Source organism: Diadema antillarum, unplaced genomic scaffold (assembly GCF_040938485.1).
Source record: "Diadema antillarum isolate AM-2024a unplaced genomic scaffold, OU_Dant_1.0 seq00000297_RagTag, whole genome shotgun sequence".
Taxonomy (NCBI): Eukaryota; Metazoa; Echinodermata; class Echinoidea; order Diadematoida; family Diadematidae; genus Diadema; species Diadema antillarum.
This window is the reverse complement of record NW_027271320.1, coordinates 1,340,915-1,413,003: the sequence shown is the minus strand read 5'-3', so window position 1 is coordinate 1,413,003 and position 72,089 is coordinate 1,340,915. Positions and strand designations below refer to the sequence as shown.

General features: G+C 38.0%; 3 protein-coding genes across 3 annotated transcripts; 2 read left to right on the top strand and 1 right to left on the bottom strand.

The window, feature by feature from the left end:
- Positions 1-15,731: 15,731 nt before the first annotated feature.
- Positions 15,732-26,067, bottom strand: LOC139730180 (tRNA (cytosine(38)-C(5))-methyltransferase-like). The gene is made up of 9 exons (XM_071641075.1): positions 25,976-26,067; positions 24,513-24,589; positions 23,660-23,731; positions 22,674-22,739; positions 21,700-21,745; positions 19,982-20,598; positions 18,785-18,842; positions 17,934-18,060; positions 15,732-16,051 (listed from the first exon to the last, which is right to left on the bottom strand). The coding sequence occupies exons 2-9, from the start codon at positions 24,548-24,550 to the stop codon at positions 15,951-15,953; spliced, it is 1,125 nt and encodes a 374-aa protein (XP_071497176.1). The 5' UTR covers positions 24,551-24,589; positions 25,976-26,067; the 3' UTR covers positions 15,732-15,950.
- Positions 26,068-30,609: 4,542 nt separating this feature from the next.
- On the top strand, positions 30,610-44,797 carry LOC139730178 (uncharacterized). Its single transcript, XM_071641074.1, has 2 exons — positions 30,610-31,752; positions 44,789-44,797. Exons 1-2 carry the CDS (start codon positions 30,610-30,612, stop codon positions 44,795-44,797), a joined length of 1,152 nt encoding a protein of 383 aa, XP_071497175.1.
- Positions 44,798-47,523: 2,726 nt separating this feature from the next.
- On the top strand, positions 47,524-64,335 carry LOC139730195 (glucose-6-phosphate exchanger SLC37A4-like). The gene is made up of 9 exons (XM_071641091.1): positions 47,524-47,668; positions 48,373-48,605; positions 49,854-49,989; positions 51,101-51,223; positions 57,681-57,845; positions 58,904-58,993; positions 60,737-60,846; positions 63,026-63,164; positions 64,044-64,335. Exons 1-9 carry the CDS (start codon positions 47,524-47,526, stop codon positions 64,211-64,213), a joined length of 1,311 nt encoding a protein of 436 aa, XP_071497192.1. The 3' UTR covers positions 64,214-64,335.
- Positions 64,336-72,089: the final 7,754 nt, after the last annotated feature.

Sequence of the window (72,089 nt, the reverse complement as noted above, 5' to 3'; positions counted from 1 at the left end):
ACGTCAATGCATATGCCGTCGAACAAATCAATGAACGGTTTCTTCTCCTTTTGTTGTCTTGGTAATCTCCAAATGTTACTTTATTGCTCCTCGTGCATAGTTAACTGTGAATCCTATCGATGAAAGGAAGAGGTTCACTGAAATAGATCACACGTGAAACAACAATCAACCAAATAAACAATTAAATGAAATGTCTGTTTTGATATGATATCTCTTATTTTGAACGGTTTGATTTCAATCGTTCACTTTATTCGTCTTTTCACACGGTGATACCCCACACTGAAAGAAAGACGGTATTATACACTGCATTTCGACGATTGCACATTCGCGAATCTTATATCTAAAATACGTCTTCATTGGTAAAACGAGAAACACACACACACACACACACACACACACACACGAAAATGGAAACTAAAATTTGCCAAGCGTTGGTGTTCATCGTAGCGACTTGTCTTGCTGTAGGTAAGTTCATCTGAATTTTTACATACACTTTATTGTTTGAATTGTCTTATCTTACCCCAGACTTACCGAAATAAATGATTACAAATTAGAAATGTTCGTATGCTACCAAGAACAAAGTGAACGCATTTTCCAAAATCTGTTTTGTGATTAGTTTGCTTTGCAAGTATTGTTAAAATCTCCGTGTTAACTACCTAATAAAATCGTTTTTAAATTTCAAATCAAGCTAATCCCCTGAGCAATAAGCAGCAGAGAACATCTCGTCGGTGTTACTTTTACGGAGGATGATTTATGTATGTTACGTTTTCAATCAAAAGACTTATTATGTTTACATTAAATCTTAATAACATGAGGGATCATAAGCTCACAGGACGGGCTCAAAAAGTTTGATTAAGATCATAAACATTTCAAATGAAAACAGGGCTAATTGTGATTGCCTTTGCAGATATAAGAAGAATCTGGAAAGCAATCGTTATGTTCTAGTTGGCTCTAGCGAAAAAAATCACAAAAATGTTCCGGAGTCATCGTAACGCAGATTGACCTAATGGTGAGCTGTATCATTATAAAACCAATTTAGATTTGCCCCTGTATAATTTTCCTTTCTCAGTTGTTCGTTGTCCGTTGTTCTCTTTTATTTATGGCATTATAATGGCTTGTCTTCAAGGATTAACTGTCGACATGTTTGGTCTTTTTAGGCTTCGAGGTTCAACATGGATCCCAAGACCGATCTTGCCCTAAAATATCCTGCTACAGAATGTGGCTTGATCACTTACAACGAGAGGTACAATTCAGCGCAGACACGTTCCCACCTTCTCGTCTGCCGGGCCCAAAGTCCAACGCTCATCTAAAATTCCAGACGTTGGTGTGCAAAATGGCAGGTTCGTTAAAATCTATTGAATTGAATTGAATTGAATTGAATTGAATTGAATTGAATTGAATAGAATTGAATTGAACTGAATTGAATTGAATGGAATGGAAAGGAAAATCAAAACTGTATACGAGTTTTATATGATGAGTTCCCTGCAGTAGGTTTGGAAAACAGGAATGCTATATCATCAACAAACACCATTTTTTTAGAAAGGATTGTCATGACTTTTTATCATTATTATTATTATTATTATACTTGTAAACATCGAGGTTAAGAAGTACCGATGAATTCAATAAGCATTATTTTGGTCATCAATCATGATATATACAAAACAAACATGCAGGCCTATGTTTTTGCAGTATTTTTGCTCTTTCTTTTTTTACGGCTACTCTCTTGGCAAGCCTCGGGTAACCATTCTTACATTTATAGCGTCTATTTGAAGAATAGAAAAATCAACCAAATTATGATACATTTTTTTAAGACCAGGTAACACTATTCCTGCAACCAAGGGATAAGGACAATAATTTTGGCCTCTTTTCCACCCCAGGTCGAAAATTCCATAGGACCGATGTATATATATATATATATATATATATATATATATATATACATAATGTATATATATATATATATATATATATATATATATGCATATATATGTATACAACAACAACAACAACAACTAAGTATTTCTGTTGGTTTCTAATGGTGTCTATTGGTTTCTGTTGGTAAACTATTCTTCTTCTTTTTTTGGTATTGTTGGAACCAACAGAAAAAAAAAGGCAACAGAAGCCCTTAGAATACCATTAGAACTAATAACATCCATCAGATCCGAACAAGTCCAAAAGAAACCATTAAACATTATGTACCTGTTGATCCTATCGGCTTCTTTTATTTTGCTTTTTACTAGTTCTGTTGGTTCTCTTGGTTTCTATTGATTTTTATATTGGTCTAAAATTTGAATAATACAGTGAATACCAGTGAAATTAGAGAAAAATAATATCCTATTCATATTTGTACTAAAATCAAACTTTAACTGTATAGAAATTACACGTTATATGTTGTAAGTAATTTTGATTTCTGTTATCAAGTACTGTTTTCATATTTGGATAATAAATATATGATGAAATTACAAGTGGAGTAACCACTCCTAAAAGCTCTTCATGCAGCTAAAGAACTAGATATTCGATATAGCTCAGTATATAGGACAAGGCTGCGGCTATCATGTGAAACGTAGAAGTCTACGTTAAGGATAATGTTTAGGTAATGTCAATGTATGTATGAAGTAAAAAAAAAATATTATATATATATATATATATATATATATATATATATACATATATTGGCCCAAATAGTCTTCAACATGCATTTCAATTGATTACTATCCAACCAACAGGAAGTATTTTGCAACTGATTGACAAATTGCCCTACATCGACGTAAATAAGCACTGAATTGATCAGTGTTTTAGTAGTAGCCATGATAAAAAAAATCATGGGCGTACATACTCGAGCAGGATTCGAACCCACGACCTCCTGATCACCGGACAGGCGTCATCTCCACTAGACCACCGAGCTTTCGCCCGACAGCAAGTGTTGGTTCTAATCCTTATAGCATGCAGCGGGTACTGCTTTTTTTTTTTTTTTTTATTCAAATTTATGAAGTTCTTCCGTCGTGATGTTTCATTGCAACTGATTGACAAATTGCCCTACATCGACGTAAATAAGCACTGAATTGATCAGTGTTTTAGTAGTAGCCATGATAAAAAATCATGGGCGTACATACTCGAGCAGGATTCGAACCCACGACCTCCTGATCACCGGACAGGCGTCATCTCCACTAGACCACCGAGCTTTCGCCCGACAGCAAGTGTTGGTTCTAATCCTTATAGCATGCAGCGGGTACTGCTTTTTTTTTTTTTTTTATTCAAATTTATGAAGTTCTTCCGTCGTGATGTTTCATTGCAACTAGCAGTACCCGCTGCATGCTATAAGGATTAGAACCAACACTTGCTGTCGGGCGAAAGCTCGGTGGTCTAGTGGAGATGACGCCTGTCCGGTGATCAGGAGGTCGTGGGTTCGAATCCTGCTCGAGTATGTACGCCCATGATTTTTTTATCATGGCTACTACTAAAACACTGATCAATTCAGTGCTTATTTACGTCGATGTAGGGCAATTTGTCAATCAGTTGCAATGAAACATCACGACGGAAGAACTTCATAAATTTGAATAAAAAAAAAAAAAAAGCAGTACCCGCTGCATGCTATAAGGATTAGGAACCAACACTTGCTGTCGGGCGAAAGCTCGGTGGTCTAGTGGAGATGACGCCTGTCCGGTGATCAGGAGGTCGTGGGTTCGAATCCTGCTCGAGTATGTACGCCCATGATTTTTTTATCATGGCTACTACTAAAACACTGATCAATTCAGTGCTTATTTACGTCGATGTAGGGCAATTTGTCAATCAGTTGCAATGAAACATCACGACGGAAGAACTTCATAAATTTGAATAAAAAAAAAAAAAGCAGTACCCGCTGCATGCTATAAGGATTAGAACCAACACTTGCTGTCGGGCGAAAGCTCGGTGGTCTAGTGGAGATGACGCCTGTCCGGTGATCAGGAGGTCGTGGGTTCGAATCCTGCTCGAGTATGTACGCCCATGATTTTTTTATCATGGCTACTACTAAAACACTGATCAATTCAGTGCTTATTTACGTCGATGTAGGGCAATTTGTCAATCAGTTGCAATGAAACATCACGACGGAAGAACTTCATAAATTTGAATAAAAAAAAAAAAAAGGAAGTATTTTGTTGTACCAAATAAGAAACTGTCTATTGGTATTCTCTTGGACCCTGGGGGGCGTTTCATCAACGAGTTCGTCGGAGGTTTTCACCGACGAATTTGCTATCAGCCAATCAGACGCAAGGATTTACACTGACAACTGTTAAAAGCTAATGAAATCCTTGGTCTGATTGGCTGATAGCAAATTGGTATCCTATTGTTGGTATCCTATTGGACCAATATACCACATTCCCTATTGAACTCAATAGGCCTTTTTGGTCTTCATGATCCAATATCCTATTGGAATTTCGACGTGGGACCATAATTGTTTGCGTCACCACTCTCATTTTTTTTTTCTCTTTGGAATACACCGTGTTCATTAATCAGATTGTACACATTACTGCTCTCTTATTATACAGAGGATGACTTATGTCTGAATGGAGGTACTCGCTACGGACAGGACTACGCTTACTCTTGTTTCTGTAGATCACACTACACTGGACGCTACTGTCAATGTAAGGATCTTTATTACGCAGGTGAACTGTGGATTGATTTAGATATATATTTACATGGTAATTGACTCCCTTATCGTTTTCTGCCATTTGAGTGAAACTGGTATAAGTAATGCGCTTCAAAATGATTAGGCACACATGGTTTTGTTGAACAACAAAGAACTTGTGGGAATACGCTCATACGATTACACAAGGCCATTTCACTGGATATTCTTATACTAATAATTGTACACGCCGTATATGTCTGTACGAATTATCAACATGAACATGTCTTTTATGTGTGTGCATGTGTAAAATAAAAAGAAACATGAACTAGGCGATGAGTAATATTAATATTTTTTTTTCAAGCTAGTGCAAATAGCCGGTGGTCATTTGAAATGATAATTCAGTAGAAAAATCATCCTGATACTGTTCATGCTAAAAATAAAAAAAAATAAATTTAAAAAAAAATTAAAAAATGGCCATCAGAGATGAAATGTACACCAAGATGATAATAAGCTTATATTACCCATTCCCGGACTTTATGTAATCCCATTCCTTAATTTTGAGATGGTGGAAAACGTTTTCTCTTTTTTTTTTGGGGGGGGGGAGGGGATGTTAGGAAATATAGATTTGGTAAAAAAAAAAAAAAGGAATGGCTCACACTCACGAGAAGTGAGGAGAAAGGAAGACGAACATAAATTCACCTGATAGTGAAAAGGATTAAATCGAGATAAGTTATCATCTTATTGTGATAACTTTTATGCATTTAAGTTCAAGCATGCAAAATCACATACCTTTGCCCGTATGTCACTGTCAATCCTGATCAAAATCAAGCGATGTAGCGAGCAATGTAACAGTCATGTCCTCTTAATATTTGAATCTGAACCACGTGACCTTCGCCGTTCGTGATAAAGTGCATTGTCTTTCTGTATCCTTTTGTCTTTCCTATTTTTCTTCATGTCAATAAATAATAAACAAACAGAATAGATGAATTTATATATAAATAATGTAAACCTCATTTGATGAAACCTCGCTTTTAATTGGTCAAAGGTATATAATTATGATAGAAAAATGAATTTTGGTAGATGTTTCTCACAAACGCTTTGAACTTGTAACGTTATGTTTCTTTGCCTGTTCACATGCTGGCCAGTTAGCGTCGTTGACTTCGCTCACCTTCCACCCGGAGAGAACCTTCCGTTGATCAAACTACCACCTAGCCGAACGAGTTTTGTTTTCAGTGTTTACGTGCCATCCCGCTTCAGGACCGTCTTGATATTGATGAGCAGAGGCGGCACGGTCAACAAGGCTCTCCGGATCGGTAATAGGAATAACGTGAATAACGCGTATCCACCCAAATTTACTTAATGATTATCATATTTATGTTTAAAACTCTGATCACTTACAATCATGTGGGAAATGTTTGTTGTCCTTTCTGATTCATAGAAATAGCATCACCTGCATGGTGAGTGTTTATTTATAAAGAAAGTTGTTCAGAAATTATAAATTATTACAGTCCGGCTTCTATTATCCGGCCTCCCTTTATCCGGATCTCTCTATTATCCGGATGCGATCTCGGCGAGATAGGACCTCTATTTTTAATTTTTTTTCAAATTAATCTTATAATTTCGGTGTCTTAGTATCTTGCAAACTGAAGTTTAAAGCCCAATCTTCACCTCCACCAATATTTTTAGCGATGAAACAAAGGCTCTGTATGAGATAGATAATTCTTTATGTAGAATTAGTAACGAATTAGTAATTCTTTATTTAGTAATTCTTTATGTAAATTAGTAACGACTTAGTAATTCTTTATTTAGTAATTCTTTACGTAGAATTAGTAACGAATTAGTAATTCTTTATTTAGTAATTTTTTAACGTAGAATTAGTAACGAATTAGTAATTCTCTATTTAGTAATTCTTTATGTAGAATTCGTAATGATGCGAATAGCACACTTTTGGACATGGTCATGTGACGTAACTCTTTGTTTATCATAGGCATCTGCCGCGGTAATCCGAAGAAGATTGACTTCACTCGCCAATACCTAACCTGGGAAAAGATTGGTATATTTACCGAGCTGCAGATGAGATGCGACGGGCTTCATTTCTATTGGTTAGACTTCGCGAACAATTTTTATCAAATGGGCGTGGTCGGGGACCCGTTTCCGAAAATCGAACTCAAAGACCCATTTCCCTTTGACATCCAACGTCTGGGCCTAATGGGCACCGGTCCCACGTCCGGGGGTGTTGCAGTAAGATACGAATTAGACTTGCCGTACCCATATCAAGATCTCAGGGGAGGAGTATAAGTACGAAAGATAGATTAGCATACAATGCTACTCTGCATCGAGGTTGCGAGACAAGGAGCTTGGCCGATTTTTCTCGTGTTTCATTTGACCCTGTTACAGTGATGAAGTTGTATGATTCCAATTCGTCCTATCATTTTTTTTTTCGTGTGTGTGTGTTTGTTTTTTTTTGAGCAATAAGAAATTTGGTAAAATTAATAAGCAGCGAATAGGCTACCATACTTCCCATGCAGGTCTAATAAAAGTATTTTGTAGGTATAGCTGTGGTGAAAAACTATCTCTTATGATAACTCTATACGGTGATTTCATACACTCAATTTTCATATCACTGAAGAAAAAGGGCGGTGATTTGGCAAAGTCGATGGACCCGCTTCCTGCAAATGGGAAGGACTCGCGTTCGATTCCCGAGTCTAACTGACCAATGTTGTGTGTGCTATACAACAGAATACAAAGTCCTCTCCAGTAGGAGGAGAACACTCCAGTCCTATAGGATAGGACACATAGATTTACAAGAAAAAACATAGAATATAAGTAGCGTAACTATATGTGAGAGAGTACAAGTCGTGCACGAAAAAGATCCCGCTTCATTCATTCATTCATTCATTCATTCATTCATTCCTTCAATGGGAAAGGATTATAACACTGTATACCAGACAAGTTACTGGTCCCGCCTCACTACCAGCTGGACCCCCAGCGTAGACCAGTTGAATCCAGTGAAACTAAATATTGGCTATCCGGCTGTCATTTGCTGTCTCCTCAGATTAAAAAAAGAATAAATGAAGTAAGATTAAAAGATTTTTGTTTAGATTTCTGGAAGGTTATTTAAAATACGTGTTTCATGTTAAGAATGCATTCATGGTCCCGACAATTTCAGATGTATGGTTTTACAGTGGAATTCGAAAGTAATGGAATTGTTTATTCGCTTTGTGTATCAAAGTCGATAGCAGCATGCTGTTGAAGATATCACTTTCAAAAATTCTCCACCATCTGTGTGTAAAATACGGCACTTCAACCCACATGCTTTCTCTCTATGTAACGGTTACTTCGGTGTCATGAAAGTGATTGGTACAATGGACTCCCGTTATAGCGAAGTCCTCGGGACCGGCATTTTCCTTTCGTTTTATCGAAATTTCGTTATAACGGAACAAAAAAAAAGTACATAGAACGGATAATGTTGCGGCCTAAATTTTTGACTTCGTTGTAACCGGAATTTCGTTATAACCGTGTTCATTATAACGGGAGTGCACTATAGTTCCTTACCTACTGAAATCGTAATCACAAAGCATGGGAATTGTCTTCAGGTATAATATTATACTGTGCATACTTTCATGCGAAAAAAAAGACGAAAGAAAGACACAAATTTGAAACTTACGTTCAAGAACAGAAGTACGAACACAATGTCATCAAAACACAGTATGTACAAACTTATATAAACTTTTATCACCGCCATTACACATGTAATCATACAATCTTTATAAACAAACCGAACAGATTGTCTATCGCAGTAGTTGATGGAATTGAAATAATAATTAGCTATATTATAAAAGAACATGTATTCACATTTTGCCATCTGTGCGAGTTGCCAGAAAATGATGCATAAGATTTGCACTAATAAACCATTTGTCTGTTAATTTAAAAAAAAAAGAATGAGCAAACTGGCGATCACTGTGTATTCTATTTCTCTTTTTCTGGAGCTTGTCTATTTTGCATGTAGTAAATTGTTTGTGTTTGTGTGCTTGTTTGTGTGTGCGTGCGTGCGATTTTGTGTCTTCTGTATTTCTTTTTAATAACATTCGTGCTTCATAATCTATGTTATCTATTTTATTTATCACTTATTTATTACTATTTGTCTATAGTTACGAGCAACAGGCTGATGTCACACGGATTCATCATAGTTTCCTCTTGTAGTTAACCCTGTCCGCAAACTCTCAAAGCCGTTAACTGCCCGAGACTCCAATCGTGTATAATATCATGTATTGATAATCACAATGTGAAAAAAAAAAACCTTACGTGATAACAATACAGCGATTGTCAACGTGACAGTAATGTCATACATTAATGATACATTGTCAAAAGATTATGTGAAGTTATCATGCCATCATCACCACGTAGAAACATTTCAGAAAACTTACAGGAAACAGTCACTATTAATGTTTAATGAGCTCAAGGAACCACATTCATGTGAAAAAGAGGTAGGCCTATTTGCGAAACTTATTTTGGATTTTCTCACAATAATGTATTATGTATGTACATAAATTGCATTTATATACGATAATATTTATAATTGTATTGACTGTACATCGCAAAACCAACCAAAAATCGCACGCCCTGATTTTACATGAGGACTAAAAATAGGTGAAACGGTTCAACCTTATCAACCGTGGATTTGTGTTAGTTTTTTCAAAGGGCAATACTTCTACATTATTTTAAAATTTGAGATCATAACACGAAATGGAGATTGTGTCTTATCAGTTTTTTTCTCGAACACTTCTTTTGCAGAAAAGTGTGATAGTGTATAACATGTCTTATATTCCCTTTGTTATTTCTTACAATAAGAAAAAAAAACTTTTACACACTCTTCACTTCCAACTCTGAAAATTTTTGAAAAGATAATGTTACTGCTTTGAAAGTTGGTATTATAGTAATGGATAGAATAAGAGTTAGTGTATAAAACATGGTCAATATCAGCCGTAATCTGATAATCTATTCATTGTTGTTACTGGGGAGTTTTACATCTTTTTTTTTTCTTGTCCCATTTAGTGCACACAACACGGCTTGAAGCATTATTAAACAGTTTGATGAGACCCTACATAAATTTAAAGCCTCTTTTCTCAGTATATTTTTCCAGAGTGTGTACCTCCAATATATAGACTAGTTAGGGGAGTTCATTCAAAATTAAGTTATACATCATTCAAAGTTAAAGCGTACACTTTCAGAATCTGACTAAAACTAAATCTAACCTAAAATTTAATTTTTGTTCATTTTGTGGTGGAGGGTCGCATGCACATATTTACGCATCTCTCTCTCTCTCTCTCTCTCTCTCTCTGTTGATAGAGAGTTTTCGCTACACGACGGGAAGACCCACGAGAATACGCGGAAGCAATCATCTGTGACAGTCCCCGTACCCGGACTCCTGTCCCCATATCTAAGCAGTTTCGCTTTCCCGTTAGGACGGAGGCGTGGGGACAAGATCCCTGATTGGCTGGCTGGCTAGATGGCTCACTCCTGCCCGATCTGCTTTGGGACCGAACGCTATTTTGGCCGAATACCGTACTCGTTTTCCCCAGGACGGGACGTTTCTACTAACTTATTATGGCGGTGACAAAAAAAAAAAAAAAAAAAAAAAAATCAGACTTGACGCGGACGTTGCTCTCTCGTGTTCTCCCTGTTTAGTTCTTCTAACCTGGCCTTGTTATGGTTCATAACTTTCAACATGGCCACGTTGTGGATAACTTGGTTCTTCCCATAAAGGGTAAACCATTATCCATTTTTCTCTCTTCATATTCAAGACATGGTCCGTCGCTGCGAGTTATGTGTTGAATATGAACAGAGAAAAAAATGAACTGTATGGGTTGGCCTCTGTGGGAGTGACCAAGTTATCAGACAGGTGGCCATGAGAAAGGGTATGGACCATAACATGTTAGGAGAAACCCTATACACAAACCCTAAACACAAACCTGCAGTCGTACAGGCTGGCCTATTTGGCCACTTTCATTGACAGATCTCATCCATGCAGTGAGACATGGGAACTATCGTTCCTTCACAATATGACTCGCAAACTTGGAAAAAAGTACAATTTGCCATTGTTGTTTTAAAGTTCATGTGCTCAGTCATGCATGACATTTGTCAATATAATTAGGTACCAATGGAAACACAAGAGCTCCCCTTTTATTTCCTCCCAACCCACACTATGTTCTCCATAGCTGAAAATACATATGAAAAAGTAGCCCTCCAAAGTTCGATTACTTTTTTGATACGCACTGCATATAATTGAAGAGCTTGCTTCCAAAAGGCGCTAAGTCCATCATTGTTCAATGGATTTAGCGCCTTTTGGAAGCACGCTTACATATATATATATATATATATATATATATATATATATATATATATATATATAAATTATATATATATATCTATATACACACCGGGTGGCAAAAAAAAAAAAAAAGCGGAACGGTGGATTTTCGGCACCTTGCGTTCTAAAATGATATATTTTTTGACATCATTAGAAAGAGCATCTTCCGCAGAAGACAATGATGCCAAAATCATTAAATTTGGTACAACACTTTTTATTCTACGTCCACTTCTGTAAATGCAGTCATTTTCAAATTTCGCTAGATTTACGCTGTAGCATAGAGTATTACAACTCCTGACTCCCAATCGGAGGACCAGAGTTCGATTCCCGCCCAGCGCTACGTCCTGGGAAAAGATGTTTTTACCCACCTTTACTCTCTGAAAAAAATCGAGTGAAAACATTCACTCTTAAAAGAGTGAATACAAAAAAGAGTGAATTTAGAGTGAAATTGGAGTGAATTTTGAGTGAAAATGTTCATTTTCACTCCTTTTAGAGTGACCTCAGGGATCACTCCAAAATCTTCGAGTGATCCTTGAGGTCACTCCAAAATGAGTGAAAATGAACATTTTCACTCAAAATTCACTCCAACTTCACTCTAAATTCACTCTTTTTTGTATTCACTCTTTTAAGAGTGAATATTTTCACTCGATTTTTTTTTTTTTTTAGAGAGTACCCTTTCCACCCAGATGTATGGGTACCTGGCAACGCTCGGGTAATAATAAAGGCAGGGCTCTCTGGTAGAGCAGTGGCAACACTAAAGAGGCTATCCTGGATAGATAAGACCTTATCATTTTATATCATCATTATTATTATTATTATTATCACGGTTTCATCACTCAGAAGTTGCACGTGTATTGAATTTACGATAAAAAGAAATGATAATAATCATAGGTCTAGTAACCAAGTGACAGCATGTCACCTTCCTTCCCTATACCCCCCCCCCCCCCCCTCCCCTCCCCCTGTATGGGGCTGTCAGCTAAGCCCTGTTCGGAATAGTAACTGTAATGAAGACACTCGATTGTTTGAAAAAAAAAAAAAAAAAAAAAACCAGGGGAAGCAACTTTCCTCCCGGGTGTGTATTGGCTGTTTCGTTGTTGTCTTTCTGTCATTTTTTCCTTGGTTATATAGTTATCTCTTCGCGTAGTACTAGGTGATCGTATTCCCAAAGACTGTAAGTAGGGTGATAAAGTATACATGTCTGACCGCTCGGTGTCTGCTTTGTATTGTATATCGTAAAACTTTGCAAGAAAACCTTCACGCACTTTGGTGTATGACATAAACCTACTTTCAAGCACTTCGTGACTGTGCAGTTTATCTTTTCTTTTCCGTCACCATTTTTTAACGTTGTTTTTTCTTAATTTTGTCCCATTTTGTTACTTTTTTTGTCATAAAGTGTTTTCTTTGGTTTTTTTTTCTTCGTCTAAGTGGGATCTTAGCCGGTTGGTGTTTTTTTTTTCTTTTTCTTCTTTATTACTCCAGTAGCATTATCAAAGCGGAAACCTTGTCGTGGCTGACCACTTGCAGTCTAACAAAGTTAATGCTCTATGATAGCCTTTAGATTTTTAGAGGGGTTTGCCACGGCAGTGACCATGCCAGGTATTGGTACATGTATTGAATATGGTGCGGGTTATGCAAGAATCCGTAATCGTGGTTATAATTACGACGGGTAACGAGAATCAGGAGTATATATTTTATCAGTCTTTTAAGATATCCAGTTGTCAACGTGACGTTAAAGAAGTGGTGATTATTATTATTGTCAATGTGATACAGTTTTGATTACTTTTGGATATTTTCAGTTCTTTTCAGAGTCAGAATATAGTTTTATCGTCATTTTCGAGTTTCCTGTTTCAATATTTTGAAGAAACGTTAGTGAATAAATACCATGAATTAAGATCAGCAGTTGTGATCTTAACAAATTTAATATGTAGAGGGAGACAAAGTGAAGAAAACTCGCACCTGAACCTTCACCCCTCTGAATATCTTTCTTTCAAAGTTCAGCCTTTCCGCCATTTTTAGGTTGTCAGGGCCAATGCCAAACACAAGATGAATCCTGCCTGGAAGTATCCTGCTACAGAATGTGGCGTGACCAGTTACAGAGGGAGTTGCAGTTTAGTTCATCTTCTTATTCAAAATCACAGAGCCTGCGCGGAAAGTCCAACCCTGTTTGGAGATCCCAAAGTTCAATGTGCTTAATGAAATGTTCGTACATGTAGTCGCAGTAGTAGTGTTAGTTATTTTCATATAAAACAATGACACCAATAATATCGGATTTATTTTCCATGTTCAGCTTCGTCAACAAAGCAAAATTAATGATCTTTATCCCGAGTCCATACAGAATTGATAAAAAGCTTTGTAGAATAGATCGAAGTAGATTGAAACAGATAATAGATAGATACATATAGACATGGAAATATATGCAGTGGACTCCCATTATAACGAAGTCCTCGGGACCAGCAATTTACTCTCTTTATATTGAAATTTCGTTATAACCGAACAAATAAACAGTAAAGAACAAAGAGCGGATAATTTTGCGGCCTGAATTTTTACTTTGTTTTAACCGGAATTTTGCTAAAACCATGTTTGTTATAATAGGAGTGCACTGTATGCAATACAATTTCATTTGATATTGTATATCTTCATATATTTTGTGTCTCAGAGAAACTCAGTGTAAAAAAAAAAAAAAAAAAAAAAAAAAAAAAAGGTTTTTGTGGAATAAGAAATTTGGTGATTCTATCAGGAATTTGTTGTATCACATTTTTACACCATTTTTCAAAGTGTATCATGCAAACAATAATCTGTGTGCAAGTGCAACTACATGTACATGTATGAACTTTTCTATCACGCACAAACTTTACAGACAGACAAGTACACAGAGGCACGTACATAAACACAACCATCAGACACACTACGTCTACATACATTGTACGTGTGTGCATATAGGTCTTACACTGCCAAATATCACATAACTTATACAGATATAATTTGAAGAATATCAGCTATCCTGATACAATGCATATTAAACTAAACTCAGGGCCCTGTTTTACCAAAACGAACAATTGATTAAAAGTCGTGAAAATCAACTATAACTCTTGTTCGATAAAACAAGGGCCAGATCTTTGGCAAGTCTTTCACCAAACCGACACATACATGATAAATGGCCAAATAATTAATTAATCTAAACTTAACATCACAAAGTTATTTTAAATCATTTCAGGGTATTAAAAAAAGTCTTTGCATTTTAAAAGAAAACAAAAAAACCTCCTGGTACTTCGAATAAGAGGACAAAGCCCAGAATTGTCAATAAGACTCACTTGTCACAAATGAAAGCAATGGTACATTGTATTTATTTTTGTTTGGTACTTTGAAAAACAGGGTAGAACATGTGACTATTCAATAAGATGGTGAACTTTCAATGAAGAAACTCCTTCCGCATATAGTAATCATCTTGTTTCAGTACATTCAAACTTGTTATATTTATGGTTAAAAAAATTAATGAACAGATAAATGAATGAATAAATAAATGAGTAAATATATGAAAATAAATGAATTAATTAATAATACATTTCAAATAAGGAAACTTTGTGAAATAAATATCTTTGTTCAATTGAGAGTTTATTGTATCAGAATTCTTTACAAAGTAAATCCACCACAATATGTATGTGACAATACTTTGTAACTAGCCTATTAACATGCTAAAGGGAATGTCAGTTTTCTTTTCCCCAATATGTGCCCTGACACGACAAAGGGATCTGAAAGTTGCCAACGGCTGAGCCGAGTTGGAAGTCAGATCATCAAAATCGGTCAAAACAATCAAATTTCTGTTTTTGAAATATTTTGTAATCTAATGTTTCGTCTATCATCTACCGAAATTTTGAAGCTAAATGATCCAAGGTAAAGCAATAAATTAGCTTTTTTCTGGGCCACGATTTTCCGATCAGAGGAACAGAAACGCCTTCGAAGATTTGGATTTAGCGCCACAGAATAGACTCTGCTCCTAGCAACGAGGGAGTAATCTCATGGGTCAGTGCGTGGTAGCCTGGTTACTGATTGGTCGTGGGTACACTGCTGGCGCTCAGCTTGAATGAACATCACAGAGGTTGCTAGGAGCATACCCCTCTATTGTCAAGAGGTGAAAACTATCTTTCCTTCACTTGATCACGATTCTGTTGGAACGAAAACTCTGAAGGTGGTTTTCTCGAAATGTTGATTTCCTAGACCACTCAACAAGCTCTCATAAAATCATCGATATCTCCGCACCTGAGTACTTTTATGAGTCACGTTGTGTATGAAATTAAAGCGGAATAGTATGGAAATAAAGTCAAGCCATTTTCAAAATGTTGACTTCCCCCTACTTATGGATCCTTTTGTTGTAGCGGGTCAATTATTATCTCCACATCACTATTATCCTTTCTAGCTAATGTCTGCTTTCCCCTCACAGACATTTGAAAATACTCCATACTCGGTTTCTTTTGGAATATTTTCAGAGTAATATCTTCCTCCAACTCTTTCTGTTTCTTGTTCACTTCATTTCTTTGTTCTAATTCTCCAACTTCTGCTGCTTGCCTACTTTCTTCTCCTTCTTCTTCTTCTTCTTCTTGTTTCTTTTCACTTTTCTTTTTCCTGCACCTCTCATGTGAGTTTAAGAACATCATTTAAATACTTTCTCTCTCTCTTTCAGACTTCCTTTTACTTAATTACCTCTTTTTTCATTTTCTTTTCTCCTTTGCTGTAATTCCTATTATTCTTCTGCTTTCTTTGTTTTTTCTTCTTTATCTTCTAATTCTTTATTTCTTCTTCTCTATTCCTTTTTTATGGTCTTCCATTTATTTTTTTTTTCATGATCCTTTCCTTTCTTTCTGAAGTCTTTCCTTCCTGTTTTCTTCTTCTTCACATCCGCGGGTGAGATATTACCTCCAACTGAAGTTATTTCATCCAGTCCAAAAAGCCAGGAAATGGACGATCATGTGACTATGATCATGTGACCAGGTACTTGATGAGCTTGGCGACCAGTGTCACGTTCAAGCTGTTTCCAATCAGGCGGTAGAGCTGCTTCTTGGTGGTAGTCTCTGGAAATCCTGTGTGTGAGGCACGGGGGACATGGCAAAGTGTGGGGATTTAGAAATTTATTCCTGGTCCTTACTTTTGACTATCGATATTTTCCACACAAAGCTTCAAACATAAATGCAGTTTCCACCAACATTGCAAAATTGATAAACAATCTGTTTATACAACAGTTTTACAAGTCAGACGACAAATGAATTTAAAGTTTACTAATGGAAACAAAACAAAACCAAAAAAAAAAATTGGTAGATCAACAATAAAATAATCTTAAAAATGAAACAATTATTCACTAACCACATAAAGATTAAAGTGTACTATCTTGAAGAGGCTGTCTTTGTTTTGTTTTTTGTTTGTTTGTTTGTTTGTTTTTTATTCATGGCTGAAAATTAATCAAATGTATCCGGTCATTATGTGGAGTCATTCTTAACAGTGAGGTCATTCATTCTACGACAAAGTAAGACTCTTCCACTTCCCACATAAACAAATAAATAAGTAAATAATGAATAAAACAAAAATATACAATAAATCAATACATATGCATATTGTAATTATGTACAAATAAATGCATGTATATAAAATCTACATTTAAAATGAATTTATCAATAAAAAAACAAATACAAACTAATGCAAATGAATACACAATAAACGAACAAGAGTTAAATAAAGTTAATGTAGAGTAACAGAGTAATTTATTCAATCAAAGGATAAACTACCAAATTATTTTCAATCCATTTGGCATTTCAAAAAAGCTGGAGGTAAAGTTTTCCCACGCTTCCAGTCGCTACCAGATTTCTTGCACACACTCTCATCACCTACCTACCGAGGGAGAAATATGTTATGCACACCTTTAGCTCACTTTACCATCCATTGGGTGGGGAAAGTGAAAATAAATTTGTAAAAAACTGTACTGTATCGAGTCGACTGCATTAGTAAAGAATAGGGTGCTCCACATGATGGTTGCAATCTCCAACACTAAATGATGCTGACCTGGACTGGGTCAGAAGCTTGGACATAAACCTGTGAACTTCCCTTCATATTGCATCTTAAAGGCACATGGTCCCGGTGGTTTAGTCAAATGTGTACGCGGGCGCACGGCGCAAGTTTCCTATAGAGACCTAGGACGCTATCGACTCCTCTTTAGCGCTTATGCTGTGACCCATTTCCTTGAGTCCGAAGAAGTCCAATCCACTGTAGTCAGTGTTCCGATCACAGTTCGGCTCATGATTCGGCTGAGAGGGATGACAGCTTTAGCATACTTCTTTTGTGATGTCATACTATGAAGCACACACGCACACACCCTAGCATTACTACAGACTGCGTGATGCGCAGAGAAGATAACGAAGGCAACGTTACCCAGCAACACGCAACTACGCGCTTTACTCTTGATGACAGCTCAACTTCGGCAATCTTCGTATCAATGCTAACAGGGATCGGCACTATCGTTCAACAGCGCCCTCTACAATACCGGGACTATGCACCTTTAAGACATAAGAAGCAAGAATGAAAAATATTCCTCCATTTGTTGGTTTCCTGCATCTTCACAATGCCTTTTGTTAATGTCAAACATTCATCTTGCGTGATCAATGTGAATCATTAGCGGTTCCATCACATTTGCTCCTGCAACAGTTGCTTCCATTAGATATTTGCACGCTTATTAAAGCCAAACATAAATTCTACCCACAAATATAACCCTAACCCTAATGATAATAATAATCCTCACAACATCATTAAACTAAACTTAAAAACCTTTCAAAACCTTAACCATAGCCCAAAGTCCTTGGAGAAAATAAGAACGGTGAGCAACTGTTGCAGGAGCAAAGGAAAGGGGGGGGGGTTGGGGGGCTAATGATGAAACAGGAGAGAAGATTAACTTCCATTTTTCTATGAATGACTCACCAAAGTCTTGGGGGAAATGGTGGAGGTTTGCCATCTCTCTGGGGGTGAAGTATCTCAGGTTCAATGACCTCAGTCTCGTCATCCTCTCCTCCTCCGGAAGATCCTCCTCGCTGAATGCCTCCGACATCTGCATTGTTCATATTACCAGAGTAAAGAGTGGGAACGACCATGATTCTCCTTATTGTTTTCACAGGTAGCATTCACCTTTTTTTCATAGGTGCATAGATTGGGCATTCATAATTACTCCACAGCAATTTGAAGATACTTCTCTACAACAAAACTGTTCTCTTGATTAAGGCAGATCACACAGTGCATATATATCCCACTATTCATTTGATTGAACTAGTGTCACTGTTATTTTCAAAAAAACAAACAAACAAACAAACAAACAAAAAACAGATTCAAGCCTCTCCTGATAAAAGGAAGTCCTCAGGACTGGAAGTTTTCTTTTGTTATATCAAAATGTTATTGCTGAACAAATAAAAGAATATACATGTAATATTTGTAGAGAGAGCAATTTTGGGACCTGAAATCTTATATCATTACCACAAAATTTCCTTATAACCATGTTCCTCATAACGGCAGTGCACTGTGTATGCTTTGAAAAAAAAAAAATCATTAAACAGCATTAAGTATTACATTGATTAAGCACATATAATTGTACGATCATGTTGCAATCTTGAAGAGAAAGAGGTAGAAACAAGGAATAGTACAAAGCTCATGAATTTATCGTCATGAGAAGCTTCAGAATATTTTTGAAAAGTCGCTGGTCTAGTACCATTATCAATTACAATATTTTGTGCGATAAAGGCACAGGGGGTAGAAAACACAAGATTGATACAGCTACTGACCTCCGTGGAAAAGTCAGTCCGTAATACCGACCCTGTTCCTTCAACGTAGTGGGCATAGCTGTGAAAGTAGACGAAGGAACATGACAGATGACGCAAACATGTACTGTATCTTTAAATCTCAAACATCAATTGGACCACAGAGTTCTCAGAGTCCACGTATAACATGGATGCCTGGCAATGCTGGGTGCATGAAAGTGTTAACAGTGATGTGCATGCATTGGGTACTGTAAAATGAGGAATATTCACATATGCATTTTAATTTCATGAATTTCGCAAGTGCCAAAATTCGCAAAATCACAATGCATGCGAAAGTTCTTAGGCATTGGAAGCCAGTGGCAATTAGCGAAATTTTCATGCCGCGAGAAAGGACGTCGGCTCCAATTTGCAAAATTTTCAATATATATCATGTTTAACAGTAATCAAGGCAATGGTAACCTCAAATTTTGCTGCCTTACTGTAATAATACTATAGTTGAGGGAATTGTGCATAAAATGTTTTGCAAAAACGTTTTGTTTATTATTAGTCTATCTACCTCCCTGGCTCGCAAAAGAAAATAAGAAATATATGTCACTTGCGTACATGGTTATCTCTTACTCTGCTTTCTCTATCAATTGGCACAGATGTCTGGAAACTACACCACTTAACTGTAAGTGAATACAGATTACCTTTTTTTTTTTTACAGCTATATCCATCATTGAGGGATTTTGAACAGCTACAGTATGTCCATCTCTGAGAGATTATGACATGCTGATTAAAAAGGGAAAAAAAGTGACAAATTAAGCTAAATGCCTGGGCACAAAATGGGTTAACTAAGACATCCGTTGAGAACTTTACAATCAGATCACTACCAAATTATAAAAGTGTACTGATAACACACACTGAATGAAAGTTTATGATAAGCGATATGAAAAAAGAAGACAAAGAAGTTAAAATGGAATTTAAGAGATTGCTCCATGGTCAAGAGTGTTAATGGAAAGATCACAAACAAGGAGCTTTTTTATTAGATTTGATTTGATTTGATTTGATTTGATTTGTTTGATTTTCTGACTTTAATATCTTTGGTCTTAATATTCATGCAACAGGGACCTGGCAAATGTACAGTGTACATGTAGTAGAAAACAGGAAGAGATCAGTAAAACATGGAGAACTAGCTTTACTTTCCCAAAGATGACAAGAATAATTTTGCTCCGTACTCACGCTTTGGTGAAGCAGCACGTCTTGGTGTCTTCTGGCGTGACGATGTCCATGACCTTTCCAAACTTGAGTAAGATTCTGTCAGGAATGAGATACTGAGCTACCGAGTCTTCAGTCAGGTTGGACTGAAGATAGCTCACAATTTTTCTCCTCGCCTCGCCACCCTCGGCATTCCCAGTTCTCATGGCACTTTCACTATCATGAACATCTCGATTTTGTTCCTCCAACGATTCTACATCACACTCCAGTTTCTGTTCATGCGATTTTGATGTTTGGTCCTTTGCAGTCATCTGACATATGGGCTCTATTCTTTTTGAGGCTGATGCAGCATTACAGTCTGTTGCACAAGTTGGAGAGACATTCGTCACAGTGACACTTTCCTCTGCATTGCTCTGACTCTTTGAGGACGCCATAGAGGGACTGTCAAGTTCCAAGCTGCTAACTTTAGCTGCCAGGTCATAAGGGTTCACAGAGCTGGGTGCAGAAGTTGGATTGATGCGATGAGGGAGAAGTTCAAGTCCTTGCTCGGGGTTGAACGGCAGAGGGCGCTGTTTAGCTAACAAGAAGTAGCGAAGCCTCTGGTTAGGTATACCAATGTCTAAGGGTGACAGAAGGAATTCCTACAGTGGGAAAGAAAATGACACAAACACACAAACAAACAAAAAACAAAAACGAAACAGAAGAAAAGCAGACATTTGTGAATAGCTACTGTAAAAGTGGAAATTTTCGCGGTGCTGAAATTTTCGCGCATTTTGCACGACAAGAAACTATCGCGAAAATAAAAGCACGCGAAAATTTCTGCTAGCAATAAAAATTATGTTCCTGTGTGTGATGTCTTGATTCCGCGGAATTAAAAACAGGTAAAACTCTTCTTACTCGGCCAGGCGCGAAAAAATTAGTCGCGCGAAAATATCTACTTTTACGGTATTGGGCTGGCCTGCTCTGTCAATGTACTGCCCACACGAAAGATTATCAACATTTTTAATACTTTATATATATTTTCTGCTTTGTTCAATTTCTCAGGGTAATGTGTCAGGTATAAAAAGAGAAGGAAAAGAAGTAGAAATGAAATAATAGAGCTGTACCTCAGGAAGAAGTATTACAGACCCACAGACACTAACACTGATATACTATGCTAATAGAGTAATATGTATCAATTCTCTTAACCCGTTGAGGACGGTTTGATTTTGTTACAACACGCATTTTCCATAGACACCTGCCCAAGTATACTCGGGTCTCGTCCTCAACGGGTTAACTGTACAAACAGACCAATTGTAACAAAACTTATATTACATAAAGAGAAGACAAGATATGATAAGTGACAAATAAAGTATTTTACATTTTTGCAGGCATACTGTAAGAAAAGATAATAAAAATGGCACAACCATGTTTCACACTCTTCCTTGATTTGTAATTACTATGACGTGCCATAAATATAGAAACACTTACGAGTTATTGAACAGCATTATATCAACAATCAGAATAACATTTCCATATTACAATAAGTGCATATAGAATGGATATGGGTGCAAATAGCACTTCCCTAAAATGTAAATTAGGCTTGTACATGTAAATCTTGGAAGTAATAGACAGCTAAAAGTGTAGAATGATTACGAAATATAATTTCAGCTTTAACTATTCATTCTACCTAGAATGCCATCATAAAGGGTAAAGGAAGTATGTACTTGTACGAATGAGCATTCAAACCAACATGAGCTTACCTGGAATGTGTATTGACACCTCTCCAAAGTTTCTGCCAAGAAATTTCTGCAGACAAGAAAATATATTCACCCAAAATATGTTTACTATTATGTTAAAGTTGTACATAATATAGAAACTTCTTTGGTCTTGAAAGAGATGCAAAGATGTGCTAGACATAAACAAAACAAAAATAATTAACAAGAAAACTTCTTAATTTTGTAGACTCTAAAGCCCTTATGCTATTATGACTACAACAGGGTTTTTTTTAATCAGCTCGATGTATTATGTTTTCTTACGGTAGTTCAAAGGTATTACATCTGCAACTACTTCATTTAATATACTCTTTAACAACATTACAATAATTATTTAATAGGTAGCATTTGATGTCGTGACTGACCAGCAAGCAGTGTTCACTACTGGATTTGCGTGTAAACTCTAAGTTTCCGTCATTGTTTTGTGTGCAAAATTCATGCATTTACAGTAATGTAGCTACAAGTCATTTGAAAGAAAAGCAATCATAGGTTTGACAGAAATAAAGCTGATCTTCTGTCTCACGAAGCAAGGTAATCGTGTTTACCTCGCTTCGTGAGACAGAAGATCAGCTTTATTTCCTTCAGTTACTACAATGATGATGAACATCTTCCGTACAATCATAGATTTGCCATATAGTTTACGTCAAAGGAAGGCTTGGCATTTTCTCTACAACTATCCACACTACATGTCCAGCTTTTAACAGAAATGTATAAAAGTTACATAGATCTTAAAAAGAGAATGTTTTCTAAAAGCATAACTATGTTGGTGTCTCAGAATAATGTGGCACACAGGGAGTTTCCACCATGGCATGTAAAGAGTTAATGAAGCTTTTTTTAAAGACACCCGCCCATTATTAAATGAAGGCCGCTTGTTTGTCTCCCTAAGGTGGCCTTTCTAAAGAGGTTTCAGTGTCCAGTAGCTTGATCATAAATCCCATGCCAGACTGCCAACTCAAATTTACCTGGTCTCGGACGTTTCAAATCCCTTCACGTTTTCAACCAGAATGTACCTTGGCTTCTTCCTCATTCTGTCAGAAAGAGAATAGAGTTTCACACTGACAATCAGCACACATTACAACACGTCTAAATTGCTTGTGTTATGACAGAGAATAATGTACAAGAAATGTGAGCACATCATATTTGCATGTTCAAATTATTAAAAAAAAATGATGCTCTTGTGCATCATGAATTATTTCCCTTTTTTTAAACATCACCTTTCGTTACATGTATCTTTACTTTTTGGTCTCAACAGTCATAATTTTCTGGACTGGAGTAGTATTCTAAGACAGACGTTTGAACTTTCAACCAAAAGTCAAGTTCTTGTATGTATGCTACATGTATCTTTTAACAGTGACAGCTTTGCCACTAAGAAATCAGACAAAGGATACATGCCCAATGGCCATCGTAGTAAAAGAAAACATTTCCCTGTAAAACTTTAAAACAAATCTAGCTACAGCAAGTAGCAATACCAAACATTTCTTATGTGTGAAACTAGGCCCAATTGTTGGGTACATAAACATTGTGGAACATTGAAACGATGACTGCCTATGATGAAATGTTATCCTAACATGCTCAATATGGTGTGTCTGGCAAGATATTATGGGCAGGGTCTGCCTCCTATACTGCTATGAAGCTTTTCTGCCCTACTCTGACAAAAGGAAGTAAGTGACATTTGTTTTTTGTTTTTGCTGTTTTCCCCAAACTGATTTTGTTTTTTCATTTCCTGATACCTTTAAGACATTCTTCACCTGTTCGCAACACAACAATGGCACTGGCTTTCGAATTTTGAAATATTGATAGGTCAAGAGGAAGGAATCGTACACATAATCATGTGAGAAAGAAACACTATTTGTCTATTTACTAGTAAACTCCCAATTATCACTTGCTTCCTTTTGTCAAATTAGGGCAGGATATACCAAGGTATTAGAGTGCAAGGTGAGATTTTTACTTGGGCAAGTTTCTCATGATGTTGAAGAAGGCGTTGGTTCTTGCATCGTTCTTGTCTCCCTTGAGTCCCACCCTTGTTTAGAAAAGAAGGAGAAACATAAAAATGATTGAAAACTAGCACCTTACTATTCCGATATCTGGTACTTTACTATTCCAATTAATGTTTAATTAATGTGGGATTCATAATATTAGTGAAAAGAATTTTTTTTAAAAGTCCGCAAGGAGTGTCAATACAGTAATCTGCACTTCTATCTCTGTAAGCAGAGAGCACTATTCAAAATACTTCAAAGAGACCTTCTTTGCTTTAAAAGGTGTCTCACAAAGTAAAATCAAGTGAGATGCCAATAAAGTTCTTATATTTCCAACTATTACATACTGAGCTGTCTGGGGCTTTGCTGAGCACCCCAATGGTGTCTTGGACACACAAAAAGTTGTATTGCTCGGAAAATTACCCTTGCAGCTTTTGTGCAAAATATAAATTATGAATTTCACATATTATTTGAAAGTCACATGACTGAATCAGTGGTAATTCATGGTGAGATTTCTTTTCTATGCAAATCATACTATCAAACTGCATACAAAGTTTGTAAGAATCACAGTCTAATCAAGACTTTTTTTTTCTAGAGATGTTTGAATATAGGGTTCATTTCGGCACAAATGCATTGCCTTGACATGGTCACTTTAATGTTGCTTGCTTTGTTTTGTATTTATTTTTATTTATTTATTTATCTATTCATTTATTTATCTATCTATCTATTTATTTATTCATTTACTTATTTATACTGCTGTGATAGGCACTGCCCTCTCTTCTTAAGCTGAGTAAAGACAATAGGACATAATTTGGTTTAACAAACCTTGTGAAGGGTTGACATGGAGGGCTCATCACTATCATGTCTGCCTCAAACGAGTCGAAGTCATCGGTAGTGAAACCCTGCGAAAGGAAAAAAGACCGACAACTAGAAGGACAGAGTTGTTCAACAATGCACATATGACAGAGACCACATACATTGATTTCGTGCTTGATGAGTGACTATGTACATGTACAAGTCATTCATAAAGTCAAATTTGACAGACTGGGTCATTAATGAATCCCAAATTAGAGACTATCAAAGCAAGCATGAGCAAGATCTGGTTGCTTTCCACTGGGGAGAATGAAATCATAAAAATTAACATCACAAAAAAAGGTATGAAACAATCACTTTAAAACTAAAGCAGACTAGACAGTTCTGTAACATTTCTCCTATGGACTCTTCACTGTATATTTTGCAGTAGATTACATAAAGGATTGAAAATGTTCTTTTGTTTTTTTGGAAGCTACCATGGAAGCAATTGAATGTAACGTTAGACACCAGTCAGCTGTATACATTGCAGTTTCTACCATAGTAATTGCCCTTACCATTTAGTTTATAACAAATGCAATATGACCTTTATAAAACACAGATTAATAATGTAAGTTCCACATGTTTTTGCAAACACTATCTCTATGACTAATCAGTGTTCACTATTTCAACCCCGTAAACACATTGTAGTGTTTGTGCTTCTTCACCATTTCCACTCACTTGTAAATGTACGTACCACCAGAAAGTGACAGTTCAATGCTCATTGTTTTAAAGTGAAACCATAGTTCTGGTAAGGGTTTGAGAACCCGTCTTGCCCCATTTCATATTTGCTTGCAATATATCAAGAGTAAATCTACCAAGAAACTTACCTGGCTGACGCGATTTGCCAGGATAATGAGTTGTTTTGGAGTATTTTGAGATAAAAAATAAAAGTTGGTAAACCAACTTTTATTCCAGCAGGATCCAGGCTAACTCGGTCTAAGGGACAACTCGGCCCTATTTCAGACAGTTTACATGCAGTTCATGATCGCCATATTTTATACATAGGTGCACGTTCATTTTGTTTGCGCACCAAAGAGGTACTTTGATGTGCGCATTGTATCAACTCGGCCCATTAACTGTGACTGGCCACAACGCGAAGCGCTCCTATAGTACAACGGTGTACAATCCAGGGAGACAACTCGGCCCCGCCATCAAGCAAGGCCAAGTTGTCCTTGAGTCCGAGTTAGCCTGACCCCAATCAGGTGAGATGCTAAAACATTTTTTTGTTAATATTTTGCATTTTTGTCATTACCCCATGGCATTATGAATATCTTGTTATTACAGCATTATTCCACACTGTTATATTCCACACATTTCTTAAAAGCATACAAGTGTACGTGTACATTTTGGAGCAAAATTTGACAGTTAGGTGTACCAGTACTTTTTTTACCTTTAAATTCTAACATATTCCAACTTGTCTTGGATTAGATACATACCTCTAGGTTTCTCTGCAGCAAGTTCACCTCAGGGAAGTTGTGTCTGTACACCGCATTGGCCACTGTGTTTATCTCAACAGCTGCAACAACTATACTGGCAATTCCACTTTCTAAAAACAGAGGTGATTGAGATAAAAAGAGAAAAAGAAAGAGAGATAAATACATGCAGGTACATACATGGTGACAAACATGTACAGAGTGTAGTAAGATTTCTACAAAATAAACAGTAGAGAATTATATCAATATACAGCGTGTCCCAGAAAAAACGAAACCGAGTTTCATTGCAATTTTTTGCGATCATAATCATATATTTGTTTTATGAGATATGCATGAATGGAAAGATTTACTTCTCTTCTTTCATTTGATGCACAACTCATTGTTCATAATTCATGCATGGCTGAGTTAGAACAATAGAAAGTAATGCTATTAAATTTTCATTTGCACGAGCAAATGGCGACTTTGGATGAGTTTTTTAGGCTTTTTCGGCAATCTTTTGTAAAAAATGAAATCATGGCCTTAATATCCCTTCTTTTTCCTTTCAATTGATATCTCATGCGTAAAAAATGATCTACACCTGCTCGAGAAAACTTAATTTGAAAATATGCTTCCATTTTACTCAGAAAGATGGATAGTAATTAAGGAGTCAGTTAGCTTTCCCGACGCCTGCCCGACTTGGCAGATAACAATGGCCTTCATGCTTCAATGAATTTACACAAACATGAAGGGAGATGTTAAAAAAGGGAATGTTACAGACGGTTCGGAATAGGGTTGTAACTTAGCACATGATCCAACCACAGAGCAAGGGTGCTCATCAGCGGAATGTGAAGGGGGAGGAAAGTAACTGAAAAAGCCTTCCGAGCCCTCCCCCCCCCCCCCCCACACACACACATAAAACAGAACAAAACAGAAGACGGCTTTCTGCCCTGCACTTGTACCTTTGAAATGTTAGAAGCGCAAGTTCAGTGATAAATAAAGTGAAGAACCCTCTCTTTCTGCATCACCTCCCCCTTCAAAAACTTCAAGACCCTGTCACTGATGCAGGACTAACTACGCGTGAGGGAAATGTAGAGAGGAATGAAAACAGTGAAATAAGTTTGCGGTATAAAATCATCAAAATGTGTATCATTGTTGTACGATTTCCCGTAGCCATTGGACTGCGTGCAGCCTGAGAATACTCACGATATTAGTCTTCTATTATTGGTTATGTCTCATAGCTTATTCTAAATAAATGACAACTAAGGGCTGTCCGTCTCATACAGCATCCTCTGTAAATACCCCCCCCCCCCCCACAACATTCACTGTAGCACTGCGGTTGTTTTGTGTGAATTCAATGCTGCAGATGAGCCCATTGTCTAATGCTATGTCGGGAGAGCTGAATGCTTGTTTTCTTCGACTATCCATAGAATTGGCAGAAATGAAGCATGCTTTCATACAGATTTTTCTCAAGCATGCGTAATTCATATTTGACATGTAAGGTCTCATATGAAAGAAGAAAATATGAATATTTGGGTTAAGAACTTTGTTTTTCGAAAACGTAACATCAAAAGTCTGAAAAATTCACCTTAAGTCACCATTTGCGCGTGCAAATGAAAATTTGGTAGCACCACTTTTCATTGTTCTAACTCGGTCATGCATGAACAATGAACATTAAATTGTACATCAAATGAAAGAACAAAAGTTCATCTTTCCATTGATGTATAGCTCGTAAAGAAAATGTATGATTTCGATAGTAAAAAGTTGCATTGAAACCCGGTTTCGTTTTTTCTGGGACACGCTGTATAGACAGAGAGAGACAGAGAGATCAATAGATAGAGAAAGTGTCAAGTTGGAAGAAAGACAACAAAACCAACAGATTGAAAAATGAATACCTGCATGTATACATTATATAGAGATAGTGGGAGAGAGATAAATTTGGCGGATAGAGATAGTGTCAAATAGGTAGAAAACATAGACAGACAGGTGGATAGTGTAAATAGATAGAGACAGAGAGAGACAGATCTATAGACCTAGATACTGTAATTATTTTTGCGCGACTAATTTTTCGTGTTCGGCCGGGTAAGAAGAGTTTTGCATGCTTATAAGTTTGTGGTATCAAGACATCAACTACTGGAACATACGAAGAGTTTGTTCGCAAAAACCGATAAGTCCATATTTGCCAAATGGAGATATTTGTGATTACAGGTCAAGAAAAAAAAAGTGAATAATAAGAACATTTTTGCTTCTTTTGACCATAACTTCAAAAATATACCTTCATATGTAGTGACCAATATATAATTTAAAAGGTATTATTTTGTACTTTATGACAGAGACCGTACTTCAAAATCTTCAAAAATGGACTTATTAATTTTTGCGAACAAACTCTTCATATAGATGAATATATAATGACAAAGAGGGAGAGATCAGTATTATATAAATACAGTAATAAATAAGTATAAAGAGATAGACAGAATAGGAAGAGAGAGAGATATCAGTAGATAGAGATAGTGACAAGTAGGTAGAAAGAGATAGATAAATATACAGATAGAAAGGGGCAGAGAGAGAGGGGAATAGATGCATATTGATTGTAGGTACATACAGTAATGTAGATATAATGTAGATATTGACAAACAGGTGGAAAGAGATAGACAACAAAAAGAATCGGATACACTGAGAGAGAGAGAGCTACAAACAAACTTTTCGTGCAGTTTTTGGTTTCATACATACATAAAGAGGATATGCAAGGTAAGGGTTTTTGTCAAGCATGCATACACAATGAGTAAGAGCTTTGACCTCACAAATGCAGGCATGATTTCTGGAAAGCAGGTACTTGGCCTCTGTGCACCATAAAGGAACACATAAGGTGTCATCATTTTGCCCCCCCCCCCCCACCTTTTTTTTTTTTTTACCCGAAAGTACGTAAGTGGCACTAAACAAACAAAAAATAAAAGTTAGAGATCTTGAAGTGTGAGGGTGGTAAAGTTATCTTTTTTTTTCTGCTGAAGACCCTTTGACTTTGTTGTTGCTTGTCAGTTGAAGTGGAAGGAGAAAGATGAGCTTAATCTAGCGATCAGTGCAGCGCCTTCATATCATGTCATGCATAAAAGATAATAATGGGCCCACCTAGCTATATCCGTGCCGGGATCGGATGCGGTGGCCGACGCGACGGTGATAATGCCGCAGCGCAGGGCACCAATATTTTGAGCAGGCCATCATGCTCACTATTAGTAAAGCCAAACAAAGACCGAGTCCCGACGGCCGACCTGTTTGCATGGAGCTGCAGTGCAGTGTGGTTACGGCGCACAGTGGGCCAGAGAGATATGAAAGTGCGCCAAAAGTCATTTTAGGCAATTTTTATTGTTGGACTTTTGACATGCCCTGTTGAAAGGCATAACTTTGAAGAATATATCAGTAAAATCTTAAACTCATGTACGCAGATTAAAGGGGTATATCACCACCCCCAAGTAGCAAAAAGCAACGTATTACGAGTTTCAGTGCAAATTGTCACCACTCCAATGAAACAATTATTTCGACATGTAGTTCTTAAGATATCAATCTATGATTGCACCCACATATTTCTGAGAGTCCATTTTACTATATCAATGGTGTGAAGATACAAAGGAACGCAATCTTTGTGAATACTATGCGTAATTATCCTGGAAAATAAGCTTAATTTTCGTGTTTTTTATATATCTATGTGAAATGTTTCGATTGCCACGGATTTCCAACTAAATTTTACATCCACCACATTGTCTGATGTCTCAGCTTTAAGTTGATACCAGATTTAGCTGCCACCTTCTGCCACTTTTTGTGTTAGAGACGATTTTCACTCGTAAAATACGTCTATTTTGGACCACGCAGGCACCGGGAAGGATCTATCATCATACACCGCCGCATGGGGGCGCGCATGATTTTTCCCCCCCTCCTACACGTCAAGGACCAATAAACACATTATTAACACCCATGTTATGGCCTAGACACCAAAAAGTAAACAAGATGATAATTCATTGCGCTAGTTTCGGTTTCTAAAAGTCCCCTCTTCCAAAGATGCAAGTGTGCTATGGCCATGGGGGTATAGTCTCGCCTTGTACCTCCTAGGCATCACTACACAAGCCATACTTTCCCAGCTCTGCGATACGGATATCAAAGAACTTCAACGATCTGTGTACCCAGTGATATCTCTTCTGCTCTTCAGAAAAGGTAAATAGTGATTCACATGGTATGGATTTAATAAATCTTTAAATATATCAACGATGCAGACTTTCATACATTGAAAACTCTTTCTTAGTTGCTTAATCGTTAGCCTTTCTCTCTCCGTATTACTATTAGGGAGACTTCCTATAAGCTGTTATAATTCCAGTATAGTATTCAAGAGACTAGTTTTTAGAGTGTTGAGCTCATATAAATGGATGTGGCTTTAATATAACGTAATGAGGTAGAGATTGATATGACGATATCAAAGATTGGTTTTATATCACACATTTACTGTTAGAGTGAAGACATTCACCTATCAGTGAATAAAGCCTCTATATCATAAGATTATTTTCTCACTCATTTACAGCCCTGGACAATATTTGCTTGACTAGTGTGGATCTATCAGCATGGAATCCATGCCTTTAACGAAACGGAAACTTTTTGGAAATCGCCCATGCTGAAGGATGTTTACAAATGTAAATGATGCGGAAGTGTGCTTTGAAAAGTTGAACGATTTTGTGAGTCAGCATCATGGATTATCAGGGAATGAGATGCACATCCAAGCATCAAAGTCAATCAGACAATTCGTGTACAAGTGCAGATGGAGGTGGAAGAACAGCAATCGTACCTTGGACAAGTTTCTGCGTAACTACAGTGACTGGCTCGATGGCAATATGTTCACAGAGGAGGTCAGTAGGTTGCTAATGCAGGACGTACCTGGAACGTCTCATCAAGAGCCCGTTGCGGGCCGTCCATCTAAAAAATGGCAACATCTGTCCAAAAGATCCAAGCAAAGAAAGGCGCAAGATCTACTGAGTCACACAGAGCCACCGGAACTGCTTTTTGCAGCATCGCAGGGAGCATACAAGAAAAACAGGGACTTAAAGTATGTCCTCAACTTTACTCTGATATCCCCATCAAGACCTACGAAAGTGAGAAAACTCATATCACAACCAGTTGAAACACAAGAATCGTACACACCTGACGAAGCATTGTCACTACTTTTAGAAACGGACATGACAAAGCAGTCTTACCAAACGATAAGAACAGCTGCAAAATGTAAGCATGCAGACATCTATCCATCCTACAACGCAGTAAGAGGAGCCAAAAAGAAATGCTACCCTGCAAATATATCGATCAAGGAGGATTCTGCCAAAGTCCCTCTCCAGAATCTCCTCGATCACACGGCACTCAGGATTATCCAGGAACAGAAGGAAGCAATCACTGAAGTTGTCGAGAATCTTGAGGATGATGAACAGCTCCCATGTAAGCTTGTTTGTAAGTGGGGATTCGATGGCTCTTCTGGTCAGAGTGAATACAAGCAGATGTTCACCTCCACAGGTCAATCCGATGAGAGTTTGTTTTGCACTACAATGGTCCCATTGCAGCTGCTTTCAAATGGTCGTGTATTGTGGGAGAACCCAGTACCCTCTTCAACGGGATTTTGCCGCCCGATTCATCTGCAGTTCAGCAAAGAAACAACTGAGTTATCTCAAGAGGAAAACATGTCAATCAGTGAAGAAATTCGCAACTTGCAACCGATGGATGTTACTTTGGATATCAACTACGAAGTGGAAGCGGACCTCAACAGAAAGGCTGACCTTCAAGTAACGTATGACCTAAATTTTGTACATCTCACAATGGTTGACCAAAAGGTGATAAACGCACTGACAGAGACGAAATCATCTATGCGATGCTTTATTTGCGGGGCAACGCCAAAGCAATTCAATAACATTGAAGAATTACTCAGCAGAGAAGAAGAGTCCCATCTTGAGTACGGTCTCTCTCCACTCCACAAGTGGATACGGTGTTTTGAAATGCTACTCCACATCGCATATCGCATTCCAGTGAAAAAGTGGCGGGTGGGAACAAACGAGGCATGGGCGTCACCAGGGGGGGTGCGTTGGGTGCGAACGCACCCCCCTTCAGATCCTTAAAAAAAAAAAAAAAAAAAAAAAAAAAAATCAGTCTGCGAGCGACCTCAACGCCGGACGCTAAATAATTATTCTTTTCTATTTTAAAAAAAAATATATTTTGCACCAGGGACACACACACACACACACACACACACACACACACACACACACACAAAATCGTCGGCAAAAACAATTCGCACCCCTGGTTCTGGCAGCACTGATTTTATACAATATATATTAGTATTCTACAGTGTTTACTATTTATCGACCGTACTGTACATCCGTACGATACGGAGCACTTATACACGTTTGCATGTACGTATGCTACTTACAAGTATGTAGGGTCTATGTACGTTACTTCTGACCAATCCATATTGCCAGCCCAAGAGCAAGCCTTAGCCTCATTAAAAAAAAAGAAAAAAACATGGAGGGGCAAGCATATTTTAGTTCCCCCCCCCCCCATAATTGATAATTACCGAAATGAGAAGATTTTCTTGCTTTTGAAAGAAAACAAATGTTGCCCCCATAAAAATATTGGAAGGCAAGCGCACCATTTGCCCCACCCCACATAATCATAATTGCCGCGATGAAAAGACTTTCTTGCTTTTTGTTAGAATTCAAGAAATCTGTCCAATTATTTCACCCAAAAGCAGTGGCGTAACTACGGAGGGGGGGGGGGGGGGGGGGGTGCGCCCCCTCCCAATCCGCTGGTAAAAAAAAAAAAGATTTACCGAAATAGTAGTTCAAGTGTTAGTAAACTGCTTTTGAATGAAAGGGTGATCCAGAAATAAGATATTTTTCTATGATTTCTTTTAACCATAATTAAATAGGTATATAGTGTGAAACATTGTTCAAAAAGCCCGGACCCGACAAAAGATTGTGATTCCTGGTTGGCATTCTGCATAATATAAGCAGGATGTGCGCAGTGTACTCAGTACATCCGAACGAAGAGTCGCTACAATGTTGCGCAATGTGATGTAGAATGTACACCTTTGTACCTTACGCTTCGTTATATCAAAGCTAGATCATTGATTTTGCAGTGTTGCTTTACATACTAGTCTATATGAAAATGTCTTGCATTGCCAATAAAAAGACTTGACATGGGCTAATTCCTAACTTTTCCATGTACACAATACACACACACAAACAAACACGCACAATTAGTTTAGGGGATGCTCTAAAGTGCAGATTTTGGACATCCTTTCCCCGCTTGGTCACTTCGACGCCACCTCGCTGGTCATACCTCCCCCAGTCATGAACATAAACCCACACCCTTGACTACCAGTGGCGGATCCAGGGGGAGGGGCGCACCGGGCGTTCCCCCCCCCCCCTCTAATTTCCAAAGCGAAAAAAAAAATAATATAGCTGCAAACGGCAGTTTTTGGAAGGTAAAATGTCAAAATTTTCAAGCTCGCTCGCTCCTCTCGCTTGCTTTTAGTCATAATGCCATTCTCCCTGAAGTTGCCGCCAGTAATTGCCGGCAGTTGCGCCTGCTGCGCCCCCCCCCCCCCCCCTTAATTTCCAAAGCGAAAAAATATAGCTACAAACGGCAGTTTGGGGACTGTAAAATGTCAAAATTTTCAAGCTCGCTCGCTCCGTTCGCTCGCATTTAATCTTTATGCCATTCTTCTGATGTTGCTGCCAGTAATTGCCTGCAGTTGCGCCCGGTGCGCCCTCCCCCTCCCCCCCCCCCCCCCTTAATTTCCAAAGCGGAATTAATGGCTAAGAACGGCAGTTTTTGGACTGTAAAATGTAAAATTTTCAAGCTCGCTCTCTTCGCTCGCTCGCATTTAATTGTTATGCAATTCACCTGATGTTGCTGCCAGTAATTGCAAGCAGTTCCGCCCGGTGCCCCTCCCCCCTTAATTTCCAAAGCGAAAAAATATGGCTAAGAACGGCAGTTTTTGGACTGTAAAATGTAAAATTTTCAAGCTCGCTCGTTCCGCTCGCTCGAATGTAATCATTATGCTCTCCTGATATTGCTGCCAGTATTTGCCAGCAGTTGCGCCCGATGCGCCCCCTTAACTTCTAAAGCGAAGAAATATAGCTACAAACGGCAGTTTGTTTGTTTTTTACTGTAAAATGTCAAAATTTTCAAGCTCGCTCGTTCGCTCGCTCGCATTTAATTGTTACGCAATTCTCCTGATGTTGCTGCCAGTAATTGCCGGCAGTTGCGCCCGGTGCGCCCCCCCCCCCCCCCTCCTTTATTTCCAAAGCGAAAAAATATGGCTCCAAATGGCAGTTTCTGGACTGTAAAATGTCAAAATTTTCAAGCTCGCTCTCTTCGCTCGCTCGCATTTAATTGCTATGCCATTCACCTGATGTCGCTGCCAGTAATTGCCAGCAGTTGCGCCCGGTGCGCCCCCCCTTAATTTCCAAAGCAAATAAATATGGCTAAGAACGGCAGTTTTTGGACTGTAAAATGTAAAATTTTCAAGCTCGCTCGTTCCGCTCGCTCGAATGTAATCATTATGCTCTCCTGATATTGCTGCCAGTATTTGCCAGCAGTTGCGCCCGATGCGCCCCCTTAAATTCTAAAGCGAAGAAATATAGCTACAAACGGCAGTTTGTTTGTTTTTTACTGTAAAATGTCAAAATTTTCAAGCTCGCTCGCTCGCTCGCTCGCATTTAATTGTTACGCAATTCTCCTGATGTTGCTGCCAGTAATTGCCGGCAGTTGCGCCCGGTGCGCCCCCCCCCCCCTCCTTTATTTCCAAAGCGAAAAAATATGGCTCCAAATGGCAGTTTCTGGACTGCAAAATGTCAAAATTTTCAAGCTCGCTCTCTTCGCTCGCTCGCATTTAATTGCTATGCCATTCACCTGATGTTGCTGCCAGTAATTGCCAGCAGTTGCGCCCGGTGCGCCCCCCCCCCCCCTTAATTTCCAAAGCAAATAAATATGGCTTCAAACGGCAAGTTTTGGACTGTAAAATGTCAAAATTTTCAAGCTCGCTCGCTCGCTCGCTCGCATTTAATTGTTATGCAATTCTCCTGATGTTGCTGCCAGTAATTACCGGCAGTTGCGCCCGTTGCGCCCCCCACCCCTCCTTTATTTCCAAAGCGAAAAAATATGGCTCCAAATGGCAGTTTTTGGACTGTAAAATGTCAAAATTTTCAAGCTGCCAGTAATTTGTCGTTTCACACCGTCATTCCATAATCCATTTATAGGGGGTACAACCCCCTCCGGCACTTCCACACCCTCCCCCCACCCTTGCTCGCTCCCTCGCATACTAACCCCCCCCCCCCCCCCCCCCCCCCCCCCCCCCCCCCAAGATGAAATCCTAGCTACGCCGGTGCCCTTTCCCCGGTTGGTTTCCCTCAAAAAACAGTAAAAGTCTAGGGATTGAGAGCTTTCTATATTCCAAATTTCTGTCCAAAAAATCTCGTAAACATTTAGTGTCAAAACGCACCCCCCTTGAAAAAAAGCTGGTGACGCCCCTGCGAGGAGAAGGCTTTAGTAGCAGAACGGAAGCAGCAGATCCACGATCGATTTAAAACGGAACTAGCTCTCAAAGTTGACGAGCCGAAACAGGGGGCTGGGAACACAAATGACGGGAACACAGCACGAAGGGCATTTAAACATGAACATTTGTTTGCTGATATTTGTGGACTAGACGAATCCCTCGTACATAGACTACATTTGCTCCTCGTGGCTATTTCTTGCAAACTTCCCCTCAATCCAGACAAATTTGGGAGTTTTTGTAGAGAAACAGCAGAGCTGCAGGTGCAGCTGTATCCTTGGTTCAGAATGCCAGTAAGTGTCCACATTTTGCTGATTCATGGCAGTAGAATTCTTTCAACATCAGTACTCCCCATTGGCATGACGAGTGAGGAGGCACAAGAGGCAAGGAATAAAGACAACAAGCTACTAGTATTCCGTCGAAAGCATGCACGCAAAACATCCCGGACTGATAACATGAGCGATGTTTTCCATAGACTCATGGTAACAAGCGATATTGTCATCAGCAGTAGGTCGATAAGTGCACCAAAGTCCCGACCATTACCTCGTGAGGTTCAGGAGATGATCAAAGCGTCTTATCATTTTTCTGACCGTGAGAGCTCTGACAGTGATTCCGAGTAAGACCGTAAGTGAACAGAAAATTTTGTTTGATTTTGTTCACCATAGAGAATAGCTGATCGAAGAATGTTAAAGTAAGATGCATCGAAATTGTGGTTTTAGTTTCCCCTTACTATAAGCTTCAGTATATATATTTTTTCTCTCTGGGAAGGGGATGATCCTTATAGAAACATTTCTTTTTTATAAGTTGGCAGTATAGGTCTAATCATATGTTAGTGAATATGAGAGGCATGAATCTAGCTCTTGTCACATCAACCCTTGAAAAAATAGATCAACTCTGACTACATAGTATTGCATAATCGTCATTTACAGTCATTTTTTTTGATTAGCCAATAAGAAATCAGTGTCACAGTGACGTCATATGCGTTTGAAATTATGTTCAATCGATTCTACGTCATCAATTACCTCCAGTACCATGTTATTGCAAAAAGAACCCCTGGAATACAATTTTGGCGCACTGTGAGCTAAGAATTGCTTTGCTTAATACGTCATTTACATACTTTTTTTATTAAATTAGCCAATAAGAAATCAGTATCAAATTGACTTCCAATGCGATTAAAAATATGTTCAATCGATTCTACGCCCCCAATTACCCTAGTATGACATGTTTTGGCAAAAAGAAATACTGGGACATAATTTTGGCGCACTTTGACCTCATTCATTGACCTCATCTAAAATCTACGCCCACGGCATCAGAGGAAAACTAGGGAATTGGATCAAATCATACTTGCAGAATCGTCAACAACAAGTAGTAGTAAATGGAACTTCGTCTAAACCAACCCATGTAACGAGTGGCATACCACAGGGCAGCATTCTTGGACCGGAGTTATTTCTCATTTACATTAATGATCTGCCTGATATCATTGGAACGCCAACGGCGACAGTTAAACTATTTGCCGATGACACAAAACTCTACTCTGTGGTAAACAACATCAGTGACCACACAGCCCTTCAAAGAGATCTTGAAAAGCTGAGCAAATGGGCAGACATATGGAAGTTACCTTTCAATACAGATAAGTGCAACGTGGTTCATTATGGGAAGAAAAACCCATGCTTTGACTACAGTCTTACATCTCAAGGTCCTTTCATCTCATCTTCTACCACTGAGAAGGATTTAGGTGTCACGTTCGACAATCAGCTGAAATTCTCAACTCATGTAGACAACATCACAGCAAGTTCAAATCGTAAGATGGGAATTATCAAACGATCATTTTCTTCACTTGATGAACGATCATTCACTCAACTCTACAAGTCTATAGTACGCCCATCACTTGAGTATTGCTCCCAGATATGGCACCCTTGCTTGAAAAGGGATACTCAGAAGTTAGAGAAAGTCCAAAGACAAGCAACCAAGTCAATACCCAAACTCAGAAATCTCACATATCCGGAGAGACTAGCAGAACTGAAATTACCATCATTAAGTTACCGCAGACATAGAACAGATCTTATCCAAACGTTCAAGATTATGAATGGGCTGGAAGACATTAGACTAGGCAAGTTTTTCAACTTGAGAACTGACAACAGGACTAGAGGGCACAAGTTCAAGGTAACGAAGAACAGATGCAAAACTAAACTAGACTTAGAATTTGTCAACACTGACAAATTAGGTGATCCGATCTGTTTGGAAATCAATGATGTGAGTCCTGATCCAAATAGGCATGACCATACATGTTTTATCGGTGTTGAGGGGACATTGGCTGTGTGATGTTTGGATTCTCATTTAGAAAAGGGAGTCAGACCTGCCATCTTTGGTACCGAATTTCGTATACAGTAACGAAGATACAGAATGAAGTACAGTATACAATATGACCTTTGACCCCACTTTGCACACCCAAGATGACATCTGAGCAAAAAGTGGTTATTTTGTGAAATGATTCTTGTAACATGGTCTTTGCGTGTGCAAAATGTGGAAAAAGATAGGACATGTATTCACCAAGATACAGGATGAAACATTTTTTATCTTTGACCCTAATTTACATAACCAAGATGGTGTCCGATAAAGTAGCTGTTATTTTTTTGAAATAATGTATGTGACATGAACTAAACATGTGCAAAATATGGGGGTAATAGGGAATGTCTTTCTTGAGTTATTGCAAAGAAAGTTGCAAAAAGAAAGAAATATGAAAAAAATACATCGAAGCTAAGCTTTAATTTTAGCAAAGTGTTATGACGTGATTTCGATGTCGTATGAGTAAACGAAGGGCACATAACGATAGCGCAAAGTCTCAGCTACAACATATTAAAATCTAGGAGAAACTCACCGAAGGGTCAGTGAGCTAGTGCTCAATAAAGACAATCATGTCAATTTTCACATCTAGAAAAATTCCCTCCCATAGAGATAACACGTCATTACGAAGATACAGAAAGAAGTACATATGACCTTTGACCCCACTTTGCACAGACAAGATGGCATCTGAGCAATAAGTGGTTATTTTGTAAAATTCAATACATCAAAGATAAGCTTATTTGAACCACGTTTTTTGACATGATTTCGTCTTCGTATGAAGAACAAAAGGCACACTAGCAATAGCGCAAAGTCTCAGCTACAACATATTAAAATCTGGGAGGAATTCACAGAAGGGTAAGTGAGCTAGTGCTCGATAAAGACAATCATGTCAATTTTCGCATCTAGAAAAATTCCCTTCCATAGAGATAACACGTCATATAGAGAAAAAGGTACATATGACCTTTGACCCAATTTACACAGACAAGATGACATCTGAACAAAAAGTGGTTATTTTGTGAACTGATCCTTGTAACATGGTCTTTGCGCGTGCAAAATATTGGAAAGATAGGATATGTATTCGCCAAGATACTGGATGAAACATTTATGACCTTTGACCCTAATTTACATACCCAAGATGGTGTCCGATCAAGTAGTTGTTATTTTATGAAATAATGTACGTGACATGAACTAAACATGTGCTAAGTATGGGGCTGATAGTCATTGTTGTTGTTCATCTATTGCACAGAAAGTAGTAGAAAGAAAGAAAAATAAAGAAAAAATTATATTATTTTATAGAAATTTAAAGGAGAAGCATAAAAAAATCAGAGAAAGATGAAGCTAGGAAAGGAGATTCAGACGAACTAAAGAAAAAGAAGAAAAAAGTGTTTAAAAAATATTAAAAAAAAATATTGGCAGGAGTGAGCTTCGAACCAGGGACCTTAGGATTACGAGTCGGATGCGCTATGCAATGACCTATTTCATGCTCCATAGGCCCTGTGTATTAAGCAAAATGACGCTGCATCGAAACTACGTGCCATTTTCAACCAAGTTTTTCGACGTGATGCCGACGTCATATGAAAAAATGAAGGGCACATTAACGATAGCCCAAAGTCTCAGCTATAACATACTAAAATCTGGGGAAAATTCACCAAAGCATAAGTGAGCTAGTGCTCGAAAAAGATAGTAATGTCAATTTTCACTGCCAGAAAAACTGCTCTCCCATAGAGATAACACGTAAACTGGTCAAATTTTACAAGGATACTTTCAATCCATTTTTACGAGGTGATGACGTTATCCAATCAAAATGTTTTTATTACATTAATGAAAGAACATTTCGTAAGCTACAACATACTGAAATCTGGGTGAAAATTGGCGAAATTTAAGTGAGATACGCTCGAGTGAATTTGAAATTTGATGACGTCATTTTGAAAATTTACTTTTTTTACTTTATTAAGAAATTTGATATCTTTTCATCATTTTTTCAGTATCGCCAACCCATGAAATGACATGTACAACTCACCAGCTTTTAAAATATGTAAAGAAAATGGGGGGTCACCGTTCATCCTGACGAGTAAAATCAGATTTAAATTTGGCGGTTTTTTGGCATAGTTGCACTGTATATCGCCATTGACGCGCGCGCGGAATTTCAACTTTGACGGGCCCGTATGACGTCATATTGAGTCGGATTGACTTGAAATTTGATAGAAATATACCTTGGCATTTCAGACATGCGATGCGTGTGAAAAAACGGGAAATTTCTGTTGCATTTGAGCTGTGCGTGCGTATATATGCGCGCGCGTACGCGTCCGTCCGATTTTTTCAATTTTTCAAAAAATGCTCCAAATGGTCTGAAACGTGTGCAAAAAAAATTTGAGCTCGATTTGAGCATACAAATATTTCAACGCGCGCGTACGCGCACGTTTTAAGGCATAGATGAATTTTGAGAATATGAGTAGAATGCGCTTGACTTGAAATATATGTGACGTAAATTTCATTGAAAAACTCCATTCCATTAATGAGATATGATTGAAAATGTGTTTTCATATAATGACGTCATAGTGACGTCACGGTTGACTGATCACTATGATTTTACTTGCGCTGCCGTCTTTGCGATATGATACATATATGGTATAAGTTTGACATTGATAGGCAATGCACTTTCTGAGCTAACCTCTGCACAACTTTTGTCCAGAAATAAAGAAAGAAAGAAAGAAAGAAAGAAAGAAAGAAAGAATCCGTACAGATACAATAGGTGATCCGAGAGGATACTCGGATCACCTAAAAACGGTCAAATGTCTTCTCACAGCGTATCGTCACGGAATGGAATAATCTCCCGGATTATGTGGTAAACAGTACATCACTCAACTCTTTCAAATCCAGCTTGGAGAAAGCATGGAAGTCAAAAAAGGACAAATACAACCCCGAACAACAATTCTCATGCCCATGTTCTCACTAAAACCGCACAGCACAGAAAACAAAAGTTTGCTAGTTACCGTACCCAGACAATGGAGCAGCAGAGGGGCAAATAAGTTCTGTATAACTTTAATGCCCACAACCAGGTATGTATGTTAACGTGGTTAACCAGGTATGTTCTGGCCCACTGTGCGGCGTATGAAATGGACATGCATGGCACACGACACGATCGATAGGCCTACACAGAAAACATGAGCTTGTGCTATAACAGCATTCACAATAGAATTACTACTACTAAGCTACCATGCATAAAAGATAATAATGGGCCCACCTAGCTATATTTTCAGCGCACACATTTGGCATTTTACCTTTTACCGCACAATGTAATCCGCCAACTCCGCTGAAAAACTCTACGACTCGAAGCGGAGCGCCTGACTCACAGGGGGCTGCCATTTTGTCAAGTTGCTGCTATTCGAACTGCGTAAATATAGCCCAAACACGACCAAAAGTCGCGCAGTAGGCTGAAATCATAATTACTGTACAACTATAGGCCCTACACATTAGTATCTAACTTAGGTTGACTATTTCTATTAGATAGGGGCCTATAAGAGCAACATTACTCTATAACCCATGAAATTCTTTTTAATTCATTCTAAGACTTAGTAACAAAGATATGATATATATTCGAATAACAAAGATTTTCAGAAACTTTTGTTGGAACTACATGCTACTGCATGATTTTTTTTTTTTCAATAAATTGAAAACCAGACTAACTACGTCACAGTAACGATTCATGTTCATAGAGCAAATGGATATTGTGAGTTCGCAAGAAGCAGAGCTTGTGAGTGGAGCTCATTATGAATGGACTTCTCGATCCCAGCTGACCAGCAAATTGGAGACCCATAACACGTAAACATTAATTAAACAAAAAAATCCAACCCCCGCGCAGAGTACGAAGAATACGAGTAAGCAAATCCCATGGCCAGCCAGCCGAGATCGAGAATAGAGCCTATATAATTAAAAAGTTAGGCCTACTACACATGAACAGCAACATGCTAGAAAAATATATACAAAGCTTTAAAAAAAGAAAAAAAAAATGACAAGGTTTGTATTGTGCAGTGCGATCCAACAGAAAGGAAACTTAATTTATAGATGACTCATGACCGGCGGAAACCGGGGGGGAGGGGGGCTGCCCCCCCCCCCCCCCCCGCCACACTTTTTTCCCACTAATGCAAAGGAATACGTTCATAAGGTGTCACCCCTCCCACCACCCCCCCCCCCCCCACACACACACACACACACACACTTTTTTTTTTTTTTTTTTTTTTTACCCCGGAAGTGCTAGAAAACTAAGACTCTTCTTTCTTTCTTCTGTTTTTTTTTTTTTTTTTGGGGGGGGGGTTGTTTTGGGGTGTTTTTTTTTTTTTTTTTGCTTTGCAGCTGAAGAAACTCGTAAGTGCCATTTTTTTTTTTTTTTTTGCCTGTTAGTTCATGAACCCCAGAAGTGCCCCCCCCCCCCCCCCCACACACACACACACGCACATTTTGAAAACGCTCCGCCGGCCCTGCTGAGACATCTCCATTGCCTCTCATCAGACTGAAGACTAAAACCATACCCAGGCCTCCATCATGAAGATCACCATTTATTTTCCTCTTCCATCACATCTTCTTATAATTTGTTAATATGTACATAGGCCCCTTAGACCAGAAACGAAATTTGAACAATATTGAAGAGTTTGTTTGCAAAAACCGGTAAGTCCATTTTTGAAGATTTTGAAGTACGGCCTCTGTCATAATGTACAAAATAATACCTTTCAAATGATATATTTGTCACTACATGATACAAAGGTACATTTTTGAAGTTATGGTCAAAAGAAACAAAAGTTTTCTTATAATTCTCTTTATTTTTCTCGACCTTTAATCGCAAATATCTCCATTTGGCAAATATGGACTTATCGTTTTTTGCGAACAAACTCTTCAATTATATAAATGAAGGGTTTGTTTGCAAAAACCGATAAGTCCATTTTTGAAGATTTTGAAGTACCATCTCTGTCATAAAGTACAAAATAATACCTTTTAAATGATATATTGGTCACTACATAAAAGGGTACATTCTGGAAGTTATGGTCAAAAGAAGCAAAAATTTTCTTATTATTCTCTTTATTTTTCTTGACCTTTAATGGCAAATATCTCCATTTGGCAAATATGGACTTATCGGTTTTTGAAAACACGCAAACTCTTCAATTATCCTCCGCAGTGTAGTACACTTCCTTGACAAGATAAATCAATGCAGAGTTTCCCTCCTCATGGGACACACCGTGTAATTACTGTACTAGATTATAATATCTTATTATACAGATGTACAAGGGGGAAAAGAGCTGGTAAACATTGAACATAACACGGAGTCCCGGCCCCCCGCAATATTTTTATTTTGAAATGTATATAGAGCATCAATTGGTCACACACACACACACACACACACACACACACAAACAGTGGTTCGTCGGCATTATACAGAAGAAAATCGATATAAAATAGATCCGATATAACAACATTTATTGGTAAAAACAAACTGCATTCATCAGTCCCGATGAAATTGGGCGGTTCGTACCTTTAAAAAAAAAAAAGTGATGACAGGATGTCTGGCACAATAAACATATACCGAGCCTAATTCTCTGTAGGCTGCAGGTAACTGGGTTCCAATCTTTAATACACATGATTTCGAAGGATTTGAAAGCATCATTAAAGTATCACTTAAAATCTTGAGATCTTTATGAGTATGAAATACATCATTACCATCATCAAATTTATAAAAGGAAAAAAAGAAGGGAGGGTGGTTATTAAAGACACCATTGACGGAAAAAAGAATACCTAATAGCGGGCCAAAGATTGAGCCCTGAGGAACACCACATTTGATTAAAAGGGGCTTGGAATCAAATCCGTTAAAATATAAGTTATTATCGTCAATCTTGACCTCAAATACCATAATGACTGAGTTTGGAGAGTTAAATAAAGTGATCAAGTCTATAGAGTGTCGAATGCCTTTCAGTCAAATTACATGATCACGCCTAACTTCAAGTGTCGATTTTTTTTTTTGCTGTAATTTTTTGAGATAATGGAAAAAAAAATCGAAAAGCTGAATCGAAAACGCACCATTCGTAAAAAGGTAGGACCCATGCACCTTAGATAGGATCGCCTTACTAGTATTTTATATTATAATATGGGACCATGCATCACAAAACGAACAAAACGTCGCGCCCATTGATTTTACGTGAGGACTCAACAAAGGTAAAAATGAGTCAGTTGAGTCAGTCTTGGGTTTTCATATTTTCTGGAAGAGCTATCATTCTTCCTCGCTATTCTTTAGTTTGGGATCATAACGTGAATGAGAAAGTGTGTTTTCAGCAGTTTTTCTAACACAGTCCTTTCTTTGGGGGAGAGTAGAATGATTAAGTATGTCTAAGAGGCACTTTTTCATTTATTTTCTTGAAATCCTTTGGACACTCTTCACTTTCAAGTCTAATAACTTTTGACTGCGAATGCTACTGCTTTGAAAGTTGGCAATGATCATTCACAGAATAATTATGTTATCAGAACATGCGGAACTTCAGCTTAAAGGTCCTGTTTACCTTTGGGAGCAGTGATTCAAGATAGCACATAATCATTTGATGAATATGTGTAACTCTGTTGTATCATATACACCCTACCATGACATATAAACATTTTGCGAAAAGCCTTAGATATAAGAAGATATCAGTACTCAAAGTTCTTGTTAAACCATAACTGCAGACGGTTTAGTCCGGAAACATTTTTATTAAAGCTATTGTATACATTTTTGTGGAGTCGTTGATACTGATTTAAATCTTATAATGGCTGTTTCTATCCCTAAGCACTAATGCTTGGTTTTTGTTTCTTCTGCAAATGGTAAATTATGCCTTTAATCTGATAATCCCTTCATTGTTGTTACTCCGATGGTTCACACCCTGTGTTTTGTCCATTTCACCGCACAGCTACCATGACATCTATAAAGTAAAAAATTAATGTTGCTTTCCATGTCATCGCCACGGTAGTAGAAGAATAACATGGGAGATAAGCGCTTGAATAGACGCCGTACTTCAGAGCCTCTTTTCTCAATTCACACTTTTCCAGAGTGTGTGTGTTCTTTCCGGTATTTAGATAGGTTACGGAAGTCCATATAAATTGTGTCATACTTCATGTTAAATCTTAGAGTCTGCTCTTTCAGAGTCTGTCCTTAACTAAAATTCCATGTCTGGCGACTTTTTGTTGGTTTTGTGGTGCGCAGAAATGTCTCAGCCATTCCAAAACCGATTTACACCTTATAAACTCTAGTTTACTATAAGAAATGTATACTCATATTATTTCAAATATGATTTCTTTGTGTCTCGCAAAAAAGAAGAAGATAAAAGCCCAATCCTCATGAATACCACCTCAAATTGGATACTAGACCAGCGTCTGCCTTGCAAGTCCCTGTTTTCGAGTTCATCGATCAGACTGGTACTGAAACAAGTGCAGCGGTAGGTTATGCGGATAGTGGACACAAGAGGGCGACATTAACGGATACGGCACAGGAAATCGGTCGTAGTTCTTTGCAACTGCTCACTACGATTTGCTCAGAAGGTCTGCTAAATTTTTAAACATACCCCGCCAAGCTTTGCGTTGTAAGTATTTTCATCCCTTTTCAGTTTCATTCTTGGGTTGCTTCTGATTTGAATTACATGATATTATACCGTACCGGTAGTCTGTTTTGACAGGGAAAGGAACACGCAATTACGTATGGTGTATCGTTTTGATCAGACTACAGACACTGCTGCACTTCGGTAGGCACTTGCGCTGCAGCTCGGTCCCACCGGGAAGATGCGGCTGACAATGCGCGCATGTTCCGGCGAGGACGATGACGCGAGCTGTTGTGTTACAATTTTGGTGTCGGGATCCATCTAAATCTCAGGCCTAATATTTTACTCCAGTATTTATTGTCGGTCGATGCTTTCGCTCCAATTAAGCCATCTGATTCGGCGCCGTTATTTTTTTCTTTTGTAGACATTTTTTTTTTCTTCAAATTTCCAGTGCAGTGTAGACTATTCTATACTAAAATTAAGGGCAATGTAAGGCGAAGGGTTAGTTCTAACGTTAACGTTGCGAGGCGCTGTAACTGCCCGACACGTGTAAATTTACGTGTTGGGGTAGACCGATGATACCTGTCTCTTCACGGTGGGCTTCTTATCTGACGTTGGGACATGTATCATGTAATTTATATGGTAAGTGTTGGGCTGACCATACAATACATGTCCATACGTCAGATAAGAAGCCCACCGTGAACCAGTAGAAATACCGTGGCATCGGTCTAGTGGTAGTGACTAGTTAGTAGTGTTGGGGTTAGAGATTCACAGCGCCAACACTCAACCGAGTGCTCCAGACCGGGGCTACTTTGACTTTTTAACACTAACGTTACACAGTCTGGTCGGGCTAATTTACTTTCTTCAAATATGTGACTGTGCACTACAAAACGAACAAAAAGTTGCACCCCTTGATTTTACGTGAGGACCCAAAAAAGGTGAAGCGGGTCAACTAAGTCAGTATTGAGTTTTTCATATTTTCTGAAAGAACTACCCTTCTTCTACATTATTCTAAAGTTTGGGATGATAAAATGAATGGGAAAGTGCATTTTCAGCAGTTTTTCTACAAGTGTACAACTCTTTTTTGTTGAGTAGTGAGATCAGGTTTGTCTTTAGAGGCTCCTTTTCATTTCTTGATATCCCTTTGCACACTCTTCATTTTCAAGTCTGATAACTTTTAAAAGGATAAGACTACTGCTTTGAAAGTTAGCATTAATCATGGACAGAATGTGTTAATAGAGCATGATAATCCCTTCATTGTTGTTGTCCCAGTGGTTTCATACATCCTGTTTTTGTCCCATTCATCGCACAGCTAGCACGGTTTGGTAAAGATTAAGCGCTTGAATAGACAGATAGACTCTGTACTTCACAGCCACTTTTCTTGGTTCACACTTTTCCAGAGTGTGTGCTTTCTTTTCAATTTTCAGATAGATTAGGAGAGTCCATTTCAATTAGGTTATATACATCATTTTAAAGCTTAGAGTCTGCTCTTTCAGAATCTGCCCTTAACTAAAAATCCATGTCTGGCGACTTTTTGTTTGTTTTGTGATGCAGGGTCACATATAAAAAAGACTACTGAATAGCAGCTATAGCCTGCATAGTGTAGATCTATCATAGATCTATCAATTACATTCAAAGGGATTGTATAGTTTTGGTTGAGACCTAGTTTCAGGTTTCTGACATTTTTTGGTGAGATAATGAGAAACCTCTTATGAAATATGAAAGAGCATGTAAACCATGAGGAATTCAACGTCTAATGGTTGGAAATTGGTTTTGAAATGGCTGAGATATCGAAAACAGAGCGATTCTAATAAAGTGTGGGACCCACACTTTTATTACGATCACTTTGTTTTACTTTGTTTTTGCATGTTTCTGTTATTCCAAACCCGATTTTCATCAAATAAACTTTGAATTCCTCTTAAAATGGTATGCTCTGTACTATTTCATAAGTGTTTTCTTGGTATCTCACAAAAAGTTAAAAGCCCAATTCTCATCTCCACCAACACTGTACCATCCCTTTAAAAAAATGACAGATATAAACAGGAATTTCATTTTTAAAAACTTTTGTGAGTGTTTTTTTCGCTTTTGTTTTTTCTTCAAAGTCCAGTGAAATGAGAACTGTCTACCAACAATGGCGGCTCATCAACGTCTGTGTTCTTTTTGTGGGTTACGGACTCTACTACCTCAATCGCAAGAGCTTCATCTACTTGATGCCTGAAATCATAGCAGACAAGGGACTGGAAAACAATGAGCTAGGTAAATATGAGTCTCTTGGATGAAGGCTGAGATTGTTCAATAATGTTTCACACAGGGGCAAGATTTCTGTACCATGTAACCCCAAGCTAAGATTAAAACAACAAAATCATGTACAGGGCGTATGTCTAATCAAAATGTGAAGAAAGATCAACAACAACAACAACAACAACAACAACAACAACAACAACAACAACAACAACAACAACAACAACAACAACAACAACTTGGCAGAAGAGCTCTGAGGTACCCAAACCGACAGAAGGTCGCAAGCACTGATTTTGTGTGAGGACTGAAAATTGTTGAAAAGGGTCAGCCTAGCCAAATCTGACTTATTCATATTTTCTTAAAGATCAACCTACATTGTGCTAACATTTGGGATCATAGAACGAAAAAGAACGTGTGTTTTTAGCTGTTTTCTCGAACTGCAGCTGATTAGGTGTACGAGTCCCCTTTTGATTGTTAAAAACATGTACACAGTCTTCACTTTCAACTCTAATAACTTTAGAATGGATGATGCTGCTGCTTTGAAAGTTGGCATTAATCATGGACAGATGTGTTTATAAAGTGGTATTGAGATACAGGGTCACATATGGTTGTTGATATTAGATGCAAATTCACCAAAATATGATAATTTGAGATAGGAACATGAAAATTGAAGATTTATGCGAGAACCCTCCTTTTATTCCTTTTTCACACATCTCTAGGAGCTGTAGCGAGTAGCCTATCCCTGTCATACTCCATCAGTAAGTTTGTGGGCGGGGTGCTCTCCGATCACGTCAGCCCCCGCTTCATGTTCCCCCTGGGCCTCTTCGCCACCGGTGTACTGGCCCTCCAGCAATCTGTAGCCAGCTCCGTGTCTGGATTCGTCTCGGCCTCCTTCCTCATTGGCCTTGCCCAGGGGTGCGGCTGGCCCGGGGTCTCAAAAGTCCTGAAGCAGGTTAGACAGACCTCTCTTTAACTCTTTATGTGCCACGATGGAAACCCCCTGAGTGTCACATTATTCTGAGACACAAACGTAGTCATGCTTTGAGAAAACATTCTGTTTTTCAAATTTATGTAGCTTACACTATAGACTTCTATTAAGCTGGACATGCAGTGAGCAAAGTTGTAGAGAAAATATCATGCTATGCTTTGATGAAAATTGTATGACAAATCGATGATTGCTTTTCTATGAAATGACGAGTAGCTACGTTAATGTAAAGACATGACTTTTGCACACAATACAGTGACAGAAACTTAGCATTTACATGCAGATGTATTGGGGAATAGCACTTGATAGTCAATCACCACATAAAATACAAGCTACGTGAGGAAAAAAAACGCAAGCGCGAGAAAAGCTATCATTGTACTGCGGCATTTGGCAGTTTATCAATTGGTTTGGGCGGGTTTGTTGGTTTGAGCAGAATATGTGAAGTTGGCATGCCGTCGACTGAGTCGGATGTGCGATCGTGGCACATAAAGAGTTAATATGAGAAGAGAGTGCTACTAGTGATGTAGAGTGCTGTTTGTAGCAATGATGTGTGAGAGAAATAGTAAACAATTGTTAACCTATGTGGTTGTTAGTTTGTTGTTTCTGCTTGTTTTGTTTTGGTTTGCTTTGGGGTTTTTTTTTCCCCCAAATTGCAAGAGAAAGAATAAGTCTTAACATAGGATTCTTCTAATCATCAATTTTGTAAAGTTGATAATCATGATTGTTTTGATATTGTTGCTATATTATTATAAGTAGTAGTTGTACTACTACTATTATAGATATCAATACATATTTTAATATCATTAGTATTATCATTACTATCATCATCAGTATGGAATATTATCAACATCATCATCATCATTACTTCTCTTTTTAGTTCCTCATCTTTGTTCTTTCTTCTTTCTGTCTTTATTGTAAAACAGGTTTTTGATTGATTCACAGTTATGTTAGTATGCTCATTCTATAGCATTCAAGTATTTTTTTTTTCACTTACAAGTAGATTTACCTCGTGATATACATTACGCTCTTTCAGCAGCGTCTATTTTGTTGACACATTGCAGTCTTCAAATTTCAAGTGACTAAATAAAAAGCTGCATGGCAAGAGGAGAGTCTTCCTTTTATTTGTTTGTTTGCTGTTTTTTTTTTTAATATCCTGACTCTTGTGCATCTCAAGTAAAGCTGTCATGTCTCCATGGTTACCGTCTCCCTCCACAGTGGTATCTGCCCTCAGAGATTGGCTTGTCATGGTGTGTGGTGTCCTCGGCCTCCAACCTGGCCGGCACTCTGGGACCACTGGGACTGACGATTCTGGCCCAGTCCTTTGGATGGAGGGCCTCCATGCAGTTTTGTGGTAAGGTAATGAATGGCTGGTAAACAATGATGTACAGTCAAACCTGCCTTTGTGGCTACCTGCGTATAGCAGCCTTTTTTATAGTAGCCACCTGTCTATAGTGGCTACCTGCTGTTCATGGCCACTAAAACAAGAAAAAAAAAGAAAAATTCCTCCAAGAGAAAGTCATATTAAAGACACTGTCCGTAGCAGCCACTTGTTTATTGACAGTCTCTCTTTCTGTCTTGCTTGGTGGGCCACTATAAACAATTTTGACCGTTTCATACTGACTGTTGTGATTTGCTTGGTATGTAAATATCGTCTCCTGTAAGGGTGTGGTAGGAATATGGCCTTGGTGTTGCTGGTGAGCCTGTACTTGGTAGTGTTGCATGTTGAGACAGACTTTGTCAATGGCATACAGTGCTTCTGCATTCATATATATTTCTATAGTACTGTTTAATATAGTAGGCATTTGTAGGAATAGGTATAAGAATCTGTAGGTATAAATAGAGTGTGTGCTGATAGGTTCACAAACTATCGTTCTACACAAAAGAGGCACCTGAATGTGGACAGCCAATGCAAAAATCTACTGAGCTCAACCTTGATCACTATGTACATCTTCATATGAGTTTCATAATAAAATAAGCAAACACGATTTTGAAAAAAGGCAGTTAATACTGCCACAGAAAGAGTTTTTATTCAGAAAGAAAACATCAGATAAAAGAAGCTCTATTGTTTTTATAAAAGCCTTTTTTTTTTTTTTTCCTGGGTGGCGTAACACTGAATTAACATGAATTTAGGTCACGAATGCAGACACTCCTGGCTACATTTTGGAAACATGATAAACCAAGTCTCCTTAAAGGAAAAGGTTAATTGAATGAAATACTTTTCATGAAAACAATAGCCCTCCCCCCCCCAAAAAAAAAGGAATAAGAGCACTTTGTAAATTAATTTTTTGGGAGCAGTCTGCTATCATACAGTTAAAGCAGGTAAAAGCCGAGTGCATGGTTAGAGCCACTATTTGGTTATTTAACCCTTCGTGTTGATTATTTAATCCATAGTCTTAGTTCAAGTCTTACACCCTCTGCAAGGCTGCATACATGTATCTTTCTCATCCTTTGGCTCCTTCCAGCTTCCGGTGCCGTCATCGTTGCCACGGCAGCAGGTTTCATGATGAGGAGCAGTCCAGAGGATGTGGGCCTTCCTCCTCTTCAGCCGCATCCAGGAGTCGGCAGCTCGGGGCAGTCAAGTGACCGTGAGTTGACCCGTTAGCCATCATGATCCTGCCATTCTCTTTTAATCCATTTGAGGACGTACTGATTTTGCTACAACACGCAATTCCCTTATGCGCCTGCTCGAGGAGTATACTCAGGACTCGTCCTCAACGGGTTAAAGCTACTGTTTACCATTGGGAGCAGCGATTTTACAAATGTTCAAGATATCACATTTGATGCATATGTGTAGGTTAGTTGTATCACAAACAGCCTACCATATAAGAATTTTGCAATAAAGCCTAAAATATAAGGAGAAATATCTACTTCTCTTATTAAACCATAATTGTAGATGGTTTAGTCTGGAAACATTTTTATTAAAACTATTGATCACATTTAGTATATTTAACAATACTTAACATTGCCTATACTGGTTCATTTTTTTTTTCTTCTTTTTTTTACATTGGTTGTTTCCATCCCTAACTCGCATTTTAGAACTATTTAGAAGCACTAATGTTGGGTTTTTGTTTCATCTGCAAGTGGTAAATAATGCCTTTAAAGTGTAAACATGACAAATGCAGTCCTTGTAAGCAATGTGTCAAGGGGTTAAAAAAAGGACACAAAAATAACAAAGCAAATTTCACAAGTACCATGACACCTGTCAGAGGAGACTGAATAAAATATCTTTGATCTTATTACCATATCATTAGTGCTTTCATGAAGAGATATGATAAGCCACAGAGACGCAAAAGTAAATTTTGAGGTAATCGCATTTGAAGTTTTTGCTGTTGCAAAAACAGTACTTCATGTGCAATTCCCAAACGGTCATACTAGCAGGAGAGATAAGAATTTATACTAACATTAAATATTTTAAGGCTGTAGGTAGGAAAGAGATATCCTGATTGTCTAAAATTTCTCTAACTAGTGATAAAACATCTGTAGCTGACATAACCTGTCAAGAGCGTTCAAAGACATGAAGATAATGATGTACTAATTAAACATTAAATCTTATAATTAAGGCTGTGGGTAGGAAAGAGATATCCTGATTGTCTAAAATTTCTCTAACTAGTGATAAAACATCTGTAGCTGACATAACCTGTCAAGAGCGTTCAAAGACATGAAGATAATGATTTACTAATTAAACATTAAATCTTATAATTAAGGCTGTGGGTAGGAAAGAGATATCCTGATTGTCTAAAATTTCTCTAACTAGTGGTAAAATATCTGTAGATGACATAACCTGCCAAGAACGTTTAAAGACGTTTTAAAGAAAAAAAATAATTTCATTCATTATTCTACAATAAACTCTGATATAAAATCCATTATTTTTCGTCACTCAAAAGTTGAAAAAAAAATAGTATTTCACCCGAGCCATGCTCTGTTTGGCCCTCATATGAGGGATAGTAGCGGTGTTCTTGTTTCCAAGCTCATAGATGGTGAAGTTGAAGTTGCCTAGTCTCCACATGTAGAAAAGCTCAGACCTCTTTGATGTGGGCAAGTAGATGACAGCCTGCAGATCGAACGCACAGCTGCACAGTAATCTTGCTCATGAGGTGCTCTCTGTTTAGCTCTTTTCCTGTCTTCCCTCACCTTTTAATTTTCTTTGATATGTTTCTCATATCTTTCCCTGAGCTCCTGTTTCTTTTCTGCAGATCCTTGTGGATATGACATGCAGAGTCCACATGTGTCCTTCTTTGGGTGATGGAACTTCAGGTTTATCTCTTTGAGATTTTTCTGATGTGAGAATGAAGCAGCCTTGTCACCAGCACCCATAGTTCAGAATCCAAAATAATCCGTGAAGTTGCAAATATAAATTGATGTGCTCTTTGGTTGAAGGAAGCAGAGCGCTGAATGAGTGCTGCTAGCATTTCGCATATTCACATTCAGACAATAGCGGCGCTCTTGCTTTCTTTACATTCCCATCGTCCCTTTTGCGGGTAGCTATTTGTGATAATGTCTGTATATCTCATACATTTGTGATGCACTTAGATCTGCAGACAAATACTGGCATTTGCTGTCAGTCCTACAGTAATGTGGCTCCATTCTTGGGAACATGATAATATGTCCCGTTACTGACTCCCGCAAATCTTTGTCTCTCTGTTTCACAGTGTTACGCCTGCCTCTTCTCCTCTCATTTTCAACCTTACCAGAAGGCTGCAGTTTGTTGATCACAGTGCGTACTTGTCCTTCTGAGATTCCGAGTGTTCGCAGAAACATTGTCTTACTAACTGTCAAGGAACCAAAGGTGTCATTCATTCGAGGAAGGGTGTAAACATTCTTCTTCCTTCCCTTGTCATCTGTATTAATGCTCAGATACCCTGCCAGTCGTTCCCTGTGCAACTAAAGAGATCCAGTGGCATAGAATGCATCTCTGATTGATTGCTAAATGTCTTGTGTAATTTTCTGGCAGTCCACCTTTCTGATCGCACAGGCCTTGGATTCACTTGAAAATGCAGATTCTTTCCTATCTTGCATCAATATCTGAGATTTCTTCTCTGATTTCTAACTTTCGCCCGAGTTTCTCTGTTGTTTGATCGTGGTGTCCTTACTTTTGACTTCTTTTGCTGATTGTGAAGCATCGGGAGCAGGTAATCCATCAACTATGAATGAAATAAGTGAGGCCTGTTGTTCTGACAAACTCTCTTGCATCAGTATGTCTTCAAAAAGATAACCTATAGAGTTAATCATCTTGTTTGTGGCAGACTTCAGCGGTGGTTGATTCTACAGGTGTTCTCCTTGACTAAACTTTGCTGCATATGCAGGTCTGAATATGCTCCATGCATTGCATGTCAGCAGGTGATCTCACGTAGAAATCTTCATGCAAAGTGTCTGCCTTCTGATCTACGGGACTGGGTTTGATTCCTGAGTCTCAGTGAGCAATGTTGTATGTGAGCATTTTGCTCCCTTCCCCTTCTAGTAAAGAGGCAAAACACTATGTCCCTTGGATAGGATACTAAATGGAGGTCCGTCTTGTAAGTTAGCCACAACTCTCAAACATTTAAGATTCAACTTCATTCATATATTGCAAAGAGCGGGGTTCCAACCCAGTGAAGTGGTCCCTGTAGTCCCTACCCACCCACACAAGAAAAAGGGGCGAATGATGTGACCTCCTCACGATTCACCCAAGGTAACAAGCAATAGTAAGCAAACGGTTGAAATCATGCTCATTGTGCCATACGCTTGAATGAGTGAACGGACATAGGAACTGCACTCATATTCTGTGGCAAGGAATTCACATTGTCATCTCATGGTGTCTGTGCAGCAACTCTGTGGTCGATGCGACTCTTCATTGGAAGGAGGAATTCATGCCTATAATGTACCATAACAAGATAACTTGATAATGATAATTATAATAATAATAATAATAATAATAATAATAATAATAATAATAATAATAATAATGATAATAATAATAATAAAAACAATAATAATAATAATGATAATAACAATGATAATAATATTAATAATAATAATGATAATAATAATAACAATAATAATAACAATAACAATAATAATAATAATAATAATAATAATAATAACAATAAACTGACACTTATATAGCGCATAATCAATAAAAAACTGCTGTATGTGCTTTACATACAGCTCTCCAATAGTGTCACATTACAATAAATATAAGCCTTGTATGTCTTTATGTTTCTCTTGAGAGATTCTGTTGATGTACTGTACATAGCGTAAATGTGCTAGCAAACTATTCAACAGGTTGGGGCCCCCAAAAAAACAAAACAACAAAAAACAACAAAAAAACAATATAAGCAAAATGACTGGGTCATCCTTGTATCTGTGAAAGTGCCACCTTGTGTATCACTATGCTGTGAGTCATCCATTAGGTGTAACATGGCAGTTCATTTCCCGATGTAATCCAGTTTCCTGTGGCTGAGGGACTTGTGTTCTCGTGGCTCTCCTTTGATTCTGACAGGCTGGCATTGTGGGATTTGTGGTGTGTAAGGAGGCTTGAGGTATCAAGTGAACATTACCTGTAGTGAATAGATTTATCACATTCATTACAAGCCAGAGTATCTGGGAATAGATTACCCATACCAGCGTTTATGCTGGCAGTACTTGATCGTCCCGTATTGTGTGATGAAGAGATGTGAGATTCATTTATGTTGAGTACTTTTAATTTGTGTTGTTTTGTTGTTTATAGTTATTCATGTGGTTGTTTTACCTTGTGCACCATTGTATTTTTACATGGGCCTCTTTGAAACTCAGTCTTGTACTGAAAAGGCTATCCACCCTTAGAGTGGAAATAAAGAAATAGAATACATAAATGAATGAATGAATAGATAAATAAATAGATAAAAATGAATAAATAAACAAATGAATACATACATACATAAATGATTAATAAATAGATAGATAGATAAATGATAATAGATAAATAGAAATAGATAAATACATAAAGAGATAAATGATAAATGAATCAATTAATGAATAGACAATGAGATAATAACTACGAGAACAGGGGTCTTCAATAAGAAAATGTTGAAAACATACCATTACGCTACACTGATTACATGGTATCCAGCCTCTACCCTGGCAAAGCAGGTTTCCGCAGGATAGCAGGTAGTCCAAATCCACTGCTTCATTGGTTTTGTTTTTTGTGTCGCCATCTATGAGCATAAATGCAAATTTGAAAATCGTAATTGTAGTGTGAAAAGTGACTAAAATTGAACTCTTATTATAACTTTAACTCAGACTCTAATATACTCCTATACCATTCCTTTAATACACACAAAAAAAATGATTATTTCATAGACAGAATTTATTTACTAAAAATTAGATGTTAAATGTATTTCAACAAATGACAGCTGTTTTCATCATTTACATATATAAATCATAGATTAAGAAATAAATGTTATGTCTCCATTTTCATAAAGGCACTAATACACTGATAAAAAATGTAACCAAATTAAATCATAATAATATGTTATATATAAAATATAATGAGATAAACTTATGCAATAATAATGCACACTAAAGTTTTTCATTCATATATATAATTACAACTGTCATTATTATTACTTTCAATCATATTTCAAAACAAAATACTATCTTAACCTTTATTTACAACCAGATTTCACCCTCTAAATAGTACATTAAACACTTAAATAACCACAATTTAATCAAAATATTATAATTGTACACATTATATTAATCTGTTGCATATCCATTAAAAAAATGTTTAAGATATGATATGCTTAATATGTGTATGACAACAGTGTAATCAGCAACCATAACCTATTTAAAAAACCTAAATTTTCTATCTCACTGAAATAAAACAATTGAATAATACAAGCAAAAACAAAACCAACTGTGGATACCTTATCACTAAGCCTAAATACTTCTGTTCATCTACTCGATTAACTTCAGTATTATGTAAAACAAGTGAAGATACCACTTCTATTTTGTTTCCTGAAATCAACACCAAGTTTTTTAGCTTTTGTAACATTGAGTTTCAGTAATTATGAATCACACCAGTCTGCAACCTTATGCACAGGACTTGGCAACGTCATCACATTCACTGTTCCCGATGGTGACGTAACCAGATATGAAAGTATCATCTGCATGTTTTATGATTGAACATATTGATGCCGAAGTAACACAGCCACTTGTGTAGATCGAAGAGAGAACAGGTGGGAAGACACGACATTGAGGTGCCCCTATATTCAGTGCTTTAAATCCTGAGCTATGGCTTCCAAGCCTTACAATCTGCCTCCTGTCACACAGGAAATTTTGGATCCAAGCTGCAAATAAGCATGTCTTTCAATTCAATTCAAGTGATTTTATTTCCACATACACAAAGCAATATACATAACGCTTTATATGACTACATATTAAATATTTTAAAGAACTTTGAATCATCACATAACTTTCAACAAAACATGGATACAAGTATAATAATAATTGTCTTCCTTTTCTTTGTAATCTCTCTATCCCATATGATTAAGGAAGTGACACCAGGGATTTGTGTGATGTTCAAGTTATAATGAAATGTTGCTCTATTCACTTTAAAATGTTTTTCAAACAGATGTACTTTGGATCACAAAACTGGTATAATTGTCCTCTAGTTGGAAGATTGAATGTGAACATTCTTGTGACATTCTGATGCAATCTTCTCAGATAGCAGCAACTGTTCACATCTGAAATTTGAGCCAGGTTAAGTCGACCTCTTTTGTATTGTATAAAGTGAATCCCTGGGTGTGTCTTTTCAACTTAAACCAGGACCCTACAGCATGGAAATCCTATCACACTGGTAACTGACCATCATGACAGTTACCATGGCAACATGGTATCATATATCAAGTAGAACTTAACTCGGTGCACATTCCTGTTCCTCCTAGTACCCTTCCGCATAGAAGCCTTAATACCACAATCTGTGGTCATGTAAATGACCATGATGGACGTTACCATGGCAACATGGTATCACCTGCTAGGAAGATGACACAGTATACATTTCGGTTTCTCCCGCTGACCGCCCAGGAACCCAGTCTTCCAGTGCCCTGGCCAATCTCTGGGCCATCATCAGCAGCCCAGCCCTGTGGGTCATCTCGCTCCTCTTCCTCATCACCAACTTCCTCATCCACGGCGTGTCGGACTGGGGCCAGCTGTTCCTCATCCAGGAGAAGGGATTGAGTCCAACCACAGGTGGGTCCTTCTTGGCTGGAATCACAGACAACACCAACACCAAGAAAAGGAACAAACTAATGGACAAACAAACAAACATAAAATTGAGACTCAAAAGGGGCTAGGCTGATACCATATAAAGAAACTTGTAGCTTCTCTGGGGCCAGCTGTTCCTCATCCAGGAGAAGGGACTGAGTGCAAACATGGATGTGTCCCTCTTGGCTTTAATCACAGACACACCACTGCTAAGAAAAGGAACAAACAAACTAACAGACAAACCAACAAACAATCATGCAAGAACGACCCAAAAGGGGCGAAGCTGATGATGTGCAGAAACTTTTAGCTTTTCTGCTAATGAAGATGAAAGGACTGAGTGCAAACATGGGTGTGTCCCTCTTGGCTGGAATCACAGACAACACCACTGCCAAGAAAAGGAACGCACTTACTGGCAAACAAACAAACAAACATAAAATTAAGACCCAAATGGGGCAGACTGATACCATACAGAAACTTGATAGCTTTTCTGATAATGAAGATGAAAAGACTGAATCCAAACGTGGATGTGTCCCTCTTGGCTGGAATCACCTGCAACACCACTCCCAAGAAAAGAGACAAACAGACAAGTGAACATGCAAATAAGACCTAAAAAACAAAAATGGGCTAGGCTAATACTGTTCAGAAACTTGTGGCTTTTCTGATAATAATTATGAAAGGGCTGACTCCAAACATGGGTTATGTCCCTCTCGGCTGAAATTACCGACAACACCACCCCCCCCCCCCCCAAAAAAAAAAAAAAAAAAAAAGTGGATGAATAAAAAAACTAAAGAAGCTAGCAAAAAAAAATAAACAAAACATGACTACTCATCATGCAATCAAGACAAGCGCTGGACTTTTTTCATAGCATACAAAAACTTGTATCATCTTTTCATTATTATGATAAAAGAGCAAAAACGCCACTAGCAATTACAGGTGTCCACCTGTCCTTCTTTCATATGAATTTCTAGAAACTTTGATCGTTCAGAAACTTGATATGCTTAGGTATTTGTTTTGGTTTTGTTTTTGTTTGTTTTTTCTGACAGGAAGTTCATTCACCAGTGCCTATTCCCTCGGAGCTATCGTGGGAAGCATTACATCGGGTTTCATCACAGATAACTTGGTAGCAAGGGTGAGTTTGGAGATGGGACTGTACACTGTTCCCCGTTCCCCCCCCCCCCCCCACCCCGTTCACACACACAAAAAAGAAAAAAAATACAATTGGATTTCCACATTGTTAACTATCAATATAATGAAACTGTCTGAATGCTATTTGTGACAGTGCACCTCAAAACGAACATAAAGTCGCACACACTGATTTTGTGTGAGAACTGAAAATAAGTGAAATGGGTCAACCTAGCCGAACTTGACTTTTTCATATTTTCTGAAAGATCGGGTCTTCTTTTACATTATGCTAAAATTTGGTATCATAAAACGGACAGAAAAGTGTGTTTTTTAACAGTTTATCTCGAACATTTTTGGTAAAATAGTGTGATTAGGTGTGTCTTTAGAATCCCCTTTTCATTTCTGAAAAACCTCGTCCACACTCTTCACTTTCAACTCTAATAACTTTTGAAAGGATAGTGCTACTGCTTTGAAAGTTGGCATTAATTATGAACAGAATGTTTCAATGAGGCATGCCTAATTTCAGATTAATCTCATAATCCCTTCATTGTTGTTACTCTGGTGGTTTACTCCCTGTTTTTTGTCCCATTCATCGCACAACCAGCACGGTTTGGTAAAGATTAAGCGCTTGAATAGACACTGTACTTCAAAGCCTCTTTTCTCAGTTCACACTTTTCCTGAGTTTGTGCTTTCTTTCCAATATTTAGATTGGTTAGGAGAGTCCATTTGATTTGAGTTATACATCATTTTAAAGCTTAAAGTCTGCTCTTTCAGAATATGGTCTTAACTAAAAATTCATGTCTGGCGACTTTTTGTTTGTTTTGAGGTGCAGGGTCACATTTGAAGATTTTTAAGATATTAAAACATTTTACCTATATTTTGCAGAAAACCCAACTCAATTAGGTTATGTACTATGTGGTCACAGAGAAATTTGGATCATTGTAAAGCATGTCATGTGTATGTTTCTTCCAGTTTAGCGCTTGGATGCTCTTGGAACTGCATATTATTCTTGTGTGAACACAATGGACGAAACTTGGAGGAAAGGGATCCTGACATGCTCTACAAAGATTCTCACTTTTCTTTGACCATTGAAGTGAATGGGATGTTTGTTTATTTTTTGTTTTGTTTTGTTTTTTAAGATGTGGGTAATAAGTTATAGTTTCATACTGTGAAATTGTATTTGGATTGATTCACTATTTTTTAAGTTATCGTAGCAGAGGATCCCATTGAAAATTATTTTTGGAACATACTGTATAGACACTCACATCAACACTATGAATTGTCCTTCTGTGGCCTATTTCATGACCACTTCCCAATGTGCTCCAAAAGGGTACCAAAAGCCTGCATGTGAAAATGCGTGTATCATTCACATACATCATAATGCAAAGAGTTCATTCTCTTTGTTCGGCATAGCTAGCTATAAGTAGTTAAAGCGCTCCAGGTAAATAACCCTCTTGCCACAGAATGCATGACCTCTTCTAAAGATAACTCAGGAGGTAAGCTTTCTCAACAGAGCACTCAAAATGCTCCAAATCTGGCACAGTTCAGTATGGTATGCTTTAGGTCAGTTCTCTTTGGTTCTCACCTTTGAGCCCTCGAACGCACCCACCATTTCCGGACATCAACCCCAATCTGCATAGAAAGCACTCTAGCATGTATGTTTGCCAATGGAAAAACAAAAACACGGTAAGGGCTAAAAGCCTTGTAGTTCATGACATGTTGTCTTCTCTTTGATATGTCCACACAGGCTGGAGGTCGAAGGTCACGAGGGACTCCACGGTATCCATGGTTACTCCTCATGGTCGCAATCAATCTTCTCTTTATATATCTGCTGAGGAATTACATTCATGCAAGCTCTTACCAGGTGAGACATTTCACCGACTTGACCTTGTGTGGTTAGAGTTAGATCTGCGACATGTATGTAACATTTTTATTTTGATGCTTGACTAATATTTTCAGTAATTATTTCAATGCTCTGCCAGTTTCATTGAAATGCACTTCATTCATGGGGTCACAAACTCTTTTCTTCTGCACAAAAGAGGCACCTGAATGGGGTCAGCAAAAACCAAAATATACTGAGCTCAGCCTTGATTACTGCAATTATGTATACCTGCATCTTCACACAAGTTTTACAGCAAAACAAGCGCACACTACATTGGAAAAATGTAAATAGTACTACGATGCACGCAGTTTTCATAAAGAAAGAAAACAGATATATTGATGGAAGAAAGTCTAATCTTTCTTTCGAACCTCTTTTTCTTGGCAGCATAAATACAAATAAACATGGATATACAGGTTCCCTATGAGGAACGGGGTAAGGGAAGTGCACAATCATGTCCCTTTGGTTAACATCAGACATCACTGAGACATAATCATACGAAAGAGTCTTGGTAATAGAGCCTTTGATAATATTATGTATCCAAAAATCTCTGTCAGCTCGCAAAGGAAGCAAGCCAGGCAACTCACCAGTGAATAAACAAATCCCATGATTACCTATGATTTTCTATCATGATGGCTTCTGCTAAAACACTTACTAAGTCAATGCTTATCTACATCAATGTAGGGCAATTTGTCAATCAGTTGCCATAAAAAGAAAGCACAGTAATGGTTCAGTGCCCAAATCGTATCTAAAGATAATCTATCTGGCATCTAGTAAGCGTAAACCTTCTATTTACAGTGCTTCTTAACCCGTTGAGGACGAGTCCCGAGTATACTCAGTCAGCTGTCCATGGGAAATGCGTGTTGTAGCAAAATCAGCCCATCCTCAATGGGTCAAGGGATGTATAAGCTCACCTCAGCTAGAATTTTTGACATTCTGACCAAAGCCAGTCACAAAATCTGATATAGCAAATGAATACCCGATGTAGGTAGAATAGACACCACAATTTGAACCATGACTCGGAAATGTCAAGACAAAACCGGACATAAAGGAGTTGAAGAAAAAAAGTAACAATATGAAATTGATTCACATTATGTCTTTGTATGAGACATTATAAGGCAGCAAGACACATGAAAGTTTCGCAGTGGATATGAAACAATGGCCAGCCTGCATAAATCCAAGCTTGTTTAAATATATGTGACCCGCTACTACAAAAAGATCCGAAAGTCGGGGGAGGACAATTTTCTGAAAATGGCATGACCTTATTGCCTTACTCTTCTACTTTAATTTCATATATAGCACAGCTCATAAAAGCATTCGGTTGCGGAGATATCGATGATTTTATTAGCGCATGTCAAGTGGTTGACGAAATCAGAATTTCGAGAAAAACGCCGTTTTCCTTCCGACGCTATCATGATCAAGGGGAGGCGAGACAGTTTCCACTGCTTGACAATAGGCATGCCCCTAGCGACCTCCGCGATGTTCATTCAAGCTTAGCCGCCAGCGGGCTACGCATGACCAATCAGTAATCAGGATGCCACGCACTGACCAATAAGATTACTCCCTCGTTGCTAGGGGCGGAGTCTAGCTACGGCGCTAAATCCAAATCTTCGGACAGTTTCTGTTACGTTGAAAGTCTGAAAATCATGGCCCAGAAAAACACTGATATCTTGCCTTTCCTTTCATCATTTAGCTTCGAAATTTCGGCAGATGATAGAAAAAACTTTAGACTACAAAATAATGCCAAAAACAGAAATCCGATTGTTTTGACCAATTTTGATGATTTGACTTCAAACTCGATTTTCTCATCTCAACCGTCAGCGACTTTAGGATCCTTTTGTTGTAGCGGGTCACATTTTATACAGATATAGCAAAATTTCTCTTAGTAGTCATTCATCTTACAGTATACTTGACTTCACAATGTTTTCTTGGGCTTTTTTTGTTACATGTATGTATGTGATCCTTGCTTGTTTGTTTTGTTTTGTTTTTGAAAGTGGAAAGGCAATCATTTTGAATTGTAGCTATCAAATGCACCTATGATTTGGTTAAGTATGTGGTCAATGACAAAATTTTCTCTCATATTTTAGTGTGTGTGCATTAAAAAAAGGTTTCAATTTGTTCAAATATGATATGACTTTCTTTTCTGTTCATTTCCCCTTATCAGGAGGTCATCCTAATTGTTGGTTTGTTCCTGGGCGTATCACAATATAGCTGCGTCACTCTCTACGGCATCATTACGATAGAGAGCGCCCCCACACACCTCTCTGGAACAGCCCACGCCTTTGCGGCATTGGCTGCCAATAGTATGAGCTCTTCTTCATTTTAATTTCTATCTGCAATATTTTACAGAAAACCTTTGGTTGGTGTACTCCAGTGAAGGCTTAGTTAGTCATCCGTATGATTCTTGCAAACTTTTTTTCTCTTCTGAATTAAATGCAAAAGCTCAGGCATGGTCACTTAGCTTAATTTAGGTTGGTCGTTTGTTTTTGTGTTGATCTTTATTAAGGTTTTTATTTTTTATTCTTTATTTTTAGTTAACTTTGTTGTTCTGTGTGTATTTTTTTTTTTTTTTGGGGGGGGGGGTTGTACTATATTATGGGATATAAATTGATGTAGATCTCTATTTCAAATCCAGCATTATTTGCTTGTAACTTAAACAATCAGTCTGACAGGAGCCTTAGTATCATCCTACTTCTTTTGTATGTCCAAAAGAGAAAATAGATGAATAAAATCTCTCTACTCGTGAACAGTAATGTTGTAAAAATTTATAATCAGACAGAGCAAAATAAAACCTTTCTAATAATAACGCATTATTGAAAAACAAAAAATACGTATTCACAAAGCTTTGCTTAGAAATACAGTGTCCTCCCATGAAGGAACACACGGTTACAGCGAAATTTTACTGACAACGAAGTAAACATTAACTCCGCAAAATTTTGTTTTTCTTTGTTTTGTATTGTTTATTTGTTCAATTACAACAAAATTTTGATATAACAAAAAAAAAAAAAACTGCCGGTCCCGAGGACTTCATTATAACAGGAGTCCACTGTATTTTAAATATCTCTTTATATTTCCTATGTGTTTCAGCAGCATTAATTGCAAAGATCTCAAATTGACAAGAATGGAGTTAACACCTTTTGCAATCAAACTCTTCAGATATAATCCCTTTTTGATCCTTCCAGTTGGGGCCATCTTGGCCGGGCTCCCGCTCACCTACATCTCAGAACGGTTCTCCTGGACGCATGCCCTGTACGTCATGGAGCTGTTGTCCTTTCTCAGTCTGGCAGTGATGCTACTGACACGGAGAATGAGAATGCAGATAGGATACCAGTCTGTGGCAAGGACTTCATGAGCATCCATTGGCTGGGAGGAAATGAATGGATCGCTCATTGTGAATGGAGAGCAAGCATTTCACTGTAATGTTGCCAAGATAAGGTCTATGGTGATCAGTGGCTTTAACTCTTTGGCCCAAGTTCACGAAGGTGGTACAATAGAAACCATGGTTTAAACCATGGACAATATGTGTGGCCTATTTCGTTATGAAATCAGTCATTTCATCGACGAAATGTTCATGTCGTTAATGAAATGACTGATTTCATAACGACACTTGGCGCTCCAAACAAATTGTCCATGGTTTTAACCATGGTTTCTATTGTACCACCTTCGTGAATTCGGGCCTTTATGTGCCACGTTTGCACCCCTGACTCAGTCGACAGCATGCCAACTTCGCATATTCTGCTCGAGCGCACAAACCCGCCCAAACCGATCGTTAAATCGCCAAATGCCGCAGTACGATGAAAGCATTTCTCGCTATTCCATACCTGTCACATGTGGCTTGCATTTTATGTCGTGATTGACAATCAAGAGGTCTTCCCCACTGGATTTGATAGTAAATTTCAAGTTTTTGTCACTGTTTTGTGTGCAAAAATCATGCCTCTACAATGATGTATCTACTGGTCATTTGAAAGAAAAGCAACCATAGATTTCTCGTACAGTTTGCATGAAACCAAAGCTCGGCATTTTCTCTACAACTTTGCTCATTACATGTCCACGGTAACATCAATTTATGAATGTTTTATAGATGTGAAAAAAAAAAGAATGTTTTCCCAAATTATGACTATGTGTGCTGTATCAGAACACACAAGGGTGCGGGCTTACACCATGGCATATGATGAGTCAATGGGAAATGCTTTGCCACCACTCAAGTGGACAAACTTTATATTCATCTGCTGTCAGGAACATCCACAATCTTTATTTTGAGAGATTTATTTTTTATTTTTTATTTTTTTTTAAATGATGTGTAAGCCTTTTAAAATACATGTACAAGCTTGTAGACTCCTTCATATATATATATATATATATATATATAGATATTTTCACTTTTCTGTGTAGATGTCTGGAAAATAGTGATACAATGCAAAATATCATTATTATAGTTTAATAGCAATATAAAACAGGGAATGTAAAGTTGCACAAAAGTAGACATGCATCTCATTTGAGGCTGGTCTTCTATATGTTCGTTTACAAGTCTGTTAAAACAAGGTAAAAGATGCTGAGTATTTCAGTTTGTGAATGGCTGAAAATACAACACTTATTGTGTGCTACAATGCAAAGTTATTCCATTGTGGTTCTTGTATCAGCTGAAAAGCAAGGAGTTAATGTCGCACAAAGTCTACCGTGAATGCACTCTTCAGGTTTTCAGTTGACAAAGTGTATGACTCCCTTATAATGAAATGATAAGTATTGATAAACAAACAAACAAACAACAAAAAGATATGATTTATGCAATTGTAGTGGGCTGAATATAATAACTGGCAACCAGGGTTTTCATAAAGATGTTTGACCTTTTATGTTTGTTTCAGGTGCTGAAGAAATCAGAGCTTTCAAATTATGTTTTAAATCTTGTAATTATGCATATGTGTAGTGTGTTGTGTGATATTTTCCCATGGACAGGGAAGTTTATTATGCAGAATCTGCCATGAGAGATGTGAAAGTAGATTTCACTTGCCAAATGTGTGTAGAATTGATCAGGGAGATTAAAGAACTGATTCAAATCCTCTATGTCAAATGAATTAACCAATGACGTAAATTGTCGGCACTATTGTCTTTAACCTGTTGAAGACGAGTCCCAAGTATACTCAGGCAGGTGTCTATGTTTATTAAATGTTTATACTGTAAAAGTGGTTTCTTTGGTGGTGGTTTTATTTTTGCGCTTTGAGAATGAACCGCAAATTTAACATCACGCGAAAATGTTTTGAACTCACCGCTTGTTACAACGCTATTGCGCGCGTGCACACACAAAGATTCCACACATTGAGTGTATTGATGGTCAACACACACACAGCGATACCACGCAATGTAGGTACAATCATGTTATAAAGTACTCGAGAGACAGGATTTCAGGTAAGCCCGCCTTTAATTCTGATTTCTATTTAATAAATAAAAGAATAATTGGATTATAGTTTGGGTTTTCATGTGCAAAATAAAACAGTTTTTGCTGACAGTGAATTCACAGATTTTGCCGACAGCGAATTTAAACACACATGAAAAAGTCGGCACCGGTGGAAACCGCCAAAGTATCTGTACGCGAAAGAAACCACTTTTACAGTAGCAAAGTCAGCTCATCCTCAATGGGGTGAAACATCCTTGATGGTAACTGACACAATGTTTTGCCTCCGTTGGGTTAGCCTTCGTCAAAGGCTTTCGGCCTCTCTAATTTCAAGCAAATTGGGCAGAGGGTGTGTGAACACACACAATCAGTGCCACCATGGGGAGGTATCGCCCTGATGCAATCACATTCAATTGGTTCTCTGTAGGCCTCCTTACGACTGTTAACATTTAATGACAGAGAGAGAGGGCCTTCTATAGAGGCTAACTTTTGGTCAGAGATATGCTCTTACAGTGTACCAAATTTGAAGTGGTGACTGTACATGCACTGGCTGGAATTTGTTATTATCAGGTTTTGTAAAGCTTCTTTGAAGGACATATATTGTGACTTTATGCAGAGCTGCCAAGTCTCCCTGATTCTGCAGGTGCCTCCCTGAAAATGTCAAAATCTGTTCATGTCTTAATAAGAGAATATTAAAATCTCTCTGATTTGGGAATTATTTTCGCCCATTGAAATGCATGTAACACACAGATATCTCCCTGATTGCTGTGTGGAATCTCCTTGATTTGGATGTGGGAATGTTGGCAGACCTGCTTATGGTAGCAAAAAATTTGGCCTCTGGCCTTGTAGAGATTGGTGGGGAAAGCAATCTATAGACTCAGTTGTTCAAATTTTGCAACCTGAAAGATATTGCCAATCTATTAAAACACAAAACATAATGATGATTGTGAGAACAATTATATGATTATATTTTGATGAATGGATAAACAGAGAAATGTATGCAATGTATTAAGAACCAAATGGATGATGAGACTACTTCTTAAAATGGAAATTATGATGATTACAGTAATGATACTGATCATGCTGATCATGATAAGTGATAAAATTGATGACAATGATTATGATAGTGGTGATAGAAATGGATACTAGTAATAACAGTAATTAATGATTTTTGTTGTAATTATGCACCTCCCCCAACATTGTGATATTCAAAGTGATGTGCAATAAATCATTACCCTAATAACTGGAATCAAATTGGCAACTACAGTGCATTTTTTTTTCACCCCTAGTAGAGCATTCTCACCAAGCTAGAAAATGTACAAGCGTACATGCTTCCATCCAATATCATTAATGCATGGGAACCTCATTTTAATCTATGACAAATACCTTGGTTCACTAGTACATGTATATCAGATTTCTCACTATATCTGGGAACAGCAGCAAAAAATATAATGGGTTGGGGCCTTCAGAGTCTTCTTGTTATAAAAGAGCTGTGTTGTGTGTTACAACCAAAATCACAATGAGAATGATCACACCAAAGAACCAATAATTATACTGTATACGCTGTTATTTTCACGTACAGATATTTTCGCAAATAATGAGATCATAGACATTTTCGTGTGATGTTTTCGCGAATCGACGCCGACGCTTACGTTAATGCTCTATTAATATCACAGTGCATGAGACACTTTTGCGTTTTGTTTAATTCGCGATCCAACTGTGATTCGCGAAATTCGCGAAAATTAAATCCTCGCTAAAATAACAGCTTATACAGTACTGTTCAAATATTCAAGCAGTTTGTTAACAGTGATATTTCCAGCACAAATACTGTTAAATCTGTCAGTAGGCCTACAATGTCCGACGTCAAATGCCAGACCTCTTTTACATACGGTTCCACTGTAATGTTTTATCCAGTTTCCTGTATACTTGGTGTTCCACTTGCATACCTTGGCTAAGTGAGAGTATTTTTTCAGGGACACAAATGTTTAACCCCCCCCCCCCCCCCCCTTTCTTTTTGGTGGAGCTTGAACCCTGCCAGGGCCAATCCACTCCGACATAGTTTTTCTTCTCTTTTTTTGTTTTTGTTTTTTGTTTTGTTTGGGGGGGGATTGATATGTTGTTGCACATAGTCCTAGGTTAATGTAAATTTTTATTATTACAAAGGTATACTTATTTGAACTGTGGTAGAATGAGACTATAGAGAGATGGATATATTCAATGATTACAGATCTATTGCAACTAGAAAATAAATTCAAAATCGAAATTGAAAATTCAACTTGTATAATTTGAAACTTTCTCCTTTTAGATGTAGCTGCATGTGTGTTTGCTATTAATTTTGTAACCCAGAACTGATGTATTTTGTACAAAAGCACATGATGCGATTTATTTTCAATAATATAGCAATATCATCCGAGGCCTGTTACTTCCAGTTGAGTTTATCTACGTCAGTTTATGACATAAGTATGACCACCTACATATCAGACAAGACATTAAAAGTACATTGGTACATGCACCACGTCTCGTGGACGTTTTTCATATGTGCAAAAATAATTATGACTTTTTGTCATTAGTTAGATATGTCCAAATGATGTGTGTTTTTTTTATTTACATCAGATACATGAATGGCATATTTTGATGTCTTCATAGTCTTTTTCTCCATAGTCACAATATGATGTGAAAGAAATGTGTTAATGACTTTTTCTCAGCAATGTTGTATTTTCTGTCTTTAAAATACCCATTTACATGTCATTAAGACTGCTTTGTATGACCACCTAGACTTCTAATAGACGTCATAGATACACGTATGACATCTTTTATGACGTCTGTATGACGACCGCGCTGATGTGAACTTTATGACATGTCTCTGCTACAAGGGTAACTGCTTTTAGTCTTGTCAAGTTTGCTATGGTAATACCTGGCAGATATCCCCCTTTTTAAGTTGTTGCTATCCAGATCAAGGAATTATGCCTAAAATTAAGTTGAAAAAAAGAAATGTATATACAATGTATGTGTATACAGCAGTGCACTTCTGTTATAAGGAACACGGTTATAACGAAATAAAGATTTCGGCCGCAACATTATCGGTTCCTTGGTTTTTAGCTCACCTGAGCCGAAGGCTCAAGTGAGCTACATGTATTGCGATCGCTCTTCGTCCCGCGTGCGTCGTCCGTCGTGCGTAAACTTTTACATTTTCATCTTCTTCTTGAGAACCCCTGGACCGATTTTCACCAAACTTGGCAGGTAGCATCTCTAGGGAAATAGGATCTCAATTTTTTCAAGTGGGCACCATACCCTCCTGGGGGCCCCCAGAGGGGCCCAAACCCCCCAAAATTAAGGAATCTTAAAAAATCTTCTTCTCTAGAACCAGAAGTGAGAGAGCTAAGTTAATACTATGAATTAGTACATTGATGACTGTAGTTTCAAGTTTGTTCATGGCGGAATCAGGGGTGCCCCCCTTGGGACCCAGGGGAGGGGGGGTGGGGAGGGGTCCTAATGGGGCCCAAATTGTACATTTTCATCTTTTTCTTGAAAATGCCACTATGAATGTTCACCAAAGTTGGCCGGTAGCATCCCTAGGGGGAAAGAATCTCATTCCCATCAAATGGGCACCATGCCTTACCTGGGGGGCCCCAGGGGGCCTAAATTTGGACCGAAATGGTAAATTTTCATCTTTTTCTTGAAAACCCTATCACTAATTTTCACCAAACTTGGCAGGTAGTATCCCTAGGGGGATAGAATCTAAATTCCATCAAATGGGCACCATGCCCCACCTGGGGGGCCCCAGAGGTCCCACCCCCCCCCCCCCCCCCCCCCCCCCCCTCCTGTAAGGAATCTTTACAGATTTTCTCTAGAACTGGAAGTGATTGAGCTAAGTTAATACAATGAGTCAGTATGTTGATGACTGTTGTTTCAAGTTAGTTCATGGGAGAATCAGGGGTGCCCTCCCCCCCCCCCCCCCCACCCCCTTGGGACCCAAGGAAGCGGGATGGGGGGGGGGGTCCAAATGCGTGCCTAAATTTTCATCTTCTTGCTGAAAACAACATAATGGATTTTCACCAAACTTGTCGAGTAGCATTCCCATAGAGATGAAATCTCAAAGTGTTTGAATGGGCACCATGCTTCCTTGGGGGCCCCAAGGGATCCAAACCTCCTAAATTATTAAATGAATATTAAATGATATTTTTTCTCTAGTTCTAGTCAAAAGTGATAGGGCTTTTCCCAAGCTGCATAATCCAACGTTCTATAAAGTACAGTGTACTTGGCAGATATTTTTCCCAGTGTGATGGAATATGTAAATGGACACCATGCCCCCATTCTCAGAGCTACCCCCACCATAAGTTTCCAATGTTCTCAGGTAAGAGTCTGCAAGAATGCATGGAAGGTGAACTTGCGATACTCAGGTGAGTGCGCGACCCGCGGGTCTCTTGTTATTTTTTATTTGTTTGGTTATAACAAAATGTCGATGTAGCGAAGAAAACTGACGGTCTCGAGGACTTCGTTACAATGGGAGTCCACTGTATACATGTATATCATATTGATATAATCAGGGCTCAGCACTAATTTTCTATTTATTTACTTTTTTGTAGCCTCTATGGGACACATAGATCTTTGAACCTGAAGTATTGTACATACGTTGAGCCGAGGGGAAAAAAAAAATCTGTAGTGGCCTGAAATAACTGCAAAAGTTGGAATCCATTGTGAATCTCAGTTGCCCAATCAGGCCACTAAAAGATAGATTTGGTTTCCCGACACCATTTCTAGCGATCCCGGGCCACCAAAACACCGCTAATATCGGACCCTGTAGTTTCTATTATACATGTACTCGGCAAAAAAGGAAAGATGGTGAACATTTTTTCAAATTCATATTTCTCATAGAATATTTGGCTAAAAAATCAGTGTGTTATTAAAAATAATTTACTCGGCAAAAAGGAAAGTGAACACTTTTTCAAATTCATATTTCTCACGAAATATTTTCATTTGGCTAAAATGAATGTATTCTAAAAGATAATTTACTCGGCAAAAAGGAAAATGAACACTTTTTCAAGTTCACATTTTTCATGGGATATTTCGCTTAAAATCAATGTATTATTGAAGATAATTAGTTGGCTTTTAATCAGGTATAGATCAATAAGAATGAAACTTTATGCATGAGTGAACACATTCGTTTTTCTCTTTCACATAACAAAGGTAAAAATTGCAAAAATGAAATAGCTGTCATTCATGCATAAGTGTTCCATATAATAAAGAGAACAACTTACAAATATGGAGTTGTTCGTTGTTCACATACACACACACACACACACAAATCTATTTTGAAAAAGTGACTGCTTGATTTTCTTCGATTTGAAGTAAAAAAAAATGAATAATGAAATACATGTACATCACAAAGGAAGCAGTTTTTTAGTTTTGCAAACATTGTAAGGTGTAAAAATGAATGTTTGAACAGGGGCGGATCCAGGAATTCCGTGAAAAGGGGGGGGGGGGGGGGGGAGCAAACAATATTTCTGGTGCTACTTCCGGGTTTCAGCTCATATTTCTCTTTTTATTTCTTTTGTTTTAACAACAAAATTAAAGAGAGGGGGGGGGGTGCCCGATGCGCCCCCTCTGGATCCGCCACTGGTTAAAGAAAAATATTAACCTATGGAAGACTGAATTGAGCTCTTCCTCCATTCGGGCTTTCTGTTTACTTTTTGTTTATTTTTTTTTTCCTCTTTTGTCATCAAGATGAATGTGAACAAAATATTAACGTATTTACATTTCTATATAATTCTATATTTACATATTGACATAACGTTATGTACGGAATTTGATTTCATTTGTTGGTTGACCGGTCTGTTGT

Coding starts and splice junctions, on each gene's coding strand:
- LOC139730178 (XM_071641074.1), top strand. CDS start 30,610: ATGTTTACAAATGTAAATGATGCGGAAGTGTGCTTTGAAAAGTTGAAC.
- LOC139730195 (XM_071641091.1), top strand. CDS start 47,524: ATGAGAACTGTCTACCAACAATGGCGGCTCATCAACGTCTGTGTTCTT. Junction 51,224..57,680: donor CTCGGGGCAGTCAAGTGACC/GTGAGTTGACCC, acceptor CTGACCGCCCAG/GAACCCAGTCTTCCAGTGCC. Junction 58,994..60,736: donor TAACTTGGTAGCAAGGGTGA/GTTTGGAGATGG, acceptor CACAGGCTGGAG/GTCGAAGGTCACGAGGGACT.
- LOC139730180 (XM_071641075.1), bottom strand. CDS start 24,550: ATGATAGTGATGAGCCCTCCATGTCAACCCTTCACAAG. Junction 23,732..24,512: donor CCATGTCAACCCTTCACAAG/GTTTGTTAAACC, acceptor TTTCTAAACAAG/GGTGGGACTCAAGGGAGACA. Junction 22,740..23,659: donor ATCATGAGAAACTTGCCCAA/GTAAAAATCTCA, acceptor TCTTTCTGACAG/AATGAGGAAGAAGCCAAGGT.